The 72,089-nt window shown below is 41.8% G+C and overlaps 2 protein-coding genes across 2 annotated transcripts; both read left to right on the top strand.

The window, feature by feature from the left end:
• The first annotated feature begins 33,963 nt into the window (after positions 1 to 33,963).
• LOC143325991 (cathepsin Z-like) lies at positions 33,964 to 36,849 on the top strand. Its single transcript, XM_076739440.1, has 6 exons — positions 33,964 to 34,085; positions 34,915 to 35,078; positions 35,788 to 35,967; positions 36,076 to 36,226; positions 36,411 to 36,573; positions 36,724 to 36,849. Exons 1-6 carry the CDS (start codon positions 33,964 to 33,966, stop codon positions 36,847 to 36,849), a joined length of 906 nt encoding a protein of 301 aa, XP_076595555.1.
• A 6,225-nt stretch (positions 36,850 to 43,074) lies between these two features.
• On the top strand, positions 43,075 to 45,664 carry nanos1 (nanos homolog 1). Its single transcript, XM_076739851.1, has one exon. The coding sequence runs from the start codon at positions 43,339 to 43,341 to the stop codon at positions 44,014 to 44,016; it is 678 nt and encodes a 225-aa protein (XP_076595966.1). The 5' UTR covers positions 43,075 to 43,338; the 3' UTR covers positions 44,017 to 45,664.
• Positions 45,665 to 72,089: the final 26,425 nt, after the last annotated feature.

The following is a 72,089-nucleotide window of genomic DNA, read 5'->3' on the forward strand; positions in this document are numbered from 1 at the left end:
AAGGAAAAGACAAAACTTGAAGGAAAAATCATCCAGCAGGCCATTTTCGCCATTAATGGATGTATTTTGTTATTGATGAGGTTGACATTCACCCCAGTAATGGAGCCTGTGGTGAGTTGGCAAAAGTTAAAAGCAAAACGTGAGCCTGCAAAGTCAGAGCGTTGAACGCTTAAAATCAATGGAACTGTCCCATCAAGTGAAGCACTTAACTCCACCCTCTGCTGCACCGTCATACTGTAACAGTATTATCATCATCGTCATGCAGGGAATCCACAAACAAACATTACCTCAACACCTCAGCAGCAAAAGCAGGAGCGCGCTGTGCCCTCGGCTCGCAAACGGACAATAACATTTGACAAAGAGCTGCAATAAATGAGCTGTGAAGGCCGGGCCTCTCACCTGTCAACATGTGACACTTAAAACAGTAATTTGTTCCCCTCGGGGGCTGTACTCTTCAAGGTATTGAATTTCCCTCTGGACACAAGATTATTCAGCTACCACCTACACAGAAAGCAATACGGTGAAAAGACAGCTTCATGTCAAGACAGAAGCTGCACTTTTGCAAAAGGAAATGAAATCATCACTTTACAAGACACAAATTAGGCTTTCTGTGCTTCCCGTATGCTTGCATGAGGCCCGCAAATGTCAGGATTTGTCAGAGTGTAATAAAGATCTACCCGGAGATATCCAGTGAATAACATTTCATAGCTGTCATCGTCACATGGCTCATAATGCCTTAATCTTTTATGCATATTTTCCCTTAAAACAACATAACGTCCATGAACAGGCCCTCCTTTGTCGTCGGTGAATGTCAACATCCCTGTTATCCCATCAGCTCCCTCTGCCTGAAACCTTAAACCGCCAAACACCTGTTCTTTTGTGTGAGCTGGCATTTTACAGCAGGGTTTCTCAGACATGCAGCAGAGCCTCTCCCCTCGCTCAGCCCTCATTTGGGTCGTCTCACACTCTCTCTCTCTCCCTCTCTCTCCCTCTCTCTCCCTCTCTCTCTCTCTCTCTCTCTCTCTCTCTCTCTGCTTCCCTTTTACATGTCGTCACCCCCTCTCCCCCCTCTCTCAGGCTGCCTCTTTTCCTTTTACACGCTATTGTCATCTCTCTCTCTCTCCAGCTCCATTTACCAAATCTCCCCTCTTCCCTTCCCTTTTAGACCCTCCTTTTCCCTTTCAGGACCCTCCACTCATTTTCTCTGCCTGTTTTGTTCCCCTCATTTCCTGCATCCTCATTTCTACTAATACTCTCAGACCAATACTTGACTTCTCTTTCTTTCTCCTCTCATCGTCCTCTTCCTTGTTATACCCTCTCCTCTCTTTTTACCTCTGTCTGTCGCCCACGTCATCTCATTTAACTCCCATCTTTCTCACTCGCCGTCTTCCTCTTCTTCCCCCTCCGTGTCTTTGTTATCCTTGCTCTCTCTTTAATAATCTATCTTCTGCTCTCTGTAGGTTTCATTTACACCTTATGACCAAAAGTGCACACTTAACATCTCATTCCAAAATCCTGGCAATCACAGTAATATTCAACTGTAAGACCTCCACTTTTGCAAAGGCTTTCCATTAGATTCTGAAAGGGGGCTGCAGGATGTTCAGCCACAAAAGCATTACTGATGTTCAGCTCTGATGTTGGGCGATAAGACCCGGCCTGCAGTCTGCGTTCCACTTCATCCCAAAGGTGTTATACGGGGTTAGACGAGGTTGTGCAAGTTCGTCCCAAAAGCTGGAAACACGCTCAAAAGATATCCTAATTGCAACCGAAGTGTCTGTCTCAAATACTAAAACACAACTTCATATCACAAATACACACGAAAGTATGTGTACAGGAGTGTAAAAAACACAGAACTGGGACACCAGAGTTTTGGTCACATGTTAATAACATAATATTAAATGTTAAAAGACCTGCTAGATGCATTAATTAACAACATTTTGTCCTTCCTCCCTCATGTTAATAGAATAGAAATCTGGTTCATATTATGTTTCCTTCTTGCTGTTGCAAATTACTTGTATATAAATGTCATTTCCAGGGGACAGGATTATGCCGAACCATGTCCACTTGTGTTCCCACTGTGTCCTCTCAGCGGGGGAGAGCAGCGCCCCGCCGTGCTGCTGTGGTCCCGCTGTGGTCCGGCCAACCTGAGACGGTGTCCTCCTTCAAAACAAAGCCGCGTCTTGATGAAACTGAAAGACTGGACACTTAGAGCTCTTTGTAGCTTCTAGCTGAGCCTCTGTTTCACTTCTACAGGCCTGTCCTGGAGCTGTGTTAGGTCACTGCTGATGCATAACAAACATTTCTTGCTGCTGTTTCACAGGAAAAGTTTTCCACCTGTGAACTTTGTGTTAATCAGTGAGGTAGCAAAGCTTTGTTAGCTGCTCTTCGTCACCAAAAGCAGGTCTAAACGGCAGGCTATGGGCATTGAGCTGCTGGATGAGCTGCAGACAGACTCTGCGGCATTTCCTGCAAACCAGCACACCTCCGACATGTGACGAAGGTTAACAACACCTTTAACCTCGCTGTGCTGTGCCGTGGAAAATCACTTGTCCCGTGTCAGCACTGCTCAAGTGCTCACGGTTGCTCACAGCTCAGTTCATGGCCTACCTCCACCCATATTGAAAAACACTAATATTGTACCTCTGCATCTCTTCAACCTTTTGTTTTCTCTTTCTTCTGATTCTAACATCACCTTTCTTCACTTCCTTTCTCTCCTTTTCTAGCAAACTGCCGATCTTCTCTTTCCCTTTGTGCCTCTCTCTGGCACTCACACTTTATGTCGACCCACTACTCTGTCTCCTACTCTCCAACTCTTCTTTCCCTGGTTGTATGGAAGATGAGGTAAAAGAAAGAAAAAAAAAGCCCTCCAACCCTTCCCTCATCTCCTTTCTTTTTTGAAAGCTAGCCTTTGTGGAGCTGCCGGGAGCAGCTCCAGTGTCTCCAACCGCAGCCAGGGCTCTTTTCATCGGGAGAGGTTTGAAACCTAACTGACCCTATTCATGCACTGCCAGGCCTTTGCTTGTGCTCATGCTACATAATACGAGGCAATGCAGCGACTGGGGAATGTGAGTTATTCAATGAAGGGGAGACAACAGCAGAGGAGCAAATCAACAGGAGGCAATTTAAAATGCTTAATTTTACAAGTAGCGCTCCTCAAGACGGCTTTTCTCTTTAGGAGATGTCATTACCTGGAGGTCATCGCTCACTTGCTGTACAGTTTAGCGGCTGGAAATTCGTAGTTTGACTTTCCAATCTGAAGTTTTCAAAAGGCACTCTTTTTCAGTGTTTTGCTCAGTCATGCTGTGGTCTTCTTCGCACTGCGTTTCCCAGGGATCCCCTGTCAGTCAAACAGCATCAGACACTGGGATGTCTTTCTTTTCACATCTGCTTTGGAGAAAAAGCAATTTTCTGTATTCTTGTCTGTGTTGTTGAGACATCACAATGATCACTGCTCATGCTAACTCTCCAGTCATTCTTCTGATCAGCTTGCAATCCAAACAAATAAGGGAATGCCTCTCGTGGAAATCTGAAAATATTTGAAGATTGTAGTGTGAGCCAAATCTGCACAGCTCCACCACACACAGCATTATTCACCATTCAGATCAGCCTCTGATCTCATCATCATCATCATCACGTTTAATTGCACATTTTTTCTGTGGCCACCAGTTTTCATGGTGGTACAAGCTGGTGTTATGTTAGGGCTAGTTATGCATGTCCATCTTCCACCCATCTAATATGATGAATCCCATCACATTTTAACCAAACATCACCACTGAGCTCCACCAGCCTCAAGGCAAAAAAAGATTTAAACTTCAACTCTTGACAGAAAACAGAACTATTACAAACTGGGGAAGAAAGGAAGAAATCTGGATCACTATGTTTTCTTTATCCTTTCAGACCGTGTGTAACTTTCTTATAACATCACGGTCAGACTCGGTTTAACACTTTGAGCTTAACATTCTCGCATTGTCATCATTTTTAACATCACGACAGTATTCTAACATTTTCTATGATGTTTTCTGACTTTTACTTTAACTTATAATAGCACACATTCTTTTATTGCTTTGTTTATCACATCTTTCTCTTAGCCCGAATATATTTACTACACACCATCATCATCACCCTGAACTATCTAAGCAAATTCTTAGTTTTCCCAAAGATCCTACCCTCCGTGCCGCAGTACACAAATAAATATTATCACAGCAATTTAGCCGCGCAGCATCATGATCGGTGCAAAGGATTTATTTCTCTAACAGGCGCTTTAGGCAACTTTTAGCTCAGCGCGCATTGTGAGCAGATTTGGTCATTTTGTTGATTTGCAATCTCTGCAGACCTTTAATGATTGGGATTGTGGGTCTGAGCGTTTAGAACAGTGTGTGAAAGGCTTCTGCATGCTCGCTGTTGATTTAATTACTGTTGTGTTGGATCAATCAGTCACAGAGATAAGAAAAACAAACAATTTGCAAGAAAATGGGGCAGATTATTACTCTGAATGTCAGAGCAATTTCTTCATCGGAATAAAACTAGTTCCACTGATTGTGTGGCGATAAAAGCTGCTTGAACTTGAACTCCTGATCACTTGTCGCGAAGGGCTTTACCGAATAGTTGAATCTAATTATACGCTAATGAAGTCATTCTATCTGAAGAAAAAGCTTACAATACAGAAAAAAACCTTTTTCTCGAGCAAAAGTGCAGCTCATAGCATTACACTCAGAGATGATGTGGCCTTTAAAAACTCACTGAATACATCCCTGATGGCCTGGCATCTTCAATAAATTCACAGTTATCAGAGCAGCTCTCCTTTGTCTGCATCTCTGAGGTCCAATCTCCCTTCACCTTGGTGAAAACATGGCAGGCTTCCCATGAGACAGAAACAATAGTAGTTTTCATTAATGTTTGTTTCTGTTTTACTTCTTTACTTCTTTTCAGCAGCCCTGCTTTACGCTGACAAGGTTACGCAGATTCGCACCGTGATGTTAGTCAATAAAACTGGTGAAAGATATTCACACTGCCCCGAGCATTTCAGGCCAAGTGCATCTTTAAAGGAAACTGCACTTTTAAAATTCCACCAGGACACACATAACAAGTAGTAAAGGCAGCTACTGGGATCATAACATCTTGTGGAAAAACAGCATTTCTAAGGAGAGGGAGAATAAGAACTTGTGTCCTTGAGACACCTCGATAAAGGCGATTATGCTGATATGTGTAGTCTGTATTTACTAAATGCTTTAACTGGAACTGAATGTTTTATGCCGCACCCCATTTATAGATGAAGATGTGTTTTTTCTTTTGTATTTTCAAGCACTTTGTGTTTTCTTTCATCCGGCCTCTAGAGGCCATTAGAGGAACTGCAGTTTAAGACACTTCTTCAGCATTGACCCTTGTTGGTTGCTGTTTGGTATGATTGCAAACCTGAAGTGCTTTCACATCTGTAGTATTAGCAGGTTAAATCACATCTGTGTAATTAGGACATCCTAAATCCACTTTCTCATATATAACTGCCCCTTGGCTGGTTGCAGTGGTCACAGAGCATGCCTGAGTCAACCCTGTGGGGATTGATTGGGGGGACAGAGCCTCTCAGTAGTGATATGTTGTTGTCACAGGCGGTGCTTATGAACATTTGTCATCTGCTCACTTGTCAGAGTGCAATATGTGCTTTAGCATCCCTCATCTGTCTTCCTTATAAAACAGCTGTGAGCAGGTTATGATAACGTCGCATCACTTGCAGCACCCTCCAAGTGATAAAACTGGCAGTGTGTGCAAGTATGCAGCTTTATTATCTAACACAGTGTCTCCAAAACCATTTGTTTTACGAAGCATCATCAAAACTGCAATATTACTCAGCCCAAGTGGATTCTTCTGTCTTCCAACAAGATTTTTGAGACTGAACAAAAGATAATAACAAGTGGGTGGCTCAGTCACATCCAGACTGAGTCATGCTAAGTAAAGAGATAAATAGCCTCCACCTGGGTACATAAAACTCTTTAGATGGCTAAGTGATGTAACACATAGTGACAAACCAAGCAGGGGTTCTGTACCTTGTTCTGAGACACTTTAAAGTTCCAACCAAACTATATTCATCTGAGTCTGACCGACTCATCCCTACAGGGTTCAGTTCAAAGTTACACTGGATTCCAACTTCCTTCTTTGCTGCCATTCAACTGCAAGAAAATTTTTTATTTCTATTACATTTTTCTTTGATTTCAGATTCTCCAATGTGAGGATGTGCTGCTTTTCTCTATTTCATAGAATCACAAACTGAATGTCTTTGGGTTTTGGACTATTGGTTGGACAAAAAAGGAGTTCAAACCTGCGATCTTTCTGTCACTGGACTGGTCTCTCACACCACAAGGCCACTCACAGTAGATGTGCAAAATGTGCTTGTGTCAATACAGACAAGCCTAATGGTCTGTGTGTTTAAACTCTTCAATGGGACGACACTGGGGCTTTGGCGGGTTATAATGGGAACACCAGTGTGTGAAATATGTTATGCAAAGGAAGCAGGCGAGTGATGTAGCAAAGGGCCACCGTTTGGCACTAAGTCGAGAGAGTCAGCAATAAAAAGAGGACTAAAGCAAACAAGCCGCTGACATTCAGTTTTGGCCGCCACACCACAAGCAAGAGGCGCCTTCCAAAGTTGGCCGAGTGAGATAAATGGAAGGCAGAGTGCTCGCACTCGGTCACCAAGCAGGAGCTTTGTATTCAGCGTTTGGAGCTTTACTTGTACTTTGCAAATATAATAAATTACAGAATGTGTTTTTTTTTTTAAACAACCCTGACTCTCAAAATGTTGGCATGCTGTGTAAAATGTAAATAAAAGCAGAACACAATCATTTGCAAGCAAATGGTTGACTGACAACGATTTTACAAAGTGTTCTAAGCCTTTGTCCAATCACGTGTTCACAAAGTGGTGAAGCTCACTCCATCCTCGCCCATGAACGACTGAGCCTTTCCAGGATGCCCCTTTCATACCCAATCATGATACTCTCACCTGTTACCAATCAACCTGTTTACCTGTGGAATGTTCCAAACAGCAAACAAACAGTAAGCAGATATCTGCAAAAATCAATGAAGCTAATGAGCTCAAACTTTAAATATATTGCCTCTGTACTGTTTTCAGTTGATGTAAATGTATATGTAAAAAATGATTCCTAATTTATCACATTTATTTATGTTTCATACAGCAGCTAAGGGTTATAAGCTGCAACACTGCTAATGCTACTGCTGCTAATCCTCTATATTCCCCATGGAATAATAAGCATGAAGAATAAACTTCACTAGACGTGAAATGTGTATAATTAAAATTCTAGATATATTCACATATTAGAAACAGTTCATCTTGAGAGCACTTTCTCCAGGAGTAATAAAGATCCTCCACTCTTTCTTTATTTTTTCAGAAAAAAGCGGACTATTTACGGATTTTTACTTCCTTTCCATCCCAATGCAATACTTTCCTTTGCCTCTCATTGCCACCAATTTATGTAGCCAATTAGGCCAGGAAGGGAAGAGTACATACATGCAGTACATATGCCCTGTCAACATCTGACCCTGATGAATGCAACATGTAACAAGCAAGGGAGGAAATCCGTAAAATGAATATATCAGGATTCCAAACTGGACATGTCATTCTCTATGTATGCTTTCATCTATAATGCATAATGTATAAAGGTTAGATAGGAATAGACCAAACATCACAAAAACTACAAACATACTCCATGAAAAATGTAAACTGTGTCATGTTGAGTGGGAGTTCTGTGGTTGAGCTTTCATGTGAATTATTATTCTGCAAGCCCAGAGAAGTCATTGCTTCTGACAGCAGAAATATTAACAGCAAGTGGTGTGGAAGTCGCAAATTATGAATAAAACATAACGTGTCATGTCTGACAATTCCATCACTGCTAATAAAACCACGGGCATGCTGGGCTTTTGCCAATCATCACACTGACAGCATTAATTGAAATGGCAACATGATTAAAAATCCAATTAATCATGTGGCCTTAATGGACAGAAAAATGTTAAAACTGTGGATTGACCTTCAAAATGGAATTTCTTCTTTGCTCCTACATAAAAAAAAATATCTAAAAATCTGTATGTATAAATATTTTTGTCCTTTCAAATTAATCAGAGAGGCACATTGTTTGTGCCCCGAGACAAACCTGCAAGTATTAATTTGGGGTTGAATGGTTTGTGACCGACCAGCCAATTTAATTATGAATAGTCATTTAGGGATTAGGCCATTACTGGCAGTTACTGTATGTAATTTGATGGGGGTGATTGCAAAAGAGCTAAAAGATAAATACTGAGAGTCATTTGAGCAAACCCTGAAAATAACCACAAAAAATAAACTGCTTTCGCATTTAAAATCTAACATGTCATCTCAGCTCTTTTTAAGTCAAAACAACCCCTTTTTCATGATCATTGCCACACATAATTCAATTTCCATCATCTAAATCAAGTTTAGCCTGATTGGAAACTGCACGCATCTCCCAAGGAACATGAATCCCATTCATAAACAAACAGCAAAACAGCTTTTAATCCCTAAAAGCAGGAAAACAGACACTGTGTCGATCCATTTGATCGATCACTGGAGATGTGGGAATAAGTCTAATCCCATTTTTTCCCCTGACACTGACCTCTGGGGCCTGTCATGATCCTGTTTCCAGGATGAGCCTGACTCCTGGGCCACTGACACACAAACCATTTGAGCTCGGCACACATCCCTGCAGGAAAAACTCATCCGGACACATTCAGCTACAATAGTGTCACGCTTGGATTGGCTCTGTGAGCACTGTCATGGCCTTTTGAGCACGAAGAGGGGTTTTGGGTGGCAAGGGCTATGAAATAACGTGGAGGGGGAGGGTGGGGGGGTGTAAAAATACTCTGCTTTGTGTTGACTGTCTGTCTTGCACTCTAACATGAACCGGCGTGCTGAATGCGATAAGCAGCTGCGATCAACAATAATGCTAATCAGAACTACAATGAAGAGGGAAGATATTTGTCATCGCTTTACGGATCTTGACACCGATTTGTGTGGCTCCTGCTTGGTGATTGCTGCATTGTCTTCTTCCCCCCGCAGATAGGAGATGAAGTCTGTAGTCGAACCTGGAGGCTAAATCGTTGTGCATGTCTGCTGAACTCAAGAATCATCCCTTTTATGTCAAAAAAAAAAAAAGAAAAAGAAAAAGAAAAGCCGACCGCCCCCTTTTCCAGCAGACACTTCAGAAAAGCAAACAATCAGGTCCAGGAATAGCAGCTGTATTGTTGCGTCCCCACGTTTCTCATAAGGGCCCTCCACTCCTCCCGCCCTCCTTCCCGAGTTTCAATCCAAACCTGAATGAGGCCCAAACAAAGAGGAGCTGTCAGTGGTCTGCTGGACGTGCTGGATTAAGCAGAGAAATGAAGACCTGTCGTAGACTTCAGCCAAATAGACTCCCTGTATCTAAGCGGCAGTGGCAAGGAGCCACATTTCTTTCATGACGGCCTTTTAATGAGCTCTAATTAAATATCTGTGGGCTCAGCAATTGTCCATGGGTAAGTAGTGGATCGCTGGCCACCTAAGACCAGAATAACAAGACACCGAAGAGATAAACTCTCAGAGGATAACCTGCCAGAGCCACCCTGTCGTTCACTTGTATGTTATAAACCACTGGTGTGTTGGAAAATAGACACATTTTGCACAATTGCCTCCACTTTCTGATCAAATAACCCCAAGAGTCCAGCTTACAGCCACTCTGCTCTGTGAGACTCTGCTCACTAAGCTGAAGACAAACAAGAGCACCGGCTAAAATTTACAAAAACCACCACTGTCTGCATCTTTTTAGGTCTTTACTTTGAATTTCCTTGATGTTCGTGGGTGCTGCTGAACCAAATGCCCGACCAAAACACATGGTGACTCATCCCACAGCTGTCTAGACATTTCCCTCTGAACCACTAATAAAAGCATGAGATTACAGCGGTTTCATCATTGTTTATTTGTCTTTTGTTCATCATTTTACATCTAACCAAGTGAGCCATTATACTAACTACCTGAGGCTAATACAACATTCTAAGTAACTGTTGGTTTACAGTATGTAAAAATGTCAGCACAAGGTAGAGGAATTATTCCTGCCATTGCTCTGGATGAAGAGGAGGCTGAAGCATGTCGGACTGTGGGTTCAGGATAAACATCACCATCGTTTGGTTCAAGAGCTGAAGCTGGAAGGAGCTCGGTTCAACAGGTAGAGCTGACTGTCCTATGAGCAGGATACAGTTTGAAGCGTGGCTCTATTTGTCCCGCCCCTCCTGTGCTGTGATTGGACGGCTGGGTATAAAGTGATATTTTTCAATGGCCAGCGTTCAGCGCAGATTAAACACTCAGCACCTTTGTCATGCTACATGGTGCTCCCATTAGAAACAGTTCAAAAACACGTTGGACGAAACATCTTGATGGACACAGTCTCTAACTGTGTTCTCTGTGTGTATGTTTACCAGATAACTTGACACTTAATGTTGATCTTTTGTTTCTCTCTCATACGTGGGACGATTTGAAATCTGGTGAATCCAGTTTCCTCGTCACTGTGAAGCTTTTTCATGTCATATACTTAAGTCTTATCTTGAATGCAGGACTTTACATTTATTTTTACATTGTATTATTGCTTTTACTTAAGTAAAGTATTCGAGTACCTCTTCCACTACTGGTAACCTATATTAGTGTTTACAATTAAACTTTAAGTTCCACTAAAAATATGTTAAGCCACCAAGGAAAAACCTCTGTTCCTGCAAATGAAGAGGTTGATAGATGAAGCTGATTGTGTTGTGTCACCTCTCGGACTCAATTTAGTTTAGTGTTAGCGTCTAAATTAAAGCGTGAAACTGGAAACTAGTGTGTTTAACCATGCGTGTTGGTTCTCCTAAGCTAATTTTATGCATTGTACCCTGGGATGGATCAAGATGTCCATCATGTACCCACAGAATAACAGGGAAACAAAAACCAGCCGTAATGTCTTTTTCTGCTCTTTCTCTGCAGCGGTGAAACTCTTCCTCCCACAATATTCAGTGGGAGGAAGAGTTTCTGCATTACAGTAAAAGTAAAGGCCATGAAAAAGCTTCGCTCTGGAGCTTCCGATTCATCATTTTGTGCCACATTCCTGTGCACGGTCCGTGTGAACACCTTCCAGCAAGTGCGATTCCTTCCGCCTGGCTGTGTTTTATTCATGGGTGCCTCTCTCTGCACCATTAAGCAGCAGAGGTACCTCCACTTGGGGAGGATGCATAGCGTGTGGTTCAATTAGAAAGCTGGTGATCAGGTACTATCTGTAGTATTTCAAGCTGCTGGAGGAGCTGGATAATATGAAATCTAGGATGCTATGGTTACTTTCACTCAGATCTCATAGGAGTTAAGAGTACTATCAGTTACAAGACATGTCTTTTTGGAGTAGTCTGTGTTTCTGACCAGATCAAGACCAGCAGACAACCAGAGTTCAGAAACACAAACCAGGACAATCACAAACACTAAAAAGCAACAAGGACAAGCTTTATAGTGAACAACCAAACTTGAATTGCATTGGATAACACTGGTGAAGATACAAGAAGACTACCACTTTCAGTTCTAACTATCTAGCTTAATATAAGCTATTATGGCCTCAGGATTTGTTCGTAATGTACATGTAGGAAACGTTTCTATGCATTGTCACGTTTTCCATTTGTTTATGACATGTCATTGATCAGTCTGTTCATGTCCAGATATAAACAGAGGATGAGGCAAACATCCGTCTTCATGGGGAAAACAACCAACAAAGTAAAAAGAACAAACTGTGACATCCAGAAGAAATGCCATCAAACTGTTTAATTACTTGACAAACGACTGTCAGTTAGTTTGCTATCATGAAGACCAGTCAGTACCTGGAGTGTGAAAATAAGTCGTATGAAGTGTTCTGAGGCTCTGGAGGCAATTTTCTGAAGTCTGACCAAATTACTCAAGTTGTCATCCTACAGTGTGGGTGAGACTCCAACTTAAATGAAAAGCCTGCATTATAATCTCGGTGTCTCTGTCTATCTTTGATTTTTCATTTAAAAACCTGTCTCTTGCAAGTCTTGCACCCTTTCAGTAAATACTAAATCGCAGGAGGGCTATTTTTAGATAATTCTGTTGTCACGTTTTTTTGTTTTCCGCTTCTTTTTTTTTCTAATCATACACCTGTCAAAAGGGAACCTTCCGCTGACAGGCAGCTAGAAATGATGCTCTTTGTAAAACTGTACCTGCAAAGCATTTCTGTCCTTCAGGAAGAGTGGACATGACATTGCCTTGTCCTTCAATTATATTGTGACTTTTCCACAGTGCTGCAATCTGAAACTACTTATCCATACAAGTTCTCCTGGTCCGGCCAATGAGATTATGTCTGCTTGAGCAGCTGAGAAATGTTCTTAATTCTGAATCTCACCAAATACGCATTTGGCTCAGATGGTGTGGCTACTGACTGCTGCCTTTTCCCATGAATCTCTCTCTGACTGGAGTTATATTTCTGCTCATGTTTTGTTATGCGTTTAAATTGAATTGTTTATGGAATGTTTTGATTCCTTCAGCTGGTATGTGGAGGAGGGAGAGAGACGAGGCTAAGACAGAATGCAGGCAGCGAGAAAGAGAAGAGGGATACAAGGGCGAGACAAAAAGAGAAAAATACGCCCGCACAACTTGTCTGAACTGAAGATCGGTCTCATGACTTAAACATTCTGGGGGATAAAATATGCCCACACTGCAGGGATTCTTTTCGCAGTCAAACTTGCAGCTTCAGCAGTGTTAAAGGCATGCATCAATGGAGTATTGTGTCAGTGTTTTGTGATCATATTGTGCTGCCTCATGGTTGGTGGAGCCGCACTGATCACACTGTGGAATTATGGAAAAAGTTGTAAAACAATATCTTTGCTTCCCAGAAAGAGCACAGTAATGGGATATAATGAACTTCTGTAGACGAGACACCACAATATGCCGTGCGAAGAATAACCAAAGGAAACTCCTCTTACAGGAAGAGACTGCTCTTACTGTCAGAATGACATCTAATACACAACCTGTGACTAATGCAGGTGAATCCCTTAGATGTTGCTTATTTCCTATCGCTCCCTGCTGTCAACAGTCACATCAAGTATAGCACATACACTGACGTAATGGAATGCGGTGACGTGCTGTAGTAGACACACTGCATCATTGTTTACCCCTCGTATACTTAAAAGTCCTCCTTTATCTTATATCCAAATGTCTGGGACCAAAAACAGTGTCCTATTACATGTCAGTGTCAGTGCTCTTTGGCATTTATCCTGCTTTTTACAGGCTCAGAGTCTGTAGCTCTACTGGAGGGATGAACACACCTCTTCAATAGACGTTCCCTCGTTTGTTGTTTGGATGATGGTGATGGAGAGCGCTGTCTAAAAATACAGTCACATACTTCTGCAAATATCTGCTACATCTCCCATTAACCTCCATTAAAGCCCGCACTATGGACGAATTTAAGCTTGCTTTTCCTGTTTCGGTGCAATCCCCAGCAGCTCTGGCAGACTCACAGCTCAGAGTTTACCTTTGTTCGATGCAGTAGGAACCCTGATGGATTGAAAATGGTGAAGTCATTATTCTAGCATGCAGACCTCAGTGTTCCTTTGTATTACTGACACTGTAATCATGAAATCACATCCTTTGTCGGGGCTGCGTGCAAGGCAGTTTTGTTGAGTGGGCGGCTGATGTGATTGTTCTAACTAATCTGTCCTTTGGATTGAGATTTGGTGCAAAGACCATAGCATATGATTCACATCACTTTCATACTCATGGAACCATTCTGCAACCCTTCGCTGTTGCTGCCGGAGGCTACCTGCCACATTTTACATTACACCAAACAGCAGGGTACTCGGAGGGCACAGCTACAAGGCCAGCACCACTAACACTCTCTATTTGTGCTTCTGGGCATTTAATAAAATCAGCATTAGTTATTTATTTCATGTTTCGACTTCCAGCCATTTGTCCAAACGAGCAACTACTGTCAATATCAAAATCAGTAGTGCACTGTGACAGGAAGGCTGATGGTCACAACTAACTCTAAGGCCCTTTTAGTTAGCCATGCAAACAACACCGGCAGGCTGTACTGTATCTATAACAAGACTGGGAAAGTAAGTCAGAGGGTCCATGGCTGCTGTTGCTAACACTCGACAAAGCTGGAATGCAGTGAAGGTCAGATTCCATTAGAGAAGTGTTATACAACCCGGGGTGGGTGGGAGGGCACAGAGGCGGGCTTTCACTCGCTTGCCTTGCTGACTTCAGAAGCTCCACAAATTCCTCAAGGGTATTTATCTGTAGCCAGGTGATTTCCAGGCCTGACCGTCCTCAGATTGAGCCACGAGGGGAAGGGAAGGCACGGTAGGAAAGGGAAAAGTGGAAAGAAGAGGGGGCTGTAGGAAAGAAAAGGAAAAAAGTTTATCTGCACTCAGGCGATCCTCAGTTTAAAGAATTACTCTGCAGAAAGGAAAGGCTGCAGTGTAGGAAAAGGAAAGGAAAGGAAAGGAAAGTGTGTATCTGCACTCAGGTGATTTCTGATTTAAACAATTTGGAAAAGGAAAAAAAAAGAAGCAGTTTATGTGTATCCAGGTGATTTACAAGCTTGGCAGCATCCTCGGCAGGTGAGAAGGAAAGGAATGAAAGGCAAACATAACTGAGATGGACAGAAACTGAGGAAACGAAGGCTGGTTATCTGTATCCAGGTGATTTATAGGTTTTGCTGTCATCAGACTTAATAAGGGAGGGAAGGCAATTAAAGTTCTCTTTGTCAGTTTTGCTAGCCTCAGGTTGAGCCACGACGAGAAGGAAAGGAAAGGAAAAGAAAGGAGAGGAAAGAAGAGCAGAGGAAAGGTCAGTCTTTATCCAGGGGATTTCCAGGTTTAGCCATCTCCAGATTGAGGTGGGAAGTGCAGGGAAGGAGGAGGATAGAGGAAAGGAAGGAGAAGAAAATGAAAGGAAAGGAAAGGAGGACTATAGGAGAGGAAAGGAAATCTGCACCCAGGTCATATCCGTGCTTGGAAATTCTCAGGAGGAGAAAGGCGATAAATGGAAAGGGAAGGAAAGGAGGGAGGAAGAGAGGAATGAAGGAAAGGAAAAAGTATAGTGTTTAGTGTTCTCACCATCCTCAGATTGAGTCAACAAAAGGAAAGGAAGCAAAAGGAGTCAGGGTAAAAGAGAAAAATGTGGTGTAAGGAAAGTGTTTGTCTGCATCGAGGTGAAGCGTGGTTTGAAAAATGGGTAGAAGAACGGGAAAGAGGGGAGGGAGAGAGGAATGAAGTAAAATAAAAAGGTTAGGGTGAGACCATCCTCAGAATGAACTGAGAAGGAAAGGACAGGAATGGAAAGGAAAGGAGACAAAATGAAAGGGAATGAAAGAAAGTACGCCATATATGAACAAGGTGGAGAAGGAAAGGAAAGGAGAATATAAGGAAAGGTTACTCACAGGTTTTGTCATCCATAAATTCGACTCGGAGGGAAAGGAAAGGGAATGAACATTACAGCAGTAGATGCCCAATAAACCTGGATGTCTTTTAACTCAATCATGCCACATCAACCCAACCCCCCAACACAATAACACACACACTCTCTCCATTTCTCACACATACAGCCGACACACACTCGCACTCTATATCACGCATCTCTGCTGTCCTTGTCACAGAGGATACAATGCTATCTCAGATGGCTAATCCACAGCAGCATGGGGATACTGGAAGGCTCATGACACAAATTGAACATTTCAACACGGTGTGCAGGAGTGCAAGGACCAGACTTACCCTATCAGAAATCTAAATGACGTGTCCTTTGTGCCAATTCCAGTGTACATTCAGGAAATGGAACATGGGATTGTGGGAGACATCTATTTCATGTTCTAAACCCTTCAATAAAACTCTCACTTCTTTTATCCCCCCCCCACCACCACCACCACCTCTGTGATAACAAAGGAGGGTCTCTGTTTGTGGAGCCGACTGTGCCTTCAGTTTGATGCATTGAGACATTAGCATTTAGATAACCCCTCTGAATATAGGACGTGAGGGAATTGAAAACAGGAGCCGAATAAATACTGTGAATAATCAGAAGTTGCATTTTGAATTAACATAAGTTTGTGTTTTAGCGTTTAAAATGAGAAAAAAACAGCAGCAACAACTGAAACATCTAGTTTGGTTCGCTCACGTGGTGTTCCCCTTCCAGAGTGGAGATATAAAGCAAAACTGCGAGTGAATAAAAAAGGGGGTATTTTATATGATGCCTGTGGCGTAATTGATGCAGTGAGTTCACTTCACTTTAATGAAGTCACAGATGATTTGCAGTCATAACTCATTTTGCCTTTACAAATTCACACTGAATATATCTGCAAACTGTCATTTCATTTGTGTGTCCCACAAATTTCCACTGTCAAGCCATGGATTTTGGACAAAATGCTTCAGTCTTGTGATAATACTGTGGTTAAGATCTGCTTAACCACAACCACTTACTTAGGGTAGGGAAAAGATCATGTTTTGGCTTAAAAGTCCTGGTTTTGTTGCCACAAACACAGCTGAAAATGTCCCGATATCTCCTTAAAATACCCAGGTTTGGTGCCACAGACGCAGCTCATAGTCATGCACCAATCTACATCACTTTGACCTGCTGCAGGAATGTTGATAGCCTATGATAAGTGTGAAATGTACAAATTTAACATATCTGTGTTCTGTAGGAACGTACGTTCTTACAAAACATTTTAGCAAAGCAAATTGGAAGTGAAGGAAAGTATTTTGCAGGATCGGGCTTAAAGAGATTTTTAAAAATACATACAGCTGTAGGATTGCAGAATTAGACCCTTTGGTATTTTGGTATTTTTCATCACCCACTGAATGCCACATAATTTGTAAAAAAGAACAGTTATGGGTAATAGTGATCAAAAATGATTCCAAACTTGGGTCTCCATTTGAAAGCTCATATTGTACCTAATAATCTTTTCCTTTAGTCCCATTTCGCTCCATATCTGTTAGCTTTGCCCAAATCAGATCAGTCATTTGAAGTAAAAGACTGCAACAAAAAAAGAAAGAAAAAGCTAAAAGCCATCATACCAAAGGACAATTCTGTCCAGTAAAAACCCATCACCAATAAGCCCCAAAATGTCTGTCAAACTGGTTAATATGCAAAGCAACTGTGTGCAGTGATCTCACTGACCTGTGGGTTCTGTCCTGATTCATCACTCACGATTCTTCCCCCGTGCTCACATATTATTTTCACATCCAGGCCTTTTATTTGATTTGAGTTGCCAATCAGAGTGTAATGAAAATGCCTGGCACCTCACTGGGATCGATCCGAGCTTCATGCTGAGAGAGACATGGCTGAAATATTCTCTTAAAGGGGGCATTCTACCGCTATTGGCTTTTCGATGCTATTCGGCAAAAGCTTACTTCCTCCAATGACTTCCCAAAGGCTTTGTTTTTACTTTTAAGGCAGTGAAAATAACAAAAGATGGCAAATCCTCAGAGGTTTGCTTAATTAAACTGATTCAAATTTTGGTGGAATTACATTCTCTTTCTGCATTTTCTTGACAAAAACAAAACTCACATTTCATCTGACCTGCAGAGAGTTGGTGCTACGGAGAGACCGTCAGGCAATCAGTATTCCAGTCACCTGCTGCACAACATAAAGAGCATGCTAGCAAGCTGTGGACAAAGACACCCCAACACACAGCCCACCAATGCATATGGAGCCATACACACACACACACACACACACACACATAAACACAATCAACCACACACATGCTTTAAAAAAGCTTCATTGAAATAAATTGCAGCCTCTCTGGCAAGCTGCACCTACAGCAGTTTCTTGGCTTCAGCAGCCGGCGAAGGGGGAAGCGGAGGGCGAGCAACAGATGATTAAAGCCTGACAAAAGGTTAGGAGACGTGACAACATGGCTGCAAGTCAATCAGCAGGGCGCAATATGAGCACCTTGCCCAGATTCCAGGTAATGGAGAAGACGAGGGGGGAGAGGAGGAGGGAGAGGGGGAGGATGGGAGGGATAATGGAGTGATGTTGCACAACACGATCAACTTTCAACATCCCTTTGAAGTCCAGAGTCAAAATTTACTCCCCCTGAAAAAAAAAAAAAAAAAAAAAAAAACGGGCGCATTTTCGCTGGACAACATCAGTGATTAAATGGTATTAGAGTGTTTTCCCCCCTCAAGCACTTGAATAACAACGGGTCAAATCAAGCATTTGCAATGAGTAAACCTGTCTGGGTGAAAACTCCAGAGGTTTGGAGGGCCTGTAGCGATGGCAGGTGGTAGTTAACATTTCAAAGCGTAAGCCCTCTGAATTCCTATGATTTTTCTTTTTTTTTTTTGAAAGGGGACAGGAGGGGTAAATAAACAAAGAGGAGGCTCTAGGTAGACAAAGACTTCACCTGAATGGAAGGTGGTGTGTTGTTGTGATGGAAGGAAGAACGAAGAGGTCGGAGGAAGAGGAATTTCTGAGCTGTCACATGCTGCGTTAGGGTGCAAAAACAGCTCACGGTGTTATCACAAGGGCATTTTGTCATTGACGCATCCACTACAGCTAGATTTATGGCGCTTGAGTCGAGAGCGAGCTATTACCATTGATAATTGATGGCCTGTAGGTGTACGTGTGCGCATGTGGGCGCAAATGGGATGGCGAATATGTGGGTGACTGCATGTGTTCATGCATATGTGTGCTCATGTCCATGCATGTGTATTAAGTGTGTGTGTTGCCGTGAGTGTGCTCTGCCTCTCCCTGCCTCCACCCCCAACACCCACCTCACCCCCTCCATCCCTGCCTGTCAGTGGTATGGGCCTCTGATTGGGGGCCCTGGGCTCAGTCGCCACGGAAACTGCACCAAAGCAAACAAAGGGGTGGAACGGAGCCGAGGGAATACAGTGACACAAAGGGGCTACCTAGCACAGTGGAAGATTTCAGGAGAGGCTCACACAAAGCCGAGCCGCCGCTAAACAGCCAAGTAGACGTCGCTTGTTGTGCTTCTCATTAACGACGCCACATCTTAACACTCAGCGCTGAAATCTGCAGTTTGCTGCTGTGCGTGAGCCACGAGATATCAAATTAATTCCCTGTCTTTCTCTCCTCCCCGCTTCGGAATTGCTTTATTAACATATGCAAATGACAGTGTTGGAGAAGTGATTAGTTAAATTGCACACATTTTCTGTGATTTTCCATGCAGTGCGTAAATGGAGTCGGCCCAAAAATCATTTCAACTCATCCTCTGCTTATCCCTGTGCATTTTGTCAATCAAACTGCAGTGGCTGACTATAAACCGATAAAGCTTTGATACTGCTTTAATTCCTATTGAAACTCTGATCGCAAGCAGCATTATCACCAGCAGATGAATTCACACCAGCCATAACAATAACAACAAAACAAAAGGGTTATTAAGATTAGCTATTGTCAATAAAATTAACCCGATTATGGCAAATTAAACTGCAGAACCCTAGAATAATAAAATACAAGCCATTAATAGGCTGAGATTAAGGTTTTGAGTATGCAACATGCCATTCAAATCATTCAATATTTCTCCAACCACAGGGCCATAATGCTGACTGATGAGGAATAAAAGCAGACATGGGGACATACAGGAAGTCATTGTGCTAAAGCAGGGGATTACATTTTCTTAGGGGCCTGTGGTTGGTCCTGTCCACTGAGACTCATTAAGAATGGCCTTGACATTAAGGGCCCTCTCTCTTTCAACCTGTTTGCGGCCATGATGCTGAGATCAAACAGAGTGCTATAGGTGAGGGCACTCTCAATGGCCTAAAGCTGGTCATTCATCCTTTTTAAAGACAGGAAATCAGGCTAAATGGAGGCCCGGCTCCTCCTTCTCCCTGCTAAAGAGGCTTCAAAAGCTGCAGAGTTTTTGCAGTAAAGAATTTCAAGTGGCCATGGGCCTTTGAGGGGGAGTGCAGAACCAATAAAACCCAGGATTACTTGTGTCAAAGAAACACACCTGCGTTTCATACATTGTCAGTGCCTTTTCCTAATCACTAACTCCAGGCAAGCTGAAATGAAATGCCTCTTTCCAGGGGAAATTCAACCCAAAACAACTTCGTTATAGAATATTTTTCACATGTTTTTACTTGTCTAGCATGCATTTTCCAGTGTTTATGCCTGTGTGGTTCAAATACCGCAGGGGAAATTAAGGCCTTTTGTGTGACTGTGCTGACACATCTTTGACTTTTCAGCCTAGAAGTCAGTGTGCTGTGGCTTTCATCGTGTGCTTCTGTTGTTCCCCGCACATTAAGGAACTTTTACTTTCACAAACGAACGGCTTAGCAGAGTTGAGTTACAGCTACACTGTGTTGCCATCACGATCTCTGGTGTCACAGTCCTGCACTTTGCATGATCCCAGCATGGAACGTATAATGTAGTGCTTCATTCGCTCAGAGAAACAGAAAATAATGAAGACAGCGATTACGTTTGTCACCACAATGTAATCATAAATGCAAATCAGCTGTATATAAACATAATTCCCACGAGACAGGGTTGCACAGATAGAAGACAGGAAGTGAAATTGAGTGGAAACTGACAGAAAAGCACACAAAAGTGCATGAATTGAGGTGACCCTGTCTCCACAAGTCACAGAAAGACTTCCTGGTAAGTTTTGAGATAAGTCTGAGCTGTCACACTCAGCACAAGCCAGTACTTAGAAGTCTGTGTGCTAGCTCACTGCAGCTAATGTCTTCACAGTCAGTACTCTACATTGGCTGCTTGAGACAAATAAACACAACAAAAGACTGACAGCAAAAACAGCCAAGCTGGCAAAGCGAAACTTTGCTTCACGCTAAAGGAAATGAATCATCACAGAGCATGTTAGACCTCACTAAACTAAGATATCTTTAGTGAAACACCCACAGCTTCCAAAGATATCAAAAAAGTCCAGCTGAGTTTCAGGAAAATGTGTATAAAATGATCCAAAAGGCAGCTAGAATACCTAAAATATCTCTATTTGATTTAACTGTGCAGCCATAAAAACTGGGTTTGAATATTTCACTGAGCTTAAACATCATACAGGCTAAATGAAGACATGAAAGAGGATTATACTGGACGGACATGCACGTCAGTGTGGAAATTAGTTGAATTTTGACACAAAATTAAGTATGACTTTAGAAAATCATTGATCCAATCTACACTTGCACAATGTGCACAGTGCACGGTGTGATTCACCTCACCTTGACGTTAAAACTATGATACAGACCTGCTTTATACTGTAGCAGATCTGGAGGTACAGCCTTATACAGAGCAGCATCAGTATCCAGCGTCTGGCCTCCGGCTCGACATTAAGAGGAGCTGCACAGCCCTCATCGCTCAGTCGCCCTCTCTCTCTCTCCCCCTCTGTATTTTCCTCCCTTGCTCTCTCCCTCCATGACAGATGTGTGATTGATTCCCGCGGCGCTGGGTGATGTGCTGCTTCTAATTTTAGCTGCGCTCACTTGGGGACTCTCACAGCAACAGGTAAATTGGATACCGAAGCCACAGTCCATCTGTACTGTAAATAGGCACTGATAAATTATCTTCCATGACAGCCATAGATACAAATGATGTAGCATGTGATGCTCACAGAATGGCACACAGTCCGTAACACCACTGTATTCATGTAGCTACAGCGAGTGCTTATATTTACGTGCAACACTTGCACATGCTCAAGATGCATCTACACTATCAGTACTTTGGGCTTTTCTTGCATTATTTGTGTAATGAGAGTTGAACCAGGTGAAGGTAGTTATTTCTCACAGAGATTAGCACAGGATGAAATAGTCAACAGGAGGAGATAAAAGAAAATGAAGCTAATGGTATGAAGCTTTGGTGTATATATACATCTAGGTTAGTCAGGTGGCTGATGGTGAATGTTAAAATTATTCTCACTATTATTATTAAAATTAAAAATAGTTCCACCTTTGACAGTCAAACTTCACTGAAATTTCACTCTCGAAGCTGCTTAAATGGCTCCAACCCCTTATGTTCAACTCACCCAGTGAGATGATTTCTGCCTCCAGAAATGCTCAGACATTAGTATAAAGCACTAGAAGCTTCAGTTTGTATTTTCCCAATATTTAATGAAAGAAAAATCTCACTCGATGACATTGGCTCAATAGCGAATTGCACTTGAAGTAGCACCTTCAGCTTGGCCAGTGGAACCTTTGAGCTTTAATTTCTGCGCTGAAGTCTACAATCGATTTTCTGTTTCACATTAATTGACTGCAGTGAGGTTTTCAGCATGAATGAAGCACCGTGACAATAAAAACCTTCTTGTAACATGTAAAATATTCAAATGTGTAAAGCGCTGCCTGCAGAGAGAGACGACCTCACATACACGCACTCAAAGTGGCGCCTTCCTGAGTCTGCTTCACACTTCACTATCTAAAAAATGTAATTTGCTTTTTTGAGAAAAGACTTTTTTTTGGATCACGTCACACAGTTAGGAGGAAACTGGGCCACTTAAATCATTGGAATCTCATAAAGTAACTAGGCCAGCAATCTACCAGGTACATGTAGGTCAGAGTCCATCTTGGCTCCCGTGTGGTTTCTGACCGCCGCTTTCCCTCGACTGTCACTCGTGATTAATCTGCTAATGTCCGCATGCAAATTCTCCAAAAAGGCCTTCCTCAGTGTGACTGTACAACAAATGGGTGTCAGCGGAGACTGTTTTGCCGTGTCATGCATATGTATGAGCTTGTATATTATAGCAGCCAAGTTGCTTTTGATCACCGTGTGGAGAATGGGTGGGCTGAGATGAATGGTGGTCCAAAGCTGGGGCACATTAGCAACTGACCACCTGCCTTTCATACCAAGCAGAAACAACAGATGGGCCAAACGGCCTGCAACGCACCATTACCACAATGTAAGGCAGGGATGCAGATAGTTGAAGGCGTCATTAAGCGAAGGGTGCTTCACTGTGTTCAGAAACAGTTAGAGTGTGACATTCAATGGGGGAAAAGAAAATGGTCATATGCAATATTTCAGGATTATTCAAATAACTGCACTTTCAAACTAAACTTTTTAAAGCGATATCAGTTTTTGGAGGGTCATGGATAGATGTACACTCTACACTGTAAGGAGCTCCACAGCCACTATGTGCTGCTAAACTGTGTCCCAGCATCAACTGATGTACGAAGGCCTTACGCCACCTGTTCATACTTATCTGAGAAGGACCTTTAGTTGTTGTGTGAATTATGACTCTTGCCCGTCTGGAGCAAAGGTGGAAGTAGCATGAAATCGTTATATAGACTCCAAGCCAGCATGCAGAGGAGGTCAGTGTGGATGGGTCAGTCTGCAGAAGCATGTGACTTTGAAGACCATGTTTTCTATCTAATAGTCAACTTTCTTTTGTTTCACCATACTGCAAAGATTCCCTCACCTTAACCTAAAAGTTATCTTTTCCTAACCTTCAACATGTAGTTTTTGTGTGTGAGACACATTAAACTTTAGCTGATTACCGTTCCGACAGCCCCCCGCGGGCCATAGGAACATTTCTTATTTTTTATTTTCCTTCCAGTCCACTGACACAAACACTACGTTCACATTATACACCATGAATCGATTGATGCAAACCATTTCAAGATACAATCACAACAGGAGGCACAATAAACGCAAACAGCAGACAAACAACCATGTTTAAAACTGAGGCAACTCACCGATGACGTCTCTCAGTGATCCACAGATCAAGAACACTCCGACGAAACAGTCTGGTAACATCCACAAAGGACCGGACGATCAACTGCAGTAAAAATATTTCGTCCAAAACTTGATAATAATCCACCGAAAGTTGTTTGGTTTTTTCAAATTAGCAGGCAATGTGCTTGTTTTCCATTTGTCTTTTGTGTTTTACAAGTTAGAGTTTCATGAAACATGTTTGTTTGGTGTCTGATTTCAAATAGCTCACTTGACCAATCACAATCTGGCACATGAGGCCAAGCACCCAGAGTGGCCAATAACAGTCTGAGCTGACAGAAGGGCCTCCTTCTTTTCTGCTGTATGACGACTGAGCCAATCACAGCCGCTTCTGCATGAGTGATGCTTCAAATAGCCAATGAAATTCTGAAAACGCCAACATGGCAGATGTATAGCCAAAATATAGGTATAAATACCTGAATTGTGAAGATAAATATATATGTAGATAAAAACATTTTAAATAGATTTGGCAAAACATTCAGTTTCAGTGGAAATGTTATCAGTTTTCATTGAACCCGGAGAAGGAAAAAGTTGTTATGTTAAGGCAAAAAATGTCAAAAGGGACACTAGATTAGAAAACACTCACAGTTCTTACTTTACTTTTTGGAGATTTTTATGTTTTTATTAAATAGTTGAAAGTAGACAGATGATAGAAAATGAGAGAGAAGGGGAAAGACGTGCCACAGAGGTCCACAAACTGGACACTTTGTGTCCAGTCCAGCACTTACTTTGTTCAAAATCATCAAGTTTTTGCCAGCAGTCATATACATGAATCTGTTTTTTGTGATAGTAATTCTGCAGTAAAAGTAATTCAGCATGAAGGAGCAGAATCATTTTCAACATGAATGCGTGTATTTCATTATCTATCAGAAATTAAAATTCAGCACATGCTGCATTCTCCATGCTTCTTTGCAAGTCTCCAAATAAGCTGGAGTGTTTCTGGGGATGCCGGGACACATCTGGCACTGCTGTGTGCCTGGTCTGGTATTTAGTAGATTGTACCAATGAAGAAATCTTTCGATTAGAACTAGGAAATTGCTTCTGTCAAGACCACTCAACAGGGGAGATAGCTCTTGCTTGAACTAGGTCTCAATTTGAAAAAGAGGAGTAATCTAATGTGACATCTTGATAACATTTATCATGGAAAAGAAAGGAAGGATACATCCTGGTGCCAGAGGACTTTGGGTTTTGTATTTCCTCGTGCTGAGTACAGATGTGCCCGTAATGCTTTAAATGTGTTTAAAGCTGTTGAAGTTCGCACTTTCACTGTTCTTCATCACACAAAGAAAGGCTGCCAGTAGCCACAAATAACTTTGATTTACAAAATAAAATCAAAGCTTGCTCAGCTGCACCATTTTGAGAAAGAATTCGTGATCACAAAACAGCGGATGTAGCCTGCACATGCTCCAATTAGGCTCTCTAAATGTTTAATAAGCACAATCAATGTGCAGAATGAAATCTGCCACATGGGGCTTCAAACTGAGTTGAAGGAACTGTAACTCACTCTGTGGGTTACCTTTACCTTATGGAGAAAAAAAACCCTTTGTAAAGGACTCAGGAATTCCTTTTGTAACCACTTTAATGGCCAATGCCTCCTGGTCAAGAGGTGGTCGCTGAATGGACTAATTCTGCAGGATTAGTCCTCTGTGGTGGTGATCCAGCCAGCCAAACAAATGTGACCTTACGGTGCAGAATCTGTGTATGCACAACTATACATTGACTCCATAGGAGGGGGCAGTTCAGTCAGGGGATTAGTGGGAATCAACCATTCAGGCATACCCCACCTTTTTCAGATTCTTTGTCTTAGCTTTGAAAGACTTGTTTAACAAAAAATACATCACAGAAGGGGGGAACTAGTGGCACGACAAGCGAAATACCAGCAAAAATGACAAGAGAGGAAATTCAAGGTAAGGTAGGCGTATAGACAGGAGAGCTAAGCAAACTCATAACATCCACAGTTTGTGCTTCAGGGATGTTTTTCAGTCTCCAAGGGCCTAAGAAGAGTGCTGGGGGATAAAACCACACAGAGGTGGACATGCTAGAGCTGGAACACACAAAACACAGGCTTCATGTGTGTCAGGTGACCTTTTGTTCCCAACATGGCTCAGTTCTGCAGGACTGCACAGCCAAATAAACAGTAAAAGCTCCAGAGGATGGTCTGGTCTATGGGCTTAAGTAGCATCTGACGATATTCAAGGAAACATAATGTAGCTCCAGTGTAGAAAAACAAAGTTTGCTGCTCTGTGTCACTGACTAATACAATATGATGGTGATTCATCCTGTGTCCAGTTCATAAAAGCCTTTAGATTGCCTGCTCTAAACACTTGGGAGACAATCCCCTGGCTAACAGGAAGTGGTGCCTTTTGTGATGCATTGTACATTTCTTGCAGTAACTAATATGCTCGCACTTATTTTTAGGGTGCTGGAGCAGAAATGACGGGCTAGAGGATGAATGATTGGAGAGAATGGAACTACATTGATTTTGACATCCCCACCTGGTGCACGAGTGCACACTGTAATTCCCTTCTGCTGGGGTCTGTACGACTGAGCGGTGCATCCTGTGATTTCCCTGAGCATGGGGAAAAAAAAGTGTTTAAACGTAAACAAACCAATCAACCAATCAATAAACACAGCGAGCCCTGAGGTGCCACTGAGTGACTAATAAATAGAACGACAATGAAGGAGATGGGACAAACAGAAAAGAGCACCAGTGACAGAATCTCAAACATGATTAACAGGAAATACACAGGAAGACGTCACAGGGCTGCTCTGAATGTTTGAATTGGGAAGTACAGAACAGAACCACCACAGCAGGAGTCGCAAGATACGAGGATGTCAAGGATTATTGCTTCAAGAGGAAATCTAATTTCACATCAGCACTTCCACTCTAGGATTTCTTGTTCAGACGCTGATCTGCATTTCTTACCCGTTTTATTATGCACCTACAGTAAATTGCTGAAGACTCCATAGAGGCGTGCACAAAGGTCTGAATGTGTTATTTTAAGAAAAGAAAAAAATGTTTTGGAAGTTTTATCTGAATGTAGATTTGGACGTGCACCACAAAACATATAACTCAAATCCTATCCGGTGCTTCAGGCTTTGTAAAAGGATGAATAGTGCAAAATTCCATTGAGGCGGTCATGACCATGAGAATTTGGGAACAAATTCGAAGAGAAGTGTAAAAGAAATAAATAAATACGGGAAAGTTTAGATTGGAGGAGTCAAGAAAACATGTCTGATATATAAAATGGCCGAAGTGATGATGAGGTGGGTGAAACATATACTGACGGCACATGCTGATCAGCCACGGCCTGTTCCTTCATCACATTTCATTTAAATCTGTCAAGTACTTTTTGAGACATCCTGCTAAAAAACCAACAAGAAACTAATCATGATAAAAAATGCTGAAATCAGTATTCTATGTGAATTCTTACTGTCTGACCAAATGGATGCGTTTGATGTAACATCTGCACCTTCACTCTTTCTTTCTGCTTAACCTCTCTCATCCCCCTCTCTTCTCAGGAACCACAGGGGCCGTTAACATTATCGGCTTTATGACACGACTGGTAAAGATCACCGGGATTCCTCTGAGCCCCCCATTCCTCAGGTTTAAGTCCTCTGACCATATTCTAATGCTCCCTCTATTAAAAACCATTTATGACTGCGATGGCTGAAATGTGGTTAACAAGTCTGTCATCGCAGCAGCTTTGTTAGCATCAGCTGAGCCAATCGAATGTGAAGTGGCTTGCTGGGTGACGAAACCCCCGACAGTGAACTTTGAGGCTGAGGGATTTGGTCCGGGTGGACAGGTGGTTCCACTGGAGAGGCAGGAGCTCGGTACAGAGCCTTTGAAACCTTCTCAACTGGAAAATGTGGTCGCTTTTGAGACGACAAGAGGTCTACACTTCAAGAAAATCATTTAATCTGGCACATGGTCATAAAATCTTACTCTCTGTAGAACTGACAACAGTAATTTTATTTAAAATACACCTTTAAAATTAAAGTTGTTTACAGTAAAGACAAAAAAAAAATATCCCCAAATAATAAATTAGAACAGCAATTACAATACCATCATTTAAGAAAAAGCCATAAAATGAAAGTGTATGGAACATTATGCAACATAATGAAATCAGTTCCCTTGTTTCCAAATTAATCAGACAGTTCAAGGATATTTTTCAATTAAAGTATCTTTTTTTCCTGTCTTTTTTTGAGACAGTGTCACCTTAAAGTAGGTTAAAATTCACTGAGGCAGGAGGTATCTTAGACTAATTGCTTGTTCTTTTTCTTAAATAATATAGTGATGAAATCAGTCGCAAAGTTGCATACGTTTTACAGTGCACTCCTGACATTTGCTGTCAGTCACTCACTGCCAATCTGTGGCATAAACACAGTCCAGTGGGCAGAATGACAGGTTTGCATTGTATGTTTCTGCACACTGCAGATACATTAAATGTGTTCCTTTCATATGTATTATATCTACATTTGTGCAATAGGTATCAAAGTGACGTGGTTCAGATTATCGGTACATGCATGTGTTTTTCGGGGGGGAGGAGGTGCTGCTGGCGTGACAGCTAGACGACTTCCAAGCAGCAAACTGCTGTTCAAGCCCTGTTTCTTGCGGGTATTTTTAATGAGAGGTCGGGACATTTTCCAGATTGTGGTGACAAACCTGGGTATTTTAAGCCAAAGCGTGATCTTTTCTTAATCCTAAAAAGGTGGTTTATGTGCCTAAACCTAAGCAGACCCTAACCACAGAGCAAACACAACATAAAACTGAAAATTAAAACGTAAAGAAACAAAGTTTGAATGTAGAGAAGTTTCAGCATATCCGTGGTAAAGAAGCGCACAATGCCAACATTTATTCTGCTGACTGAGTTGAATCAACAGCACGGTAATAGTTCATGGAGATTTACAGGACATGGAGGTTTCCCTTAATGCGGCTTATTCTGTTTACGATGGCCTTGTAGTCGTGCAGAACACATTCATCAATTAAACTTATTAAGAAGAGTTGGCTTACATCAGCCAGTTAAGATTCATGGAACACATTTATTTCTAACTAGCTTTCCTCTATGTTTGCTGTTCTCTGCTCTTTTCAGTATGTGCACATATTCCTCAAAATGAGCGAAGTGCAGCCACTGGGATGCAGCCAGTGTTTTAGAAGGAGCTGAACATTTTTAAGAGAGAAAACTGAGCTATCACCAGCTGTCTCTGCAGCCCTCAGCACGCTGACGTCTAATGCCAAGGTCTTAAAGTTCACTTTCTACAGTGTCTGTCTATGAAAACAGAGGCAGGGTTATTGAAATATCAGGGGTATGGCACACAAACAACGGAGACACTTGGTTAAGGTTAAGAAAAGCAGATCTGTGACAGGACACATACAGTATTCCTCGTGAAAGTCAGATTCTGCAGTATTTCACCTCACTTTCTCTTGCATTGGTCTATGTATATTCCAAGGTACCATATTAGTATGCAGTATGTTAATTATGTAACTGAGGAAAGGGATGGATTGTTTGAATTATGGTGAAATTATTGGTCGAAATTTTTACGTATGATTCAATTTTTACCAGGAGAAAACCACCGAAAAGAAGCATTTTGGGATCTTTTTGCCATTAAATCTGACCTTAAACTTAGGGTTGCACACGCTTCTCTATCAATACAGGATGAAAAAAAAAAATTGATTTGAGCTGTCTGTATAAATCCGCCTTTGGCTGCCCCTTCGACTGAACTGTCCAGTTATCTGACGTTCACTCCTTCATGACAGTTGACAGGTGAGTGGAGAATTTGTGGAGGCGAGGTATCGTCCTGAGGAAATGCCAGAGAAATTCAGCTGACCTCCGAGGCAGACACGGATCAGCGAACACGGATGTTATCTATCCCACATGCACACACGGACATGTAAACAGTTACGCGTTCAATGGGCTCACACACACACACACACACACACACACACACACACACACACACACACACACACAAGCACAAATCAATCACCTGACTCACAAGTGCACTAATGATGTTGTTGACATTAATGAGGAACGTTCATGAAGGCAGCTAACGACGCTAATCATGGAGATTTCACACCGATACCCCGTAGCAAGCCATCATGCCAGCGGATGAGTCATCGGTTAGCTTGGATTTGACGTGTGTTTGTATGAGCATGCATGTGGAGCACTTACTGATTTAAGTGAGCCAATCACAAGAAACAGCAGAAGAAAAACACCATCTGGATCATGTGAAGCCTTTTCTAAGGTTATTTGCGCGCTGACGTTTGTGTTAAATATATCTCAAGTTGGAGAGATTTTCCATCTACTTCGAAGTGTATGAATTTTGCAGTTTTCCAGTTTCAGTTGTCAGTAAGTAAAAACCTTGCAGAGCCAATATAAAAGTTAAGTCTTTAGAAGCAGCCTTGTCTTAGTTTTCTGGACACATATTCACTGAATTTTTCTTCTATCATTAAAGACGCAAACCCTCAACTGAAATTTAAAACATGAAAATCAGCTCAATGAGTCATAAAGTTTTTCATCTCATGCAAGAGTTACAGTGTGTAATGCATCAAAGGAAAGAAACACTACACGGTCAAAAGTATGTGGACATCCATTTATTTCATCCTTATATAAGAGTCGAGTTAGTCCAAAAGAAGACAGAACAGCATATCTGCATATCTTTTTAAGCTTTCAGTTTTACTAGTTTTACTCTAAAGCCACCATCAGTGGCAGGCAGAGGTAATGGGGAACGGCCTCATCAACCTCATGTCAAGGACTTAAACCTTGTGAAAGACTGAAAGATGCTCTCTGCATCTTATAGAAAACCTCTAAAGTCTTCAGTGTGGTTGTCGAACATCTCATTTCAAATCCATGGGCATTAATCTGCTGCTTTAACAGCCTCCACATCTCCAGTTTCAGGCTTTCCATTAAGATGCTGGAACCTGGCTGCAGGGATTTGCCCCCATTCAGCCTGAAGAGCCTTAGTGAGGTCCAGCACTGATGTTGGGTGATAAGGCCTGGCTCACAGTTGCCGTTCCTGTTCTTCCAAAAGTGTTGGATACAGCTGAGGTCCAGGCTCTGGGCAGGCCAGCCAGCACACTACTGCCTAAAATACCATTGTTTACTGTAGCATGAAGAGTTTCCTTCACTGGGACTAAGAGCCCCAGGCCAAAAGAACACAAAAGGAATGGGGGCAGATGAGTCCACATACTTTTGGCTGTATGCATACTGCAGTGTATATCAGGTTAAGCTGTGCTCGATCACGACGAGAAGACACAGCCAGTCGATAAATGATAAATAACCTGATTCATGATAAACGAGAGGGTTTCATTATTAAACTCAAAAAGAGAGAGAAATCTGAAAAACATACATTTATATATGAGAAGAAAGAAAAATGTTAATTGGAAAAGAATCAAACTTATTTGCATAACACACTCTGGCTTCCAGTTCACTGGCAACCTTAAATATCATTTACCATCCTCCAGCTGATTGCAAATATGGGATCTGGTTTCCTTTCTATATCTAAATATTAATAGTCTCCATTACACGAAAATTACTTTCATCTCCGACTCACATGGAGGGATTAGATTTTAATCAACGCATTAAATATGACTTTCTATTCCTGCAGATGGGAGAGGATGGCAGGCAGTCGATTAGTATCATGCTCTGTTTGCCTTCTCACAGTGAAGCCTGATAAAGTCTTTGTTATCACAGAGGCTGCAAAAGCATAAACAAAAAGACAATGTGACACATGGGAATGAGGCAACGTAATGATGAGTTTCTGTCAAGGATTAATGCATCAGTATAACTTAAAAACAGCTTTTGAGGAGATGGCTTTGGAATTAATAGAATTTCTTAAACAAAAACTGCATTTATGGAGCGATTCTGTTCTCCATCTCATGCTGAAGATCAATCTGCTATCACAGCTACTCCAAAGTATCAACATCCTCAGAGTGATACTGAACTGGGGCCCGTTTCACAAAGGAGGTTCAACAAACTCCGAGTCTAATCCTGAACCCTGAGTTGATCTAGCCTGAGATAGGAAACTCCGAGTTTTCGGTTTCAGAACAGGTGATTTGAGTTAGTTCAATCAACTCAGAGTAGGTTAACTCAGAGTTAAGCGCGTGCACCACGACTATAAAAAGCCAGCATCAATGGAGCCCCGATTCGACGAGTCACCATGGCGACGGGGAAGAGGAGGGCTGCGTATTTTACCCCACTGGAACTCGAACTCTTAATGCGCTCATATGACGAATTTGAGCATGTTTTTAGAAAAAAGTGTAACACCGCTGCAGCTGCAAAAGAGAGGGAGGCGGCGTGGGAGAACATTGCTGCTCGGGTCAGTGCGTAAGTTTAAACGCAGTCCTTTGCAATCACAGTAATATTACAGGGGAAAACTGCTTGAATGGTAGCTCATTAATTTATTTCATGTAGGTGCAATCCCGCGGAGAAGAAGCGCACTTGGCAGCAGCTCAAGATGAAACATAAAAACATTGTTTTTAAGACACGGCATAATTTAATGGGGGTACCTCATTTTGATCATGTGTTACATTGTAAAGTAAATATTAAGTGGCTGTTTGACTGTGCAGTTGTTTTATCACCAACATAATGCTGCGCAAAGAAACGCAGCGCAACACACAATATCTGCTGGGATGTGAGAGCATGACTCCGGCTGGTAATGTTGCAAATGTAAGGACGGATTAGGTTGTGTATGTAGATGATGGACTGTGACGTGAAACGGTACCGTTCAAAAACATAATTGTCTGGAAATGCCAGAACATCTATGCGCGGTCTGATAACCATCTCCCGACGAATATTTAATTCCCTGCGCAGTAATGCTGCACCTTCATCCACGGGATCGTTGTCAAAAAGACATGCCATGTTAGTGAAAAAAGTGCCTACTGACTGATTTTTTTTTTTAAATAACAGACGGCAAAACTATGTTATCCCAAAACTCGCCTGCTGACGAATGAATGAGGAAATCAAATACCGTGTGTGGCTGACAGAGGGCGGAGACAGAGAGAAACTCGAGGTTCATTGAGAAAAACCTGGTCCCGACCAGGTTAGGTTCATAGAGTCTGTTACTATGGTAACTGACCGAGAGCTTAAGTTACCGCTCTCTGTGAAACAGGCTAGAGTTACCCCTCTTTCTCTGGTTTGAGTTACCTCCCTTTGTGAAACGGAAAACTCAGAGTTTCCTTCATTTCAGGCTTAACAAACTCGGAGTTTTCACTAAACCTGCTTTGTGAAACGGGCCCCTGGACTCAATCTGTTGTATTTTTTGACTTCCATTGTGATTAGTCCAGCGCCGCCTTTTCTTAAAATGGTGCCTCACTTCAGTCACTTTGCAGAGGACAGACAGAAGACATGCAATACATAAATACACATAAAAGTGTGACGTATATACAGGTAATCATAATCACCCAAACATAATCAAAAACAAGGGACTGAAAACCTACAGGCAGAAAAAACTAAATACACAATGAAGCTGTTTACATGGCAAATGAGAATGAATATTCCACTGCTTTTCCTGTTTAAATGCAGCCCTGCACGCTCTGATTAACGCAGTGATATCAGTGACATGACTTTCATTCATTTAGCCACCTTCTTGAAAAGGTCGGCGTTGCAACACACACACACATATCCAAAGAACTGTTGATGCACAAGTATTTCGTTGTCTCTCATCCTGACCAGACATGTGGGATTTACCTTTGTGCATGCATCTCTACTCCAGCCTTGCAAACTGCTGTTGCAAACTGTCCAAAAAATGCTCCTGAAACCTGAATAATATCTGCATCTCCCATATTTCTTAGCAGGAAAATTGTGCATTTGGAATAAGGTCTAATTTGGAAAATCCAAACAAAATATGCTGTTTAAATGACCTATAAAAAAAGTTAAATGAGTCTGCATTTAACAGTCATTGTTTTCCCACTATGTTGCATTCTCGTTTCACAGCTAAACATGAGGTTTTAATCCATTTGCAGCATTGAATTGTCTCTCAGTGTTAAGTATTGCAAAGGATGTTTTGGCTACAAAAACAGTGAACATGCAGTAGCTGGCCAACATGTGCTTTGCAGCTAATCTGACCCTGATGGAACGCGCTCACTCATCTCCTCTTTAACCTGCACTAAATCAGAGCAAATGCCAGGTGAAATCAATAAAGCCTGATTAGCTTGATGACACACAGCAGGCTTGCTCTCTCTCCACTGGTCGGTTGGTGGGCTATTTATGCCAAACCAAAGTGTTTTGTAGTTTGATTCTCTGTGGCTCAACATGGCTCAGACTCTCGTTTTCATTTTCCTGCTCATGACATCTGCTGTTTCAGCAAGACACTTTTTTAGCAAGAAGCCAAGTTGTTACAAGCCGGTGCCCAGGAATATCAATTTTGGGGTGAAGTGAGTTGCTTCAAGTTTCAATGTTTGGTGCTTTATTTCTCTAGCTTTCTGTGTTTTCACCTGTTAGACTTTATCAGAAGGCAGCAAATCAAATTGTAACCAGTTTTGTTCAATTATGTATATGCAGGTAGACTGAGGTTTGATGTCTAAGGGAATTTTGAAAGGTTTTCTCTCTCTGTTCTTTGGATATGTCTGAACTGATTTCTTAGATACATGTTCGGAGGATAAATCCCACTCATGCTACTAGACTCCAGGTTTCCAAATTATGTTTAAAACTCCACTCCTTTGAAGTTAATTCTTAAGGCTGTTTTTGCCCTTGACTGCACTTCACAGGCTCTGCACTGCCCCGAACAAGCTTATTTCTAGGCTACAGGTGGTTGATGTTAATTTTGCCAGTGAAGATGCTGGGACTTGCACGGAGAGGAAGGTTTGCCCAGGAAGATCTCGTTTGCACAATAATCCCATAGTCAAGACAATACAGGAACAGAGTTTACATATGAGGTTACTGACTTCTTAAGTGCTCAGTCTATGTGAGGTTTGCCTGCATCCTTGGTCACTAATGGCATTATGTAATTTATTTTTTTTCATGTCTGACTTGATTTTAATGCCCTTCTTTCAGTAGCTGGGATTAATTTTAGAATTGGTTGAAACTTGCAATCTTGACCGGATTCCTCAGTGTCTGATTGGTGATGAGTACACTGCACCCACCTGTCATTTTTTTTTTTTTCCTTCCCTTGGTGGATATGTACTTCAAAGCTGTGTTGCTGCGAACCTGCTGCCCTTAAATCTCACTGATTGTGAAATGACTGAAGAAAAGTGTCTCTCGCAGAACTGCACCTCGTCCCCATGAACTTCTCAACCTTGACGAGCTGCCAAAGTCCTGGGACTGGAGGAACGTAAATGGCATCAACTATGCCAGTGCAACTCGTAACCAGCACATCCCTCAGTACTGTGGCTCCTGCTGGGCTCATGGCAGCACCAGTGCAATGGCAGGTCAGTTTTTGGGGAATTTAGATTTTTCCGGATTATGTCAAATATCCGTTTAAGTCAAATGATGTTTTGACTTGTCTCTAGTGGCATTTATTGGCACAGCAAATAGTCCAGGTAAAACTGCTCACATGAGGTCCCTGAACGCTTCATTTTTACAATTCTCTAATTCTTAAAACTCTTAAATGGCACAAACGAATTCCGTTCACCTTCATCAAAATTCCAAACATTTTAAGCCAAAATAGTTCAGGTTGAATAGTTACTATTAAATACTTCTGCTTACAGTTAAATGGAGAGATCGGTACATTCACATCTGTGCTAAATATGAACCTTGTGGTGGCAAGCAAGTATCTGAGAAGGTTCAAAACTAATTTGTGGCTTAATTCTTAGACAAGTGTTCACAGGTCTGGACAGGTTAATATGCTAAAGCTACTTGGCTCTCCATGTGCCTGGACCTAGTCTTGCTATAGTCGTCATACAGTGAACCCATACCTGTGGTGAACTTTCTATCATGCTGACTTTAGCCTGAATTTTGGAGTGCACCCATTTGGACATGGCATTGCTGAGGGGTGTCTGTTCTCAGGAATGGTATGCAGATTAAATCTTTTGACAAAACAGATGGGAACCTCAGTGATAAAATCATTTGAGACTTGAGTTGAGCTTTTCCAAAACAAATATTGCATTTGTGGGGAACTGTTTTCTCTGCCACGTGTAGATCGTATCAACATAAAGCGGAAAGGCGCATGGCCATCTGCTTATATTTCTGTCCAACACGTGGTCGACTGCGCTGACTCCGGCACCTGTCATGGAGGAGACCATGGAGGAGTGTGGGAGTATGCCCACAAACATGGCATCCCTGATGAGACCTGCAACAACTATCAGGCAATTGACCAGAGTAAGACCTCAGCAACAGTCTGCACTTTCATTCATCTTGTCTATGAGATTGTAAATGAACACACTTCTTTCTTTCTTTTATTTATTTATTTTCTTCTTCCCTCCTCAGAATGTAAACCATTCAATGCATGTGGAACTTGCACCACTTTTGGGAAATGCAACAATGTGCAAAACTACACCTTATGGAAAGTAGGTGACTTCGGAGAAATTAGTGGACGGGATAATATGATGGCGGAAATCTACAGCGGTGGACCAATCAGGTTTTCAATGCTGAAGTTTTTTGTTTTTTTTTTGTTTTTTTTTAAATGGAGTTGTATGAATGCAATTTAAATGTTCCAACAGTAGTTTTGAGGACAGTTAATCATGTCAGATTCTGCCAGCGATGGTCATAAATGCCAAGTCATTTTTCTGTTCTCAAATCATCGTGAATGCCTCTTCCCTCAGCTGTGGAATCATGGCCACAGAGAAACTAGACGAGTACACTGGGGGTCTGTACTCTGAGTATGTTGAGAGTCGTACCATCAACCACATTGTGACAGTTGCTGGCTGGGGTGTAGAAAATGGCACTGAATACTGGATTGTGCGTAACTCCTGGGGAGAGCCATGGGTGAGTCATCTCATAGTAACTCAATAGCCTCAGTCCCTGCATGGTTCAGTAGCTTTTAAACTTGGCATTTAGAAATTGGATGTTAGAATGAAATGCAGTGGGTGCACTTGATTTATAATCCAAGTGACCTTGAGATTTTTCTCCCTCTAGGGTGAGAGAGGCTGGCTCAGAATTGTGACAAGTGCCTACAAAGGAGGAAGTGGAAGCAATTACAATCTTGCTTTGGAGGAAGACTGCATGTACGGAGATGTGATCGTACCCTCAACCTACTTGTAGAAGTGAAGGACCATGTGTAACTACACTGGACAGAAACGATGCCTTAATCCTCACTTCTAATCCATGATTTCACAATTGTAACATCTTGTTCTTGTCATGTTTATGGGCCAAATGAACTGGAATTGTCATGTCAGTGAAATAAAAGTACTTTTGCAACATCAAACTTTAACCTCTGACTTTGTGTTACGTGAAGGTGCAGCATCTGAAGTGAACTAATTCTTTTCCAGTGGACTCCGGCCTGAATGCAGAAGGCATCGTCTGCAGTTGGGTCACTTCTGGTATTAGAGGATGCAGTGAGTTGCTTTTTATGGTGGAGAAGCTTTTTGGAGTTGACTAAAATAAAAAGGCTTTAAGCAAAGGTTTAGTTATTTTTGTCACTGCCTCGTTCAGCCTTTTACATCATTCAGCCCAAGGAGCCATCACTGCAGTTGCATGTTGTGTCGCTTGTACAGAAAATATTGGGATTTTTGCCTCCCCATGATTCTTAAAACTTGCATCACACTTGCACTAAAGGGGTGCTTCTGTGGTTTAGTGTTGCGCTTCCATACAGCTGAGGGACTCGTGAGAAACCGATGTTGACGGAGATGTCCACTCTCATGTAGCATACATTCAGTGTTTAGGTGGGTTTCAGAGCTTCACAAGCTGAATATTACTCAAAGTTTGTACATCCAGATTGCTGCTAAAAGAAACTGGTGTTGAAAGACAGATGGAACAAAATGGAGGGCACTGTTTGTAGCAAAGGGGATGAATTTTATGGGGCTCATAACAGACTACATTTTGGGTGCAAACTCTTTAGGCTTGGTGCACCTGATTTGCTGCCCTGTGCACACTGAGAGGCACAGCTGGTATTTGCAAAAGTTGTGAAATTAACTTCAGATCTCCAGGGGAAACTAACATTTGCTCTGCAGGTACTGATTTCAACAACATTTTGTGTGCAGTTGACACAAACTATGTAGCCTAATTTGCTTCTGCCTTCATGTCCATGTTGTAAGGGGTGTAAATACAAAATTGTGGAGCCTTTACAGCTGTACACTGACAGCAATTGTTCCCTGAGACTGTTTTGAATGACATACAACAACCCTCCTGTTATTACCTTGAGACTTCAGGTCGCAGGACGACTAAACTGAGCCGGTCTCTTTCAAAAGCTGAATGACATTTGTTTGTTCTACATCTCTGAGCTTGATAAACAGACCCACCTCCCTTATTGACTGACATGCTTTATTAGTTTCAGTTCTGTCATGCTTCTGGAGTAACATTCAGTTTAATCACTAGTTATCTACTGTGGCACACACACAACAGCACAATGCCATCCTCTGAGTTTATGTGCAATTACAAAGAGCCCATTTTCTTGCTCTTCATCTGGGGAACAAAAGAAAACTGAGCACTTAGATATTTGGTTCGGGGGATGCAACAATAATAAAAATGCATAAACACAAGCTGCTATGCTTTGCTGCTGATATGGAAATGCTTCCCATTAACTGCAGTTTCCATTCAGCATCTCTAGGGAGAACAAAGGATAATCAAACCTTATACAGCGCTGTTAACTTCAAGCCTCCAAACCAAGGGAAACCTTAAGCCTATAAAGCTGTGGTGTGTCCGAGTGGAGGCCCACTGTGAAAACAAATATTGAGCATAATTTGGTTGCTCAATATTATGCGATCAAGCCCCCACCCTCGAGCAATCTTTCACGTGAAATCAAATTTGCGCTCTGATTAAATTTCCTGCATGTTTTCTCATTTGCATAATCACAAACAGAGCTCTAATGGCTGTGAATGAAAACACATGGTAATCTTTGGGTCTGAGAGTCAAAAAGAAAGGGCAGTCTTTCTAGTGTGACAAATAAATGGTATGAAAAATGCAGGTTGCAAATGCACGAGCCATTTTCATACTGAGTGATTCAGCATTCATCTTCATTACAGCAATCAATATGGCAAAATTGATTTTTCAACAATTCCTGCAAACCCATTATGTATTGTTTCAGTGATCAATATGTCGCTCTGTAAACATGGAGATGGAGCGGGTGGTTGTTATATGAAGACCATTACTGAGGCGTTCCAGTGCTGCAGAGGCCTGGATTATCAGCTTAGTTGGAGTTGGGGGGAATATCCACTTCTAAAGTATCTTTGAGCAAGGCATTGTAATGATTTATCCATGCCAGCTGCCTCTAGCAGCAGTGTAGGAATATGCAGAAAGCTTCCCTGTGTGTGTGCTTTGTGTAATCCTTCCCAATGCATTCGCCTCTCCAAGGCCGCTGCTGAAACTTGCCTCATGAAATAAGCAACAGAGAACAAACCATAACCAGAGCCACAGAATACATTCTGGTATTTCACATAAAAACATGTTCTCTGATTTAGCCTAAGAGGTTAGAGACACCCTATCTAATCTTAATGATTCAAAACATGCCCAAATGATGCATTTAAATTATTACTAGCCATGTGAGCCGATGCAATAAGAGAGAAAAAAAGGATCAGGTTTCTTCATGCATTCCACAATAACATCAATCATGCATTTATCGTCTCAAATATGAATTGAGCAGACTTTTCACTCCAAATGCGACAAATCTCGTCCTGTTTGCCAAAATGCACGGCCTGGCTCACATCACAGAATGTGTTGATGATTCTAATCATAATGCATGAAGCAGATTAGCTCAACGAGATGGTATAAATCACTCATTATCATAGCCCAAACTTCAGCAAAAAGGCACGTCTGAGCTGAGTTGCATTGCATAATACATCTAAAGCACAAACAGCAAAAAAAATGTAGACGTAAGTCTCGTATTGCTAATGAGCCCGTGCAGGAAATATGATTTGATCATTAAAAGCAAAGTGTCTTCCTCAGCCAGCCACCACTTTTCCTCATGATCTGTTTTTCCCCTGTCAAGCCAAAAATAAAATAAAAAAAACACACACACAACAATCACTTAGTCAGTGTGATTCCTAAATCGATTTACAGCCATAGCCACCCCGCTGATGTTATGCATCATTCCACTGCTAATCTCACTTCCCTCACCAATATACTCATGCAACCTCGAGGCGGCTGCAGAATTAGCTTTAGTTAATGGATGAGTATTAATCCCTCTTAGTCACAACAAAATTAAGGAATAATATGGCCATGAATATTTCAGTTAGCGCAGCACGACGGGAATCTGCTCGCACAATCTGCCCTGGCTTGCAAAAAAAGAATTGGCGATTGCATACATTATTAATGCTTCATCATAAAATTCATATTTTGCGCCAGCTGAACGGGGGCTCGAGAGTGAAAATCCAATGAGCAGTCAATACTATTTCAAACTAACTTGCTGAACACACAGAACAGAGAGAAACGGCCTCTAAAACATCAGAGCTCACTGAACCGTGCTTTTGTTCTGCTTTTATCACTCTGTCTCCGAAGGTAGTGCATTCTTATTAGATCCCTTAAAAATAGATGCGAACCTTCCAAGTCAGTGAGTTCTCAGCCTCCCCCTAGAAGTTTTAATTAGAACACCAGTCACTCGTGTTATCGTTGTTTCAAGAGGGCCGCTTCCACATTCCTGAGCTGCCCACTTCATCACAGGATCAGAGGCCCGCAATGAGTGAACTGTTTAGGATGACTGCCTCATATTCCCTCTGGATTTTACCTCAAGAATCACAATCTGTTACTGATGAAGGACCAATGTGCTCAAATCTAATTGGCAGGATTATTGTAGAGACATGTATTATACATTTATAGACTCCAAACGGGTGCATTATTATGAAAACAAGAGCAGCAGATTATCTATATCCCTCTACGTTCAATGAGCTCTCCAGATATGTGCATATAATAAGAATGAAAATAGACTTATAAGAGCCTAACACTCTTCTTATAAATGGATTTTTGATGCTGAAAAACTCCATGCAGCAGCCTTACTGGAGGTCCATGCCACTTGGATGACTGTGAGTGTTGTTGTTGATGTTTCAGATGGGGAACTGATTTCATACCTTAAGCCACAACTCAGTCCTCTCAAGTTATAGCTAAAAGCGGCATGATATGCAACAGATATGTCTGTTTACAATATGGACAAAAATAGTCTCTTAAGATGTGACTATCATACAAGATCACAACCTAAATGTCTGAGTGAATAAGATGTTTGGGGAAGAGACAGACAGGCTCACAGTCATGCATATAATATTGAGACAAGAGTCCTACCAAAGATAAAAGAAATAAAAACGTCAAACTACATCAGTTTAAGGTGTGATTATGGTGATTCCTGCATCACCACCCACTTAAGTTGGGATATAATGTGATAGCAACTCTCTTAATTGATTGTTTTACCTTATATTAGATAATTATAGCTGTCAGGCTGACACCAGGATGGCTCTGGTAGTCTGGAGTCACTGGGCTAGTTCGATTATGTGTTGAAAATGTGGTTATGTTATTCATCTGTCAAACTAATCTAATCAATATATCATGTATATACCATACAGGAGTGGGAAGGTGTTTGTTTTGGTACTCAGATACAAGTATTTTTTGCCCTGTTTTGCTTTCATTGTGCTTATGATGCTCAGATGGCCGATTGCATGTGGGTCCCAGAGAGAGTTGGAATCTTGAGGCCTTAAAATGTCATAAAACATGAGAAAAAGCAAACGAAACCAATTCATCAGACTCACCTTAAAGGGTCAGTTCACCCAAATTACAAAGATTTCTGCCTCCACCCAAAAAAACAATGGAGGTGAATTGGATTTCTCTTGTTGTTCAGATGAATTAAACATGTCATGGTTACTCTGAATTATCCACAAACCAACATCGAAACACTTGTCTTAGGAACCACTTTCTGCCAAAGAAACAGACCCTGTGGAAACTTCCCCAGATGAGTGGAGACACTGTCGCTGTTAGTGCCACAAACAAAACTACAGATAAGTGGGAATATACATTGTTTTGTAATTTGGGTGAACTGACTCTTCAACAACGCCAAATAACCCTGCACATATGCCATGATATGTTTTTTATTATGTCGCTTCACATCATGTACATGCATTACGTGCAGATGCCAGATGTGTATTGTATATTATTCATGTCCTAATTTCATTGGTTGTGTGCTCTTCTCTCCAAATGACCATGCTGCCTCTCTGGAATCACAATGTAGCCCACTAATGACATCTGGCCAGTGGAACATCATGGGTGACTTTCATCTTCCAGCCAGTGGCCATCATTACTGGAGGTTTTGTTTAGCACTCTCATTCATTCAGGGGAGGAAATAGGGGAGGGAGGGGTCCTTTGGTTTAAATGGACTGACCTGTAATTGCACTATGCTGCCCCCTGTTGAAAAACTGTTTGGCATGTTGCATCATGACTGTGTGTTGATGTGTTTTGTCTGGATTTTCTGACAGCATGTTGACAACTAAACATGAGTTTAATACACACCAAGATGCCATAAGAGATTTGTTTACTCCTGTGAGGTTTACAGTTCTGGAAGCAAGCAAAGCTTTGATTCTAAAGAGGTGACGCAAGTTCTGCAGATGTTATTTTCTGCATACAAATCAAACTTTCTGACGCTAAATGCGGATAGTAAATGCACATTTTCAATGTGCACACAGGGCGATCCCATTTCCCTGCATTTAACACATTTCAGCTGGTGGGAGGTGCTGTTATGAAGGAAAAACATCCTTTATTGAGGAAAAAAAAGAAGACAACTGTATTATAATTAAGTTCACATCATAAATTGGTTATTTGAACTGAAAATCACCCTCTGCAGATTGGTATGTCCAGTAAATGGAGCCATAAACCTCTTCAGCATGAGGAAACACGCAAACATGAGGGTTTGGTTAATAGGTTTGTCTCATATTGATTCAATTTGAACATAATAGGAAGCATCAGCACAGATTATTTCTCCCAGGACAGTGATATGATGGCTGCTGTCTGGAACAAAGGCCCTCTGCTCTTGGCACACAACGGGTTAAGGTTGTGTGAACGCCCGAGTTGGCGTTGATGGTATTCACGCGCAATGATTAACGATATTGATTCACAAAACATGCGGAATTGTAATGTTTTACTACCAAGAAGGAACAAAGAGCCAAGCCATCCTCCTCTAATTGATTGGTAGCCGCGCTGAAATAATGTAATTAACTACAGTAAGGCTTTGTGCGCGAAATGATTTCGCTGCGCACTTGCCCAAATCATTAACTCCTAACTACTTTTTCAAATGAAAATGCCCGAATCCACCACCGCCAGCATGATGATCGATGTCGACAAAGCGCCCGCCTGCAAGAAAACAAGTCTGTCTAAATCTGGCTTTGAAGAAAGGGAGTCTGCTTTCAACCTGATCAGAAACTTGGTTTTGAAGGAAGGGCGCCCCGCCCTCCTGGTCCTTATAACCAGAAAGCCTGTTTGCAGGACGCTCAAACATAACAGGAACACTGGAGACCACATCGCTGTGCATGAACCATTCCTGGAGACGAACTCTGGCTACAAAGACCTTACGGATTACACTGGTTGTTTCGCCTTTTGACCGCAAGCAAACGACCAGAAGTGGCCATGGATTTTCTCAATCACAACTATTTGAATGCGCGCAGCCCATACGACTACACTTTTAATTTCTGGAACGACTATCTCGGCCTGACGACGTTGGTTACGAAAAACAATAAGCTCAGCATGCCACAGAACCCCAACTCCATCACCGAGTCCCTGAAAGCGACCCTGGGCTTGGACGATTCTCCGGCGTGTCCGTGCGTAATCGCGGGCGGCGTTGGTGAGAGCGGGCACATGGACTGCTGCTGCCCGTCCGGGAGCCCCCCGCCCGCCTCCATCCTGGACTTGAAGGAGCGTTTCTCGATTCTGAGCCCCTTCCAGAACCAGCTCGGTGTCCAGCCGGAGCGAGAGGTGGGCTTCGGTGGGAGCTTCGCGGGGTTCGATCTGTTCGGCATGGAGAGGAAGATGCGCAAACCCGCGTCCAGGAGCAAGCAGGAGCCCAAAATCTGCGTCTTCTGCCGAAATAACGGAGCGCCCGAGGAGGTGTACGGCTCTCACGTCCTGAAGACCCCGGACGGCAGGGTTGTGTGCCCGATTCTGAGGGCTTATACCTGTCCCCTTTGCAGTGCCAACGGGGACAATGCCCATACGATAAAATACTGTCCACTGTCAAAAGACCAACCATCCCAGCGACCATTAAAGGGAGGGAGGGCTGTGGGTGGTAAGAGGATGAAAATATTCTAAACAGACATGACTCTAAAGTAAATTGAATTGCACTGAACAATTTCCAGATGACTGTTTTGATTTCGGCTCTAGCCTTTATCCCAGTTTCATAAACATATTGATTTTATCCTTTTTTTCCTCTAAGATCTCTTATATTTTTATAGTTCTTTTATCCACATAGAATAATTTTATGCTTTATACATCGGATTTATTTTTCTTGCTAGTTTGTAGTCATTTGAGCGTGTGCATATAAATACATGTATCAATAATCACAAAGTGTGAATACATTTTAAGAAAAGTATTTTGGTCATGTAGGGAAACACACTGACATTGGCAAAGGGGATGAATGTCATATTTCTACCAAGTATTTTTGTACGGTGAGCTAAGCTCGCTGCGATTTTCTTTCTCGTCTTAGAAAACCAAAGTTATGTTTGCCATTAAAGAAGCTCAAGAATGTGTCATTAATGAGTACTTGTGTGCGTCTGACTGGAGGAACTCTTTGATCCCATCTGCCTGCCTAAAAAACTCCACAACATATTTTCCAACTTGCTCCCAAAAGTTGACATTCAATCTGCAGGCAGGACGAAAAAAAAAAAAAAAAAAAGACAATGTGGCCTCTGTTTAGAGCTCATATTCTCCGGGGAACATTATAATCAATTGTTGCCAAGCCAAACCTCTTTTCCAATCCTATGTGATGAGAACATCACCTGACTTTACAAGCAGTCAGAAATGAGAGATACTAGCCTACATTTTCTTATGTTTACATTCCCAAATAAGGGCGACACACTGGATTTCTTTTCTCTGTCAGGTCTCTCTTACTCTCTATGGTGTTATTTTGTTTTGCTTTGCCCTGACAGTGTATTCACCAGAGAGTCTCATGGGCAGGTCTGCTCTGCTTTGCCAAGCAGAGTGAGTCCCATTTTACCTTTCGCTCCGAGTGTGGGGGTGAAAAAGAGCAAATGAATGTTAGGAAACGACAACATGTAATCCCATTTTTTCTTTTCTGAAGAATCCAAAAAAAAAAAAAAAAAAAAAAAAAGATGCAAAAATGTTGTGAATGTATGATTGAAAGTGTCACTTGCAGGACTGCACATTTCTGACAGTTTTGTTTACCAAAGGAATACAATTGCATTGAAGAAAGAAGAGAGATTTGCTGTATTGTATATAAAGTGATGTTTATTCAGTATTTTAACATTACAAGTGACTTCAGAGGGCGCTACCTCAACAGGATTTTGTACTTACATGTAAAATGTCAACAGCAGTTTATTGATATAGTGCTGCCATTTATAATAAGGGTTTTGATAGTATTTTTGATCTTTGTATAACATAATTGTATTTTCATTTTGTTGCATTTAACATTATGGAAGTGAATTTCCAAGAAGCTATAAGCATTGCTCACCAAAAGGTGATTGTCTGTAAATAATGATTATACCCATACTTTTTAAAGTTTAGTTGTTCAATGTTACATTCTTGAGAGTGTGCAAGAGAGTGGATACTGAAAAAGGCTGACAAAATTTGCCACTTTTAACAGAGGTTTTTTGATTAAATGAATAATAGAAAAAGAAACACTGTTGAACTTTGTTATTTATATTTTACCACAATTTCCTGTATGCTGCTGTGCAGAATAACAACATATGAATCCACTAGAGAAATAAAAACTTATCAAATATTTGAATCTATGTGGTCATGTTCTTACTCAACATATGAGTGTAAAAACCCCATCCACGGAAAAGTTGTGTAAGAGTCTAAAATGACTGTTTTACAGGCTGATTTAGTGATTTGCAGATGAACTGATTAAATCAAGGAAAGTCGACTAAAAGCACATTCACGGGAATGTCTCTGCTTTCCATAATTGAGCTGCGAACGGCTTCACAAACACACAGACTGAATGTGGATCGTGTCAGTTGTTTAGCCCTCATGCATCCAATGGCACATTTAACAGAGAAAAGCATCCCTTTAACCTTTGCTTTTTGGACAAACTCAAACTGATCTGCTGCTCCCGTATCTTAGAGAGTTGTCTCTGAAGGACAAACACAGTGCCACGGTTGTTCGTGGTTGTTTAGGGAGGTCTGCCCACACAAGAATGTCTTGGCTTATGCCTCGCCATTCAAACGGATCATGTTTGCACTGAAGTGGATTGAATAGCTGGCCCTCCCGGCCTTCTCCGCCTGCCATCTGTGGAATGGCTGCTGCAGACATATTAAGGGGCTCCAAACAGGCAGGAAGCTTTGCTGCTGCTTCTTGTTTTTTGGAAGAAGGCAGAGCTGTACACAGTTGTGCAGCTGCGAGTGCTTATGAGTTACTGAAGCAACTTGGTTTCGTACAAAAGTCCCAGCAATGTGAGGGAACAATAAATAGAGTAAAACCATGATGAGTGCATGAATGACTTTACTGTCTGCAGCCCGCCTCACTGGCAAAGCAACCCCACACACTCATAATTGCTGCTGATGCTGAGCATACAGTAAAAAAACACATCAAGTAGACTGTACATACATTAGCCTGAGGCATCCGGCTGGTGTCATCCACACCTTGGCTGTTCCTCCCTTCCTCCTCCCTGCTCCCCCTCCTCTGTCCTCATGCATCTCTCCAGCTGAGGCTGCGGCATTAAAAATGAATGAGTACTAAGTGCAACAGGGATTTATCTCTGTGAGAACAGTGGTGAAAAAGCCTGGCGGGCTAGCATTTCATGCAAACACAGTCAGCTAACAGGTCTTATTCCCTCTGCACTGCAGCCTCCATTAGCCACTCTGCAGACAGGGCCCATATAATCTGTTTAGTTGTGCCATTTATGAGATATGTATCTTTCATGATCATATAATATGTAGCTGGCTGTTTTAATGCAATATAGAATTTGTGTGGACAACTCTGCAGAGCTTGACGGGCAAAGCAAAGTGAGGTTTGTTTTAAGATGTGAGGCAGCAAAGTTCTGCCGTGTTCAGTGAGCTCTTCTGTGAAAACTGGAGATGAGCGGGGAGAATGTTTTAATTATAGGGCAGCGTTAGCAGTCAGGTGTTGATTCAGAGCAGTTTTCACCAGGACTGTGGCAACAGGATCCCTGCTGGCAGGTGATTAAGATTCAGCTATGGCTCTGCAGCAATAGTTAGTCTTTGCTGTTAGTGTGATTTAGAGGGTTCATTAATTCACGCCGCTCAGCATCACAGTGGCCACATAGAATGTTTCCTGTTTAAAGGGCTGTAGTTACTTTACAGTAGATTAATGGTTCCCCAACATTTGTGTCCGATGTACGACTGTAGCCCAGTCAGATGGGCTCAGGTGCTCCTTCATCATGCCCTTTTGATAGATGGAAGCTCTTCACGGCTTTTCAGGATCATTCGTTATTGCAGAGAAAACACAGTAGCTGCGGTTGATCCACGGCTGCATCTGTGAATCCCTTCAAGATAAAGTTATCCTGGAATTTGTCTTTTTTCTTTACTGCAAGTTCTGACAAGCTTGCATTTGTATCATCATTTGGAGTACAAAAAAGTGGACATTTCAAGCACTTATCTTGTACTTTTAGCTTTTTTGTTGGCTAAGTAGTTTTCACACAACCCCATTTGCAACACTAGAAAGCTTAAGGTTTTTGTCAGCATCACAGCAATTTTAATTCCCATTTGTGTGAGCATTTTCCTCTTAAACACAAACATTTGCATAGATATTATTGAATCGTAGTTTCTAGTTTTTCAACTGCTGAGCCACCACACAATCGTTCCATGTACCACCCGGTAAATGCAGAAGTATCCTGTGGAGTACAAGGGCCCCTGGGAATCACTGCAGTAGATTACAAGATGACTTTTTCATCTGAAGGGGATGGCTGCGGGGTTTTTTTTTGTTTTGTAATCAACCTTTTATTGACCTGAGGTGTCAGACTTTAGATTTAAGGGTCATTCCTCCTCCTATGAAATGTTGCAGTCATCTATGTGTTTGCTGCATGCTTTCTTCTAGTGCACTATATTGCCATCATAAAGTGACTAAATCTAACAATGGGCCATTTTAAAAGCATCCCTCTTCCTCATCAACCCGTACTGTAAAATAATGTTAAAGGCAAATAAAGATAAGTTACGGATCTTGACAATTAATAGTCTTGTTGCTCCCATCATTTCTCAGAAAACACTTGTAGTAATTATGCACAGACCTGTTTATTGCTGCAGTAATCAGAGCCTCTCTGCTGGCAGGCTGGCTGCAGAAATATGTGTGTTTTGAAATATTCCTTAGTTAGTTGTTTCTGATAAAGCCAGTGAAAAATCTGCATCAGAATACAACACTTCACACTCTGTTTGTATGAGGTGTGAAAGAGTTGAAACATTCAGACCTGATCCGCCTGCTCCTCCAGCCAGGACAAAGCAAATACTGAAACGACTCTGCCAAATGACCTAGTGTCCTATTAGCATTACAACCTTCTCGTCCATTGACCCACATGACGACCGTGTGGAAGGCTGATAATAACTTACAGATTGGCAGAATTCATTTATTGGTCCCATCATTTCCCAGAATACGCCTGTAATGAGGATGCTCCTGTCGCCTAGCAACTCCTGGAGATAAAATTGGACAGCAGCTGAGCATGAAAGTCATTCCATGGAGCGAGGTGAGGAGGATGCCATCTTTAGCCTTCACATTAGATGGCTTATTGGTGATTTGGTGCAGGTTTGATTTTAAAATTGGAAGACAAACCCTTAAAAATGTTTTGGCATAGATGTATTTTCCGACGCATCAGCGCCCCTTGTGGCGATGACAGGTATTACAAAAACATGAATACCTGTTTTGTGACACTTCCTATGCTCAGTGTTATTCTAAGCCACTGATGTGGAAGGAATCATAATGACGAGTATGGTCTTATTGAACTCTGTCAACATGGCCGCGCTGACCGTTCGCCGGGCTTTGTGATAACAACTCTGCCCCTCTGAGGGCAGATTACAGCTTTGATGCCATAATTGAAATTTCACAAAGGATTTACTTGAAACCAAAACTCGTTGCCGTTTAAATGAGGCAGACAGGTTATTAAGTTTCTTTCACAGCATGATCGGCTTTCTCAGTGGCTGTTTCACTGCTGCAGATGCACTGTCAGTTGAAATAATCCTCCAAGTCACTGGTGCGTATCCATAGAAGATCTGCACCGCTGAAGCAGCATCAAATAATTTCAGCATTTTTTCAGTCAGTATTAGGTATCTTTTGCAAAGCATTTAGTTTACTTTAAGCAGACTCTGGTCAGGCTGGCTTCAGTCCCCGTTTGGCTCTGGGCACTCTCAGCTCATCCACTATTATTGCCATATTCTTAGACAGTCCACAAAAATAAAACAAGACAGCAGGGGACTTGTTTTCTGTTCATATCTCTGCCTCTTGGTGTTTCTATATAGTTTAAAGAATTCAATTTCCTCCTGACATCATCTTCCAAACAATGGCGTCTTATATGGATAACATCTTTCTCCGGGCTGTGATGATGAATCTGGCAGAAAGCACGCAACAGGAAGGATGACACTATTTATTATATTTACTTATAGCATTCTTCTTTAAAGGATGCTCTTTGTTGCCACTCATTTCCTACACTGTACCATCTTAACTGCAACAGAGTGGCTGTGTTTCTGTATGCAACTGGTGCCATTTGTCTTGGTCCAGTGTTACACGTGGCTGCATGCTGCTGAGCTTTCTATCAGCAGACATAATTAAGGCTACTTAACATAACAGGAGATTCAACCATAGAGATAGCGCAACCCTCCAACAAACTAGCTCACCACGGTGCAGACGAGAATGCTGTTTTTGAATCAGGCCTTCAAAAATACAATTTCCTGTTTTTTCCTTCGGTGGGGTTTATTGTTCATGGTGTTGCACTTGCTCGTACCAACATAAAGGAAGAGAAGCTGAGAGACAAGTTCTCAACACTGCACACCTACCAATCACTGTATGAAAAGGATCTGCTTATTGGATTGTAGATTTTGGGAGACATTGTCAGACACGCCCCCCCCCCTGTTCCAGCATTTTTAAGGTGTGGGAGGAGGGGGTGTCACACAATGTTTGATTAGGCATCAAGTCTGAAGCAAACTGACCTGTTAAAGCTGCTTAATTTTTCAGTTTGCTCTCAAATGATCACAACTGAAAAGTAATCTATGTTGGTGAAAAAGCTGCAAAACGGCACAAAAAAACTACTCTGCTTTTTTATCCATGAGGTTTAGATATAATTTGGTGTTTATTCCCTCAGTGTGATTTATCCTCGGGATCCCATAGGAGTGCTCTGCTGGACGTTACCGGTAGTGTAATGGTGTTTTGTTATTTGCTCACCGCTGAAGCTCAGGGCTATCACTGCAACATCTCAGGGAAGTTTGCAGAGCCAGCTGGATGTCTGCGCATGCAAAATGTTCTGCAGTCACTTCCAATGACCCACATAAACACACACACACACACACACACACACACACACACACACACACACAGGCTTATATGGCAACTAATCTAATGATGGTTAAGATGGTATTACTTTTTGAGTCATAGCCACATGACGATTCATTTGTACAGTCTGCACTGCAGTGGTGGAGTGTAACTGAGTACCTTTACTCAGGTACTGTGCTCACTGTATGTACAGATGCTTCAGTATTTTATTCTCATACCACTTTATACTTCCACTCCACTACATTTATCTGGCTGCCTTCCAAATTGAGATTCTATTATTATATCATTATTTTATGATTAAGATTTTTGCGCACAAAACATCTGAAAAAGTGCAAGTAGAACTGAATCTATTAGCTGATTGATTGAAAATTAACTGCCACTTATTTTTAGAATAATTTCAGTCATTTTTTTATTGCAAAAACATTTCATGGTTCCAGCTTCACAAATGTGGAGTTTTTTGGTTTTTTTTTACTGAGACATTGAGACATTTTGAAGTTTGGACTATTGATGAAAATATCAGAAGCTAAATCCACAATGAAAACAATCATCACTTGAACAAAGATTGAAGATTTGCCCACCTCAGCCAACATCAACAGTGAAATTTGAACTGGGTTGTGCTGTTTATACATACTTTTACGTAAGTCCATGATTTATATACATACTTTTATGTAAGTACAGTGTAATACTTTTGCTTATGTAAAGGATCTGAATACTTCCTCCACCACTCTGCAGAGCTTGATGGGAGAGAACAAAGTTCTGCCATTCATCACACCTCCAGTGAGTTTCTCTTGCAATAAAAAGCAGAGATTATTGAGGAAAAAATATTTTAATTAAAGGGCAGCATTATCAGTCAGGTGCTGAGCAGTTATCAGCAGGACTGAAGCAACAGGATCCCCTCTGGCAGGTGATGAAGACTAAGCTAATGCTCTGCAGCAGTGGTTAGTCACTGCCGTTAGACTGATGGAGGATTCATTCATTCACACATCATGGCTGCTACACGGAATAAAGCAGATTAAAACATGAACTTTTCAGTCTTGAAGTGGTGGCTGTGATTCTCTGTGGATGAACTTTTAGTGACTTCAGGTGCCAATTTAAGATTTGAGGAACAAAACTGCCACCTTTCTCGAGCTGTCAGCCTTCTGCTGCCTCATAGTTTCTTTTACTGTATATTGCTGCACTAAAACAGCCCATTTTCATAGCATGCTGCTTTTTCATTGACCCATGTGATAACAATGTTGAAAGCAGATAATAAGTTACAGATCTGGAGAATTCATTTATTGGTCCCATCATTTCACAGAATACACTTGCAATGAGGACGTTCCTGTCGCCTAGCAACTCCTGGAGATAAAATTGGACAGCAGCCAAGCATGAAAGTCATTCCATAGAGCGAGGTAAAGAGGATACCATCTTTAACCCTCGCATTATGGCCTAGTGCTGATTTGAAGCCATTTATCTGCACCAAATTTGATCTGCATGTAAATATCGTTTAGAGACTGATGATAAAGACACGGCTAAAGGACTGATGTGGACATTACGTTGCAGAAGCGTGAGAGATGATTTACTTCTGTTATATAAACTGACTTAGCTGAGCACAAGGTGTGAGTTCAACTTCAGTTCAACGCTTTAGCTCCAGCATCCCTTCTTGGACTGAATAGTAATAAAATGACATCCAGAAACAGCTGATCCATCTGTAAGAAATCTGTTTGCTAAACTTTTACTGTTAAACTATCAGTAATATTTATCTATGACCATTGATTAAGTGTAAAGATAACCAACAAATAATCAAACTGCAATAACAAGTTTATCCTTTTTTATCTCATTTATCTCATCCACAGTGCTTTGTGGGAGATAAACAGTGCCCTGATAAACTGCATATGAACTGGAAACAGACCTGATGTACTTTGTGTGTCCACACCGAAAAAGTGAATAAATGAGTATTTTCAGTCAGGCGGTCACTGTACGTATTAAATCTGGTTGAATTTTGAGTGCGCTGATGTACACCTGCTGCTGGTGTTCAATATTCTTTGAAAGTGTAATGCACAAAGGAAATAAAGGAGCAACTGACAGCTGCAGAAATCTTCCATAGATCACAGGCGGCAGCCAGGCAGGAACAGGAGTGAATGTAAATAAATGTTTTGCTTTCTCGACAGTAAGGAAAGTTTATATAAGTTTACGTCTGTTTTTCCTGTGCAAGTGCATTGAGTGCAATGTTTAAACCGGACAATACAAAAGGTTGTTGTATACTAACTACAAAAATGTATACTGTGACAGTATACTGTACACATTAGTATCTAGAGTGGAGGTATACCATGAAAACATAGCGTAGAGTACTACTTTGAGATTGGGAGAAAGACACACTTTGTCTGATCGTTTTGAGTCTATCGAGGTCGGTGACTTCCCAGAATAATCAACCTGAGCATGTAACTGAAAACACCTGTGACAGTTTCACATGGTCGTAAATCACCGACAGGAGCTCAACACAATACATTTGTTTTCGCACACTTACTATTCTATGCACCACAATTCATTCATATCTCCTTAATTCTAGTAGACAAAATGTTCATTAAAAATGGCCTTGGGTTGTTTTTTTGTGATTGTGCTGCTACATTGATCACCGTCCATGTGGTAAATTGATCTGTTTTCTATCTTTTCTTATTTAATAATGCAGTGGATTAAAACTGCCAGAGGGCGGTCTTTTCCACTCACTTGAGATTGTTTCTGGGGGAGGCCGATGAAAATGGTACTATAGGTTTCAGAGAAACTTACAAGATTTATTTCTCTGTAGGTGGGAAGGATCAATAGCAGCTTGGCAAGTGGTGTTCAGCCAAACTGTTAACTGAATGCTATCCAGCAACAGTGGCTGCTTTATTTAACATTGACATAAAGTGTGGCTTCCTAATGCATGATACAGTATATCAGCACTACTAAAGTATCATGATGCATGAAACTAAACATGACAACATGACAAAGTATTGGATTTACTTTGCATGAATAACTGCTTTCTTTGATTCATGATGGGTGGATGATGCATTTACATGCAGCAAGCCCAATTTTGCAGAATTTTCCCCAGAGATTGAAATCAAAGCTGCATGTTTGTTTGTTGGTTGTAAATTTATAGTGCAGAGTAACAAGATGCATTCCTTCAAAATCTGTGTAATGTGTAATTTGAACATGGACCAAACGCATATCTTAGTCTATGTTAAAGCATCATACGGTGGGCTGAAAGTGCAGAGCTGAAACATGAAAGGCACATGTGAAAGCCAGTGCAGAGTCAGGAAGATCTCTGGAAATAAAAAAATCTGCACATTCATCGTTGATATTAGTAATAAAGCAGAGCTTCTGATTTGCACAGACACTGTGCTCTATTTGTTCCTATAAACACACGACAGGTGCTGCAAAGAAGAGGCTCATTCACTGAAGGGATCAGAGCAACAGCTAAAACCCAACGATCCAGTCAGTTTGTTGCTCTGCACAGTTAATGTGTTTTTGTCAGTGGGAAAATTCCAGCACTGCACCGGGTCCCATGTGGTTGTGGTTTGGGTGAGAGGCACAGTAATGCGTTTGTGACGCAAGAGGGAGGAAATTGCAAAAGCTTCCTGCACAACTGTGCTTTTGTACCTCTTCCACGTGGATACCGGGCCAGTCAGCAGGCAAGTAAGACCCTCTTCAGCTGGGCATGAGGTGCAGGAGGATGGTGCAACAGCACAACCCAAAGGCTGGAGGAGGTACTTCATCTGGGGAGATAAAATCCCCTCAGCTTCTTGGAAAACGCGCTTCAATGCACCAGCACCTTCAGGTGGATGTACAACACACACAACTGCGATGCAGTGAAACATCTGAATTCAGGGGATTCACCATGAGCGGGATCTGGAGGGTATTTCAGCACTAAAGCAGAATCTGAAGGTTATTTTGTACCAGTGAGTGCTGCTGATGAAGGTGCAAAAGAGGTTTATGTAGAATTTGTAAGGTTTGTAAGAATTTCTAAATTTACTGCATTTCAGAGCAAAATGCTTTGCTTTTTACTTTACAACAAGTGAGAGAAATGAGCTGAAACTGAAACACAGACTGCAACAGTTTTCCTTGGAATTGTCTCATTTTCTACTAACAATTTAAACATGTTGTCGCACAGAAATCCACCACATGGTGGCTTTTAGTAAAATGCATTTAAATGCATTTTACTGCTGTGCCTTTTTCTTCCATTGTGGTATCACTTTTGGATTTGTGCATATTTTCAACAAATATTTATTGGGAAAATGTTAAGGCAGCACATAGTTGTGTTTTTTCTACCATATAGTTCGTTCCAAACAAACGCTGAGATGCTGTGTAAAACGTATATAATTCCTGCCCAGTGACTCCCATCTGTGCAAGGACACTTTAGACATTCACTTCAATATCTATCTAAATGCAGTCATTTGCAAACAAACTGTGTTTACTGACGATGGTTTCCTGAAGTGTTCCTGAGCTCGTGTGTTAATCTCCTTTATCCAATCATGTGTTCACAAAGTGGTGAACCTCGCTCCACCCTCGCTTGTGAATGACTGAGCCTTTCCAGGATGCCCCTTTCATACCCAATCATGATACTCTCACCTGTTACCAATGAACCTGTTTACCTTAGGAGTGTTCCAAACTGGTGTTTTTGGAGCGTTCCACATCTTTCCCAGTCTTAAGTTGTTCCTGTCCAACTTGTTTGAAATGTGTTGCTGCATCAGATTCAGAATAAGCAAATATTTACAAAGGATCAGTGAAGCTGATGAGGTGAAACATTAAATATGTTTTCAGTTGAGTATTTGAAGAGTTTGTGTTGTGTTCTTCAGATGGAGCCACCTGTAAGATTCATGAGCTGATAGTTTGTCTTATGAGTCCAAAACAAGATTGGTTTGCTTTTTAAAGTGGGAAGTAGACTGTAGTTAGTATCCAGTTATACTGTCGTGCAAAATGATTTCTCAGGTTTTGAACAGTTCCCAGGTGGGAAACGATTGTCAGACCATGGCACTATCACCAGCATGCATTGTCCAACCAGCTACAGTATCCAGAAAACAAACTCTGATTTTCTCCTCATTTCGTTTTAATCGCAGGGGAGTTTTGGTCAGGAATAATAGCCGTTCACAATCTGCCATCTGCCCTGGTATACTTTAGTCTAAATTGTGCTTTTTCTTCATAATTAACAAGCAACATTTTCCATCTGGCACGGCCATAGCTAACATTTCCCATCTGCTCCAGTGTATTTTCATTTTATTTGCTCCTGACTTATATCCCGCCCTAAATACCTTAATGGCCTCTCTGTGCACATCTAACAACATGTTTGCTTTTCACTGTAAAACCTGATTTTATTACATTATGAAACAGGTATGTGATGTCTCCCAGAAATGACGTTTAAATACAGCTAATTTGCATTCATGATTACATTGTGCTGACAAATGCAGTTACTGCCTGAATTTCTCTGAGTGAATGAACAACTGGAAAGTGGTCAAGGTGCTGAATGTCACATGCTTACCAGGTACGTTAATTAACGACATTTCCTAATTATGGTAATAAAAACAAAAATGTTTCCCTCAAGACGCATTTGCTGCTGCTAATTAGTTCTATATAAATGTGATTTCTAGGAGGCGGGGCTCGATCTTTAGTTACAGTAAAGATTGAAAAGTGAGAAAGCAGAAAATCTAGACTGCGACTGACTCGGTAACCAGCCTGATTTTCAGCTTCATGTTAATGTATTTGTCCTGAAGCGTGTAGACGTGTGGTGCATTTAATGACACATTACACAATGCACACATCTACAGTAGACACTGATTCATAAAATCCATATTATGTGTGTGTGTTGTGGACAGGGGTGGACCAGGGAGCTGCATTGAGTCTTTTGGGGGGAGTTCAGGTATACTTTTAACCTCTAGCACCACCTGGTGTCTGATCGGTGATACTAAAATTCTAGAAAATGTATTTTCTTGATGACGGGACTTGCCTAAAAAGAGAAAAAAGCACAAACCTTCATGCAATTGACAGTTGATTGAAAATGAAAATGCTTTGTTCTGACTGCAGTTTAAACAAGTCTAGGCCATGATTATTGGACTAATTCATTATTTTATGGACTTCTCAGTATTCACTACATTTTTTTTGGACCCCACTGATTTGATTATGGTCATATTTCTATTACAATTCTTGTAACTGTTCCAGCTTCCTTTTCATCTTTTTTGTAAAGGCTATGTTCTGACTACAGCTCCTTTTCTACCCCAACCACATGAGGAGAGAGAAACGACCTTACAAACACATCTTTTATCAGACTTTGAGGTTGTTTTGAAAGCTCGTCGTTGTTTCTCCTTGCAGTCCAGATCTACACATACGCTGGACGTGGCTTTAGCTGTAACATGAAGCCAAGCATCCTGCAAAATCCTCCTTCTGTCTCAGCATCATGTGAGATGAGAAATACTTATCTGATGGGATAAGAGACGGTGATAGTGTGTGTGTTGCTGGTGTGAATCCCAGGACGGGCTGGAAAACTGGAGGTAAAGCGTGACGTTCTCTCTCTCCATCAAAAGCGAAATTCCCGGGTGAGAATCTGTGAAACTGTTGCCTCTCAGTGGATAAGGAACGTTCAAAATAAAACATGTCTGAACTGAAAAATGTGTGATTGTGGTCTGAAAGGCTGTTAATGAAAACCACCACCAATGATTGGTTGAAATAAAACAGCTGTCTGACGTGTACATGAGGAAGGAAATCACTTCATTTTGTTTCACAGTCAGCATCTGAAAGCAGCGGGGCAACACTTTCACAGATTTAATGCTCTGTGTGTGTGTGTGTGTGTGTGTGTGTGTGTGTGTGTGTGTTCTGTGCTCAAGTTAAAAAAAAAGTCAAAACACAACATAAGATCTCTATATGACTTTTAATATCGCTAATATCTTATTACTGTACTTAAATATTGACAGACAGATGAATCAATCAGACACACACTGAATGTTTTCCAAACACCCGAAGCAGGAAAAGAGATGCTTTAGCACCAAATCACACCTGGTCCACTGATAACTATCATTGTAATCTGTCCATTTTTCATTACTTGTGTTGTAATTAGCCATTTCCTCCTGAGTTTCTGTTTGATTTTAATTCTTTTTTTTGTGAGGAATCAGAGAAAACTGTAATCCCACTACCTGCCACAAGGTGTCAGTCTTCTGTCAAGAGAGAAGCTTCGGTAAAATCTTTGTCCATGGTAAGACAATGGTGCTGAGGGCGAAGCTGAGGAGAGGAGAGGACCATCACAGTGCAGTTGTGCATAAAACTGCATGTGTGTTATATTTCTGTGACTATAAAACACATTAACACTCAGTTATCAGCACGATTATCACTGCCACATGTGGGCTAAAGGCAGTTTCACTCTGATTACCTCAGTGCTCTCCAGAAACAACTGCACACAGTTCAACTTCAATTTATCCCGGTTAATCTGTAAAGAGAAAAGAGCTTCCTCAATAGTTTCTTCCTTTGACTGAATATGAACATTTTAAAGGGAAGATAATTTTTTTTTTGCATCACACTGAACTTAAAGCTTGAGTGTCGCTGTGACAGCAAAGGTAAAAAGAAACAAAGACTAATTTAAGTTTTGCTTGTTTTCTTGCCTTGTCAGCAAGAAACTCTGAAACGCTTGGAGGCATTAATAGAAATGTGCAGCAACACTGTCCAGGTGTGTTTACACATTGCAATTAGCCAGTTAGCTAACACTGACTCTGCAAGCTATGAGTGCTCAGCTGGATTTGTTGGTCATGTTTACCTGATTAAGTCTGATGTTTGTAATGTTTGTCTGCACTTAATAAGAGCTTCATTCAGCTAATCAAATGTTCAAGCTAACGTCATGCATTTTACATTTAACCTTTATATGTTGGTGAACTCACAGTCGTCACTCAAAAATATCTTCTGCATAAACCAAAGCCTGAAGTCTAAAGTCCACTCTTTATACACTTCCCCACACTGAAGGCTCTTTATATTACCTTCATCAAACCAACTGCAGTTGGATCTTTTTTGTGTGCTTGACTTTTCCCTCAGTAAATCAGCCAGGTTTTATCTCTTATCAGAATTTTGCTCTTATTTACGTTCCCGGGAAACCAAATTTTCTTTCCATGCAGATGCATCTAGGTGAAAAGAAACGGTCCAAAGCATAACAGTGTGCAGATAAATTCCACCAGAACTTTATTATTATTATATATTCATGTCACAGTCCACGTTAACGTCCAGATTTTTGTTTCTAAAGCTGAGGTATTTTGTTGGACTTGTCACATTAATAAATGTGGATAATCTCAATACACAATGTGTGAAGTCAACTGTTCCCTTCTGTTTTATTCCCCCTTTAACTTGCCAGAGTTAACTCACCACCAGGCACAGCCAGGACCATCCATATCATTTCCAAAGGAATTTAACCATTCGCAGCCTCTAAAAACTCCACCTACCTCTAAATAATAGCTCAGCTTTTTTTTTTTTTTTTTATTGCCCCTCTCACACACTCTCACACACACCCTTCAATGAATGTTAATGCAATATGGTCGCAGCCTGGCCAGGGGTGGGGATTGACTTGTTTCCAAACACTTAATTCAATTTGTCATCGCCATTCAGGGAGGCTCAAGTGGTCTAATTTGTGTTAATGAGGGGTAATAAAGTCATAGCCCCCTATATTACTGCCAGGGGGGCGTCAGCAAGTGTGTGTTAAGGCTGTGCGTGTGTGTGTGTGTGTATGGATGGGGGTTGTAGGTACGCTATTGACTCGCTTTGGTCTCAGGCGGCCTGCCTGGCTGTTCTCCTTCTTGCGTGCCGTCCATCAGGACACCGCCGGCCCCCCTTTCTCTCTATTGTACCCCTAATTAGATAGCCTTTGTTGGGCTAATGCTGCCGCCATCTGGTCGGCCATCCGGGGGTGTCGGCTGCAGGCTTGAGGTGGGGGACCCAGAAGGAAGGGTTTCTGTGGTGGGGAGGCCCCTCTCCTCCCATCCTCCTCTCTGCCCTCCCCTCATTCAATACCTCTGGCCGGGACCATCTTCCCCCTTTGGCTGACACCACAAGGACCCTTTCACACTTGAAGGAATTAGTGAAAGATTGATGTCTCCCTCTGTCAGTGTGAGAGGGCGTAGCGACATAGCGGTGAGACTTTCTCCCAGCAGCCGTCGTATTGTGTTCCCCATCCAGACTGCAGGAGTGCAGGTTTCAGCAGGCAGATGAAATATCAGTCTGAAAGGTTATGAGTTCTAGATTTGAGCAGTTTGGTAGTAAAATAGCGAAAAGTTGAAGGCTGTGGTCGCAATGGGCATCTGCCAGGTGTGTGAGTGAGTGAATGTGTTGCAGGTGGGGTTGATGGTGCAAAGTGAATCAGATAAAGTGTGCAGTCTTACAATCTCTCTGACAAAAGTAGATCTAAGTTGCAGATAGCAAACATGTATGCATTGCAATGTGACAGAGCAGCCTGAATGACCAGATAAGCGTTTGAAACCTTTAAATTTAAGAGGGTCCATCGTTGCAAGAAAGCACTGCTGCACAGTTCAGCATCGTTCGCAGACAAAATGAGTACATTCAAAAGACCAAAATAATGCAGACACACATACAGGTTCAGATACACGACGATGCATTTCTGACATAAATGGCTGCAACATGAAAACAGAAGCATTCATGCAGCATTAACACCTCAGTCTCTCTCATCCACATTAATGTGATAATAAAGAACAGAGAAGAAAAACGTGATGTTGCTTTTCCTTGATTTAATTATAAGGTGGTTTAAAAAGCCATCAGGTGTTCTTTGGCTTTTCTCCATCTATCGTCTAACAGGAGAAGCTGCAAGCAGCACAGTCGTAGTTAATGCTGTCACTTCATCTGGTGTTCTCACACTTTAAAGGACACTCGTGGATGCTTCAGCTCTGGCATCAGTATACCAGCCAGTGATGAAAACTGACAAGACACAGGCAAGTACATCAAACAAAAGTCACCATGCAGATAGTACAGATACAGCTCTTAGTGGCCTTTTCGGTTTGAGGAGGACCTGCGACCCTGCACGTGATAAGCAGTACAGATAACGGACTGATGGATGAGGTTCAGGAGATAACTGTTGCACACTGTCCTCTTATGCTGGTCAGTTGAAGTGGAGGGGCCGAGTGTTTAGAAAGTCCAGTGAGTTTAACCCTTTTAAAAAAGGGAATAAACACATTGCCCTCCACCTTCTCCTTCACTTATCCTCCTGCATGATATGTCACGGTCATTCCTCACTGTGGGGCAGTAAAAATCCTGCTTTTTACACCTTTGACATATAATCCAAGGGGAGCGATGACAGACAAGTTGACTGACAAGTGGTCTCCGCTTTGCTAACCAGATAAATTTAATAGAAAGGCAAACAGTTACACATTTTCTCAGTGACACTCGACTTGTCAATCAGGTTGTTTGCTTTGTTAATAATGTTTGTGTAAGGGGCTGTGTGTGTGTGAATGTGAGTGTGTGTGTGTGATGGGGGTTGTTAAGATCCCGTTGTTGATGTCTCAAGTCGCCCTGCCTCTCTCTCTTTCAAGCGGAGAGCACAACCCTTACATGACCCTGAGCAGTTGGCTGACTGTGCCTCCTTCACGCCTCTTTCATCCCACCCAGAACAACATCGTCCATCTGCCCCCCCGCCCGGTCGGCCGGGACACAGGCTGCCATGTGCCTGCAGAGACGCGTAACTCAAGCCTGTGGGTCCAGGAAGTTTCTGGTGGGTTATAACGTTGTCTTCTGCCAATATGATTAAAACTGTGAGAAACGTTGCTGCCCTCTGTTGCAGATAGTGATTTAACTTAAAGCCAGCTCATGAAATGTCTTTGGTGTCTGGTAGGACGTTTTATGTTGAAGCTGTGATGGTCAGCATGGATGAGCGAAGAAAACATCATGTACAGACATTTAAGCTAAGTTAGCAAAAAATCCAAGCAAGAGAACATCATAGTGTTGATTAAACTGGGTGACGAGTGAGTGGAAAACGGTGAAATTGCAAAGAAAAAGCAGATTTTCTTTTCTAACAAAACTCAAATCATGTTTAAAACAAACTGCTGCCGGCCACTTTTATACATTGATATGTTTTAACACATTAATAGTTATAGTTATACTTCTACTTCGTTACAGGCAGTCTTACTGAGGACAGCACATAACTCAGTAGTCCTCTCTGGATCTAAAACAACCATCTTGCTCAATACATGCACAGAAAAAAGTGCATTCCAAACATGCTTTGCAGACTCCGAGCTTCATTCCAGCCATTTTTTTTCACACCGACCATGCGTCTTGTTGAAATTCACAAAACACAGCAGGCTGAAGCTCCAACAGCAAAGTGCCTTTGAAATGTATTATTTTAGCTGTGAAAGTTTTTCTTGGAATTGCAAACTGTGAATAATTTCAGAGCGACTCGAGCCTAAATTCCCTAATCCTGAAAGTCAAACTTCATTAAAGCATCTGATTTATCTTCCAGCACTCAGTCAAGATTTTTTCTTTTTCAGCCACATGTTGAGCACACCCTTCGTGTAATGGTCTTATTAAGAGGGAGTTGCTTTCCAAGCAAACTGGGCCACGTCTCTGATAGCAAAATTAGGCTTGAATGAAATCAGATACCATTAAGGAACTTATTAGTTCTTGTCATGTACTTGTGGGTAATACAATAAACACAGCCCTCAAATAATCACAACCATCGGGGCTGCAATCATCCTAACAATTGAATTCCCCTGAACATGTATGCCCACGTTAGTGTCTTGGCTCAGCTTGATGCAGTGTTATTTTAGGTGTCTTTAAACCTACACCCATTGTTTCAAAGGTGTAAAGCAAGACTTCAGCACTGTGAAAACATTTTCATAGCCTTTGAACAAATGGTATTTTTACATATAAACATGTCATGAGTGGACAAAAAGCTGATTAATAGGTGTCAACTGTGCTAAATGCACTCAGGTACAGAAAGAAAATGAAAACTTTCATCAAAGTTTTTAAGGTTTGAAATGCATGTTTATTAGTACGTTGTAATGGTGTAGAGGCATTCAGGTGTTTGAATAAAAAGTAGTAAACTGCACAAGCTTGCACGTCTTTCTATTTGAGGCAGCACCTTTTGTAAAAGCTGCAGAATTTTTCACACAGTGAGACTTTAAGTATCAAAAGTGCTAAATACGATTATGTCCATACGTCTTAAGAGTGTGTCATCAAAGATAAAATACATGTTACTAAATTCTAATTACAAATGTCTCAGTGTTAAAGCAACATTTCAATAACTGGCTGACATGGATCTAAAATTACCTGAAGAGCTGAAACTAACCTCACATTGCCTGATACTGTATTATTTCTATTTCTTTATTATTGAAGGCAAAAGAAGAATTTCATTGTAAAGATATATTATTATTATATACACAAAAAATGCTTGAAACTTTTTTTTTTTTCAATGAATAGATGTTTATTTTCTTCTGATAAATAAATTAGTTTAGTCTTTAAAATGTCTAAAAATCTGGAAAATAAGCGTCACAAGTTCAAAAGGTAAAAAGGGCATCGTCAAATGCTTAATTTTGTTTTACCAAACCAAAGGGTATTAAATTTACAATGAAATAAATCATGAGAGGAGCAGCAAACCCTCATATTTAAGAAGCTGAAGCCAACATCTGCGCTTGATAAACATCAAATGGTTGCACTGGTGTTATATGGTTATATTCTCATATCTGTTGACTGACTCACTCAGTAACTGTTTCAACACTTCACGCACTGTTTGGTGTTTTCATACTTTATTTAATGATCACACGTTTTGCATTTGCATTTGCAAGTGGCCAGTAACTACATACGCTGTAGCTGTCATGTGACTGGTCCTGAGTACTTCCATTTCACGATGTGTTCTCTGCAGTGATCTTAAAGAAAAGTTTCGTTGTGTTTTACTTTCCCTCAGAGTGGTGATCTGTCATAACCGATAAACACATTTAATCTACGGTTCACTTTAAAAAACACAGTTATATGTGGCCTGATAACTGAGAGTCATAACAAAAAAACACCCGTTTCACCCCATGGTGGCGTCAACCACTACATCCTCAGATAAACGAGGACCTCAGAAAGAGTCTTCACCCTTGAGCGGACACACACACACACACACACACACACACACACACACACATGCACACACACACACACACACACACACACACACACACACACGCACACATGCACACACACTCTATCTCCCAGGCCTTTACGCTCCTGCGACGCTCGCAGGGTTAAAATAAACGTTACTGCTGAACCATATTGTGCCCTCCCTCCTCTCTCCATATCCTTTATTCACAGGCGCGTAATTGGTAGTCAATTTGAGCTCCCCCTTTGCCTATTGTGGGCACATTTTGCTCTGACAGAGTGCGGAAGATTAATGGCTACGAGCAGCCAAGGGAGGCTCGCCTCAGCAAGCATGAGCGCCCTAAATTCATTACACCAATTTCCCCCTGTCCTGCGCTCCCCTACTCACACCCACGAGAGAGAAAAAAAAGGGGGGGAATCAAGAATGAAAAGGGATAAAAGCAAAATAGTCAGATGGTGGTGGTGAAAGACAGAAAGAGGTGAAGAAACAAAGGATTAAAGAGATGGCTGTGCAGTAGTGGTGTTTCTGAGGTCACACACGCAGTCAGAAGAAAGAGCTGAACGTCGTCTGTCTCAATTTCAGTCTGTGTTGACCGCTGGAGTAGTTACAGGGACTGACAAGGCACCAGCTCACATTCACACACACTCACAAACACACTCACACACACACTGATGCTCATACACACAATCTGCAAACCCAAAGTATTCTACGTTTTCAAAAGATGTTGTGAATCCTACCTCAACCGGAGAGTCCTAGCAGGCTTTTAATGTCCAGCGATGTGCAGCTGCAAATCAGAGGAGTAGAAATTTGTATTAAAGCAGCAGTATTTAGGCTGTCACCAAACCACGCTGGCAGCTGCTGTGAACGGACACAGATATCGTCTCAATGTCCATATCGTTGCTATACTTCAACATTGCTGCCACATCAATATCTAGTCAACATCAAAATGCCTGCTGGGATGTGAAGAAGTGGCTCTCTGCTTGTGCCAAGCGTTTCACAAGCATCCAGGGCACATTTAGATCTCATTGGCCATGGATCTGTTGGCAACCGGGCCCGGCTGGCTCGGATGAGCAGGAAACACCTTGAACTCAGGAGTGATAAGGGTGACCTGTCCCCATTTACTTGGGCCGGCCCATAATTGTGATGATTTATTTCTCCTGTCAAAGCCAGAGTGAATGCCCCCAGCCACCCCTCTGCACTTAGTCTCTCTGTTTTCTCCCTTTCTCTCTCTGACACACATTCTCTGTGTTTCGCCTCTTGGCTGCAGAGTTCTCTCTCTGCTTTCGGCGAATATGAAATGTGAGAGTTTGGATGTGGGTTTGCATATGTGACATGTATTTCTCTGTGTGTGCGTGCTTGTAAATGCTCCAGTATTCCTGCATGTGTGCAGCTTTCTGGCTTCAGCGAGCTATCAACACGGCCGTGTGTTTGACTGTCAGATGCTCCGTGCCCTCGGCGATGGCACCACGCCCCAAGGACTCGCACAGACCGCTGGAAGACGATCAGTCTTGTGCCGGGGACGAGTCCATTGTCTCAAAGTGACAGGCCTCGTGGACGGTGCCGTGAGGGATGCCAACGGGAGCCCGGCTAGGCCCGGATCCTGTAGCTCCACAATGAACCTGTCTGTCACACGTCACCTCCCCCCGGCTGTCCTGCCACACACCACAGCCAAGAACAACCCGCCCCCTAATGCTACTGACACTTCCTGTCTGCTGTTGGGAGCACAAATGGATGGAAGCTCTGCAGAGGGCTTTCAAATAGCAAAACATGTCCCCTCTGGTGGCCATGTTGGATGTTCACTCTGCACAGAATTTACAGGATATTGGACACGTAGGCTGATTGCATTTCCAAATTTCCAACATGAGCAGCTTCTGTGATGTTTTTATAAGGAACTAATTGCATACTGGCACGTGTATTATTTTTGTGCTTAGGCAAGAGTTTGGCAGCTAGCTAACTGTCCTTAATGAATTGCACATGAGTGTAACTAGCTGAAGGAATAGTTGGACAGTTCGGGAATATTTTATCCGTATTTGCTCTGACGGTTGATTTCACTTTTCACAAGGTCAGTAAGAGGTGATTACCTCACAAAGCCGTGGGAAACAGCTTTCTGATGTGTAAGAAGCCTCACGGTGACAACAATATTCTGGAAAGTATTGATATAAAACACTAGATGCAAGACGACATGCCGTATGGCACTATATGGCAGCCATCTTACCTGGGTCCAGTTTTTCCTTGTATTTTTCAACCAATAGACCTTTTTTTTGTATTTTCATTCAAAGTGATGAGCATAAGACGACTGTGCCTGTGTGGGATGAAGGAAAAGGTTTTTTTTTTTTGGTTTTATTTTTTAATTTAAACTTAACTTGTAAGAGCCAACTGTCTGGTACTCTGAAAGGTCAATATAGGACATTATGTAATATCTGTTATGGAAAACCTAAATAGACTCGGTATTATGGCCCACAGGCAGCTGGATGGTTTGCTGGATTTGTCTTGAGATATTATGAAATGGGATTTAGGAAAGAAGACGACTTATTGTCGTTAACATGACGTATGTTTTCTTAACACATGGTCGGTGTTGAATCAGCTGCTTAGTAACTAAATGTTAGTAACTTTGTTAGAATGTTCATGTTACTAAACGTTACATTGAAGCTAAAACAGTGTTTGAGCTGCTGTTGAGAGTCATCAATCAGCACTAACTCCGACTTAAGTTAAAACTCAGTTTGTCTGTTACCTGCTAGCTGAAGTGACGTAACGTAGTTCACCGACTTCTATAGTTATAGTTGACCCATATGTAAAAAATAAATCTCTCTTCTACTCTATACGACATGTCGGACGTGATGTCAGCCTCAATGGTCTCTTTGGTCCTTTTAGTGAAGCAATTAGGTGCTGCACAGCCAACCAGCATATTGCTGCCCATGGGGGGTGATTGTAAACAAAACCCAGGTGAGAGTTGCGACGTAACATCACATCTAGTGTTTTATATCTACGCTGGAAGTTCACTGTTCCCCACTGCTGTTTTCCAAGAAATAATTGCTGTCTAACTCCTTCTAAAATCACAATATTTCCATCTTCCAATTTTTGTTTGTGTAGGGATTAAACAAACAAAATACAACATCTTATTAGGTAAACACTAGGTGGACAGAGCCAAGACAGCTGTTTTTCTTTTTACACTGTCACAGTCTGCCAGCTCCTTAACTGCTGCCACTCTCTCCCTCATCTGCACACCTGCTCAGCCAGCAGCCTTGACCTCTCAGCCACGCCCAACTTCCCAATCACCTGAGCACACACCTGAGACTCATCTCCAATCAGTGCAGCACTGAGTCGGCTGTCCCACTCTCACTCATTGTCCACCATGAAGGCCAAATCACACAGACAGGTTTACCTTTGTCTCTATGATTTACTCCAGGCAAAATGACCCTCTGAAACATTTTAACAGCTCCACAGCAGCAACACGGCACAACTTCACTTCTGAATCATGGGGTGGTTGGATGGGCCAAAAAAGACTTTCACCCAGGAGGAGGCTGGGGTTCATATGTGTGAAACTAACAGTGAACATTAATGTCTTTTTAGCTTATGTATGAAACTGAAGTTACATAGCTTAATGTAAGTAAGTAACATTGGTAACAAACATAATTAAATAACAAATTCATGAATGTAAACAAGTAGTTTTGGTACCTAAACGTAACCAAACTGTTTCACAGCGGTAACCATGTGTTTAAGTCTAACTGGACGTTCTGTTGCTATCTGATGTTATTGCTAACTTGACTGCAGAGTCCTCCAAGTTCAAAACTTACTGTAGAGGTCATCATTTGCAGCGTATGGCTCAGCTGATGAGTATAGTTTGTTTTGAATGTGCAACGCTGCAAAATATGGTAACATTTTAACATAGATTTGCATCCAAACTGGAGTTTTAATCTGCTGTGATACAGCCAAAGGTCTGTAGCAAGACTGAGCCTATGGTCACAGTCAAAGTTTTGTGTGAACATCATGAAATCATGAGTCATCGTCAGTCTCAGCTTTGCAGCAGTCGGAGTTATAACCTTTGATGGTGGCAGTTCAGTCAGGAAAAGATGTTTTTTTCTGCCCAGGGTGAATTCACTTGTCCTGGCCTTCAAAGCGCTTGACAGATTAACACGGCAACAGTGCTGTGTGATTTGGCCTGCCATGTAATTTATGTACCATTCTCTGGCTCACGGTTTCTACTCTGCACCTGTTCAGAGCCTACAATAAGCACTGTTTCCATGCCAGGGCCGCTGTGGAGGGATGGTGACAGTGGAGGAGGGAGCACAGGTCAGAGCTTAAAAAAAGTGCACACCATTCTCTTATTTTACTCTCCTTTCGACTTGAACAACAAAGGGAGAACTTTAGGGGGTCGGAGACTTTAGGGGGCACTTCCAGGCCAACCAGTAAATCAGTGTAGGCCAGATAGATTCATCGATAGGAGAGCAACATTAAAGGCCTCCATTGTAGTAATGTAGACAAGGTGTGCAGGTTCAAACCTCTGCTGCTCACAACTCTCTCAAGATGGATACCAAGCATGTTTGCAAGGTTCCACTTAGCAGCACCTTTCACTGTGACCTGGAATCGGAAGATGGTCCAAATGTTTCACATTAAGGTTTCACCATTGCTGGAGCTCTGGATTTGGAAACCAGGGGTGAGAGGGGGACGGTCGGAGGTGTGGGTTGGAGGGTTTAATGCAAGAGATATGACCAGAGCACTGGTGGGCTCTGCAATGGGTAACAGCAAGTGTTCATAAAGATGTCACAAGAAAACTTCAGGAGACGCAAAGTCTCAATTTCAGCCAAGGTGCTGCCAACCAGATGTGGAGGCATGAAGCAGCAACTGGACCACAACCTGCCCGTCCTCCATGCCAAATCTAGAGCTAACAGGCGGAACCTCGGGCTTCTTTTGAAGTGGGTGCCAAGAGGTGTCCAGACCCTTAACGACCTGTGATTTATTACAACACCGTCCAGCTAGGAGTGAGAGGTCGAAGTTTGTCCGGTGAAACGTCTCTTCCCTCCTTTTCTCTATGCCTCTCCTTACTCAGTTTTATTCCTCCCTCTCTCTTCTTTTCCCACACCTGTTTAACACCTTGACTTATTTATGACCTTTGTCAATCTGCTGTTAAGTGTTTCATGTTACTGTTGCCTTCGTAGGGGTGCAGCTGGCTGAGCAAACAAGGGTTGCATATGATCCTGGGGCCCAGTGGACCTCTCTCTCCCTCCCAAAGCACTTTCCTCCCAATAAACAGTGTCAGAATCATTCATACTGTAGAGTGAGAGCCAAACAATGCCTAAAAGCTGCTAACAACAATATAATATGGTAGCATGATACAGTAAGACTACAGCTGTGGTGGAGGGTGTATGTCATTTTGCTAGTATATGACAGAGTGGGATTTATGGAGCAAAACCAGAAAAGAGAGGGTAAAGTACTTTAATTTCTATTAGAGAGCTTATAGCTAATTTTTTTTTTTTAGGGTTTTAATGGCTAGTCATTAAAAAGTACTTGTTAGCATACTTTTAGATTTATAACTGGGACATGAATTATTAAAATAGTACTTACTCCTGTATCATTTAAAAGACTGAAAAGTAGGCTTATCCCAGTTGGAGATGTGATAACATATGGGATTATTAGCTTACACATATCTGTTATCACACCATTTCATATTTTGAAATGTTCCCTGCGCTCCACGCCTCGAGTAGACCGAAAAAAAATCCCTTTCTGTTGATGTTAAGTGAAAGTACTGTTTGACCTGGGAGTGACTTAGGCCAAGACCAGATGGCCTGGTAAATTAATAAAAAAAGCAAAGCCATGTGAAACAAAGCATATGGACTGGAAACGGCAAATTCCAAGGGGATTCCCCCGCCTTCCACTGAGACAAGTGTGCGGCTGCAACATTTAACTCAGACAAACTGTGAGCAAATTTGTACCCGTAAACGTGAAATTACTTTTGCTCATTTTAATCCACATGTCTCGTCTGTACTGCCAAACAAGTCTTTGAGGCTTTGCACAGTCGTGCGCGAAAATAACTGATGTATACGGAGAGGGAGGTGGAGGAGAAGAAAAAAGAAATCAAAGAAAATATCTGGTGAGGAGATTTACAACTCTGGCGAAACGTTTCCACTGCTGCTCGAGCAGAAGCAGCAGCAGTAAGTGTTTTAAACCTGAGGTCTGACAGCGCAGGAAGGGTGGCAGGCCGGTGGGAAGGGGGGACGCCTCAAAATGGCTTTACGACTCTTGTTATCAGGTCTAAATAAATCAATAAAAAGCCCACTTAAAGGAGACTAACATTTCATTCTTCAGCTGTTATTGATAACGCCAGGCCATTTGGCCCGCCTGGAGTTTATATTTTAAAAGTCATGATGCTTCAATTTATATAGATATGCAGCTTGATGTGCTGCAGGTGTGGGGTTTTGATGTTTGAAGGGCATAAACCTATGGTGTGAACCGCATGAAAAACTCCACAGCCCCCCTGTGCACATTATTTGTACTGTAACTCCATTATTCATCAGGCAGCTTTATGAAATCTGTTAACCAGATTAAGCAACAGCAGTAAATGTTTCAGTATTACATAATATGTTAAATACAAAAAAGGCAAGAGTGAAAAAAACCCAAAAACGTTCATTTCACAGGTGCTTTATTTTGCACAGCGAGTGGATTCACCTGTTGTGCTCCAGACTGACCAATAAGTCAGTCAATATGGTGGAAACATTTTTAGCGCGATGGTTTTTCTGCAGCTTCACATGCGTTGAAAGGATTTCATGGCACAAAAACAGAGATCTGTTGTGTCCACTTGTTGCACAGAGCTGATGATGTGTCAGTCGCTACCAAGATTTTTTCCCCATTTCAGTGATTCTGGACATGTTTGGACGGGCTGAACTTTTTGGAACGGGTGAAAATTTATCATCCACTCAGCCGTTCAAAGGAAGGAAGTGTTAATTGTGTCAAGGGGATTTCAAAGTAAACTGAGACAGACAAGGAGACCCTCTGCCAAAGTTATGTCGTACAGCATCAGACACGCGCATAAGAAGAAACTAGAATGATTTTTTAATGCATAGTCGTAGCAGGTGAAACAGGAATTTATTCACGTGTTCATGCACGTGGTGTTGTGTGTGTGCATGTTGTGTATATTTGTGATTGTGTTTATGTGTACTGTTCATCCCAACTCACAAAAATCTTCCATCTGTGTCCACTTTTTACTCTGGATGCTTGCATGTTCACTGTAATGCCTCAGTAAGTCACTGAGGCATTTCATGAGCTGGTCTTCATATTTTCTTTGGTTAATAATGACGTGGCCAATTCTTCTTCTTTGGTTTCAGTCAGCAATTTCATTTTAAAACTGTCAAAGATGTAACTGCTACTGCGCCAAATGTATAGTTAAAACAACCTCAGCTTGAAGTGAATACATAGACGTACATGTGCAGCCATCACGCAGTTGTGATTGTGCTCATTTGGCTTCTCTTATAATGTTTTTTATGTAATAAAACATAATTGTACATATTTGACAACCAAGAAACCAACCGATGAGCTGCAGGGTGTGTGTTTGGCACTGTGTTTACATGTGCACTCATGTTTGGAGTGTGTGAGTACAGTGAATGTGTGCGATGCGATGGGGAAGTCCCATCGTCGTATCTCTAAATTACAGCTTGTAGTTGTGTTAGGGAACACTGTGGAGATAGCAGGAACAAGATGACTAGAATATGGGCGTTGGGGGAGGCTGCCACGCTTCCCACTCATGCCTCCCACACCCAGCGCCTGGCACAGTGGGGGGCTCCTGGATGGCACTGTCGCCCATATGGCCAATCACTCAAGCAGGGCCGAGGTGTTTTCAAAGGCACCCGGCAGCAACTTGAAGCGGGACTGTCTCCACAGGGGTCAGCGGCCGTCTGGGCAGCAGAGGCCAATCTCCTGCTGGCCTTTGAGAGACAGACATATCAACTCTTGAGTGGAAACCCCCCTCCACAGCCCCCGACTCCCACTCCCACACACACCACCGCCAACCCTTTCCATGTATAGCACACAGGGCAGCCGTGGTCTGCTAATGGGCCGGAGACCATGACCTTGAGAGCTGCACAAACAAACGAGGAGGGAGCTCGACACGAGATGTAGCTGACTAACCAGCCTCTTATTTACGACTTTGTTTTGACTTTTTGACTTTTGTAGTTGGAACGTAGGTAAAAAAAAAAAAATGGTACCAAACTGGATTTAAAAATATTCAAAAGCAAAGTGGAAGCAGAGTTGCCGCTGAGACTGGGTCATCTGAATACCGAAGAAGAAACGTGTATGATTAAAACACACTTTTATTGATTATTTATGTGTTCGTTTTTTCTTAAAACCTACAGAGAGATGGTTAATTTTTACCTGTTGAAAATGAGGACCATTAGCTGGCAGGTGTAGCTGGTTAACGGGTTATAACACAGGATAGTGTGACTACTTTCAAATCTGATACCTGATCTAAACAACTTAAAGTGGCTCCTCTTCTTTTTTTAAGTAATGGTAAATATGTAGGCATAATAGTATATCGTCATACACTATTCTACATTGAAATGTTTGTTCATTGTTAAAATTAGGGTTTTTCTCTAGTATAGCCTCTGGTACAGTGTTAAAAGTCTTATTATGAACTCCACAAAGTACTGCAGGGTTGTTGGATTTT

The sequence above is a fragment of the Chaetodon auriga genome, chromosome 9, assembly GCF_051107435.1.
Source record: "Chaetodon auriga isolate fChaAug3 chromosome 9, fChaAug3.hap1, whole genome shotgun sequence".
NCBI lineage: Eukaryota > Metazoa > Chordata > Actinopteri > Chaetodontiformes > Chaetodontidae > Chaetodon > Chaetodon auriga.

Coding starts and splice junctions, on each gene's coding strand:
- LOC143325991 (XM_076739440.1), top strand. CDS start 33,964: ATGGCTCAGACTCTCGTTTTCATTTTCCTGCTCATGACATCTGCTGTT. Junction 34,086..34,914: donor AATATCAATTTTGGGGTGAA/GTGAGTTGCTTC, acceptor TGTCTCTCGCAG/AACTGCACCTCGTCCCCATG. Junction 35,079..35,787: donor CAGCACCAGTGCAATGGCAG/GTCAGTTTTTGG, acceptor TGCCACGTGTAG/ATCGTATCAACATAAAGCGG.
- nanos1 (XM_076739851.1), top strand. CDS start 43,339: ATGGATTTTCTCAATCACAACTATTTGAATGCGCGCAGCCCATACGAC.